Raw genomic sequence first — 64,060 nt, 5'->3', positions numbered from 1 at the left:
TTTATATTATAGTGTAAGTGTAGAAAATAAAAATAAATAAACGGAGATATTCTTTTATTGGTATTCTTAAATTAGTCTTGGTATTTATTTTTAGACTTGTAATGTCAGTTATAGCAATTTGTAAATACTTACAGTAAAATAACATCCTTTGAAATTGTCAAAATATCCTTATTTATTTCCGAATTACAAATTCAGAGTTAAATATCTTAATATTTTGCCCTGTTCTTATTTTATGACAGTTTCATATTTTCTTCATCCTTCAACACATTATAAAAGGGGACAATTATACCCTAATGAAAATTTGTGTAAAATTTCTATGCACGCCAATAACACAGGGATCTATAAGGATAAGACAATGGCTGAAATCCCAAATGATGATACACAAAATTACCCCTTCAATACATTACAATAAGTTGTTCAAACGTTTGGACAATCAACTTAATGAACCAACCAAAAAATAGGTCTTTTAAGTTGCTGAGCCAACGAATAAGAAAACGTTATTATAAAACTTTGGGGACTATTGTATAAACAGCCCAATGCCCCCTCCCTCCCGACATGAACCTGATAGGGCCTCATTTCTTGGAGTCATTAATATTAATCAACTTTACCAATAATAATCTGTCATAATGTCAAATTTTGACATTTAGTTGGATAAGTTATTCATTCTGAATTATTGAAATAATATTATAATAAGATGTGTGTTTTCTGTGTTGCTTGAAACAAGAATCAAATAATTCATTTAAGCAACGTGCATCTATTTATAGAAAGCTGGGTGGATTAAGTAGCAAGTTTTGGAGACAATTAGTGTATATCCAAGGCAGTAAGATAGATCCATCACCTTGAGTCATTTGAATTACACTAGCCCCAAAAATAGCAAAGAAATTAAATATGTCTTGTCGTTATCGTAATCCTCCTTCCTCCTATGATAATAAAGGGATATATCCCTGTGATAATAATGAAATTATTTTTTTTCTTTGTGTGCTAAAATCTTGCTAAACATTAGGTTCTCACCTTCAGGAAAACTCCATATAGTCTAGGATGGTTTTAGGCTATTTTCTGACACTTTTCTCCGCCTTCAAATTCAGAGCCCTTATATGTCCTCATAGCTATAAAGAAATATGATTTATCTACAATTAGGGAAGCTTTATTTTCGTAATTAGTAAATTATATTTTATGACATGTCAAGATTTTTAAAAACTTTTTCATAATGTTGAAACTTTTTTTCTATACATATGTAAATTGATGTGTTTTATTAATGTAACTATTCTTGTGGAACCTTAAACTCGATTGGATTCGGAAGCATTCTTGTAAATGATTTAATATTCAAAAAAGAGAATAAATATTTTTTTCTGTTGTTAAATATATTTTTTTGTATTTTGTACTTTTCAAGATAAATATGACTTTTTCTTTTTTTTCAGATTAAAATGTTTGATAAGTCAAATTTTTCAATTGTTAATTAAACTACCAGAGTAATGCGTTATGAACGAACGGACCGACCCGAATGTAGAACATCTTTGATTTTAAAGATGAACCTATATAATTAGCATGATCTCTGCCATCTAAAATAAGTTTTTAGGAGAAACATATATTTTAAACATTAATAAATAAATACATTATACTATTAAAATACTAACGGGTATATAATAATATTAATAGTAGGTAACCTCATGATCAGTTAAAATTCTTGTACTTGTAATTATAGTAAATGTTGATTTTTCAGAATAAATATTATAAATAAATTGGGCAAAAGCCCTAAAATTGTTCAGTGAACCATAATCTAGAGGTTAGGTAAGATAGGTATTTGTATTGTAGTGGCCCGTGGGGTTAGAGCTTCCCGTTGGCAAAAGAAATGAAATATATCAAAGGGAAGGGGTGGTCTACTGGTAAAATTAGTGATCCTTACATTAATTTTAAAAACATGAAAATGTTTTCTGCAAAAGGCAATGAAAGAGGTGATTTTTAAATTATTTGAAATTAAGATATTTGCCCTTTTAAAGTCTTTTCTTCAGAAATCTTACACACTTTTTACTTGTTATCTAAATATAAATTATAAATACGATTTAATTTGTGCAATTTTTATGTACAAAATTGTTCTTACAACTTGCATAAAAACTAAAATTTGTATAACAACAAAGTAATTATTACAATATTTGACAATTAATTTTAAATAAATAAAAAATAAGTGAACAATTGACAACAATGGTTTTAAATGAAATTATGGAAAACTTCTTTCCATTTGTTTCAATCTTGTTTTACAAATCTTTGCTTTCCTCACTCTGTATAAATGCAAATTTCAGGTTGTATGTATTTGTCCTTGGTTATTTTGACAAATGTTTTAGTTTTTAATTTAATAGTGCATTGATTTTATGTTCACCTATTTATATCATTTTGTGTGTTAGGATTGTATTGATAGATTTTCGGATAAATGCATGTTTTTGTACAATAAACTACAATATTTCTATCTACAGTATATGTTTATATATAACTAATTATGTATTAATTCAATAATTTAATATAAACTTGAAGAAATTCATAGAAAGGTTATCAATCAAAATACCAGGTTCTGTTTAATGGTAGATAAATTAATCATCCAATCAAAAACTGTTTTCTCAGCTGAATATCTTGCGAAAGTGAAAGATCAAATGTCTTCCATTTACCTTGAACCTTGGGATAGGACATGGTAACATTAATTAAATTAATTTTGCACCCAATTATGAAAAACAAAATTACCCCTTTTCACTTTTGTACATTTGAATTATTATTGGACAAGTTTGGGCTCTGATACTTTGTTTAACCAAATCCTTACATTTAAACTAAAACTATTTTTTTTATCTAACCAAGAATAAATTAAACTTTGGGAGGCAATATTATTCAATATTATTTACAGTCCCGTGTACCTTCTCTTTATCTTCAAGAAACTATAACAAATTTGATTTAACAAGAATGTTAATAGTCCATTAATGGTCATCAAACACTGTCACTAATAAGTTTTTATAAATGCTTTGCCCCTAAAACGTTTGGTTTTCTTTGTTTTCTTGCAATCATTAAACGAATTATATGGGTTAAATAGAGTAGAAAATTAACTAAGATTAAAGAATATTTCTTTGTATAATTTTGAATAATAAGTCCTTGAATTTGAAATTTTTGAATTATTTGTTTTGAATGTATTCTAAATTATGCGCAGTTAATTTGTTAAAAATGATTATATGGCAAACATAATACAGGGTGTTTTTTTTTAATAGAACAAAAGTATTGCTTAATATAACCCACTTGCCATTGACAGAAATTAATAATCTATATCTTAATTTCTTTATTGAGTTGGGGCAATTTGTATAAAAAAAATATTTAGCGATTTTCAACAAATTATGCCTTAAAAACCGGTTTTTTCAAAGTACCTACTTTTGGAAGATTTTTGGATTATGACCAATTTAAAGAGTGTGTAAAAATGCGTGCATTTTAAAAAATCAAATTGCGCGTCTTGTGTTAATAGTAGAAAATGTTATGCATAGGTACTTTGGAAAAACCGGTTTTTAAGGCATAATTTGTTGAAAATCGCAAAATATTTTTTTCTTATACAAATTGCCCAACCCAATAAAGAAATTAAGATATAGATTATTAATTTCTGTCAATGGGAAGTGGGTTATATTAAGCAATACTTCTGTTCTATTTAAAAAAACACCCTGTAAAAGAGTTAGTAACCCTTTACTAGAATTCTTAAATCACATTATTTTTAATAATTTGAATGCAGAAATGTAAGGAATGTGCTGATAATTTATTTTTGAGAGGTATCTTTTTTAAAAATGCAATTTTAGCAATAACTTTTAATGAATGTAGATTGGAATTTTAAGAATGAAATTCCATCGATTTTTAGTTGATTTGTATTTATTAGTGAAAATACAATTTTAGATGTCCGTCTATTTGAAACAATTTTACTTTCCCTCCTAAAATATCCAGTCAAAATTTTAACCATATTATTCCAATTTTTGTTCTCGAACATTACCAAATCCCCATGTCTTCAGTTTTGTGAAAAATTATCTGAAATACGATGCTAAACATGATATTTCAGTATGGCTGAGAATTGGTACCAACCCTGTGGATATTAATAGGTTTCGAAACCATACTGGAAAATATAACATCAGTTTTCTATCTTGTATATTTGATGGACTTTTGATCTGTCTTGTACTCTGATTCTTCTCAATAAATTGATTTTGAACGAGTAGTTTTCTTCTTCCTAAACAAAGGATCTATTGCAGTTGCCTGTAAAATAATGTTTGAAGAAATTAAACCTTTTTATAGAACTATGACCATTATGTTCTGCTCGGACTTTATAAATGCCACAAAAAGTATTAGCCTATTTGTTTAAAAATAATTTGGGAATAGTCCCTTAAGGGGCGATTTGTCGTATTTTTAAAATGGCTTTTATTTAGGGTATGTTGTGTTAGGTGATTGCCCCACAGGGTTAGGCAATTGGCCCCGCGGGGCTAGAAATAGGAGAAAAGCTACTGTGAAAAATACGAAGAATCGCCCCTTAAGGTGCGTTGCCACGAAAGGGACTATACACAATAATTTAAATAGTTGTGTTTCAAATAGTTAGTAGACTTAACAACCATCTTGTAATCAATGTATAAATAGCACTTAGAATTCGAATTTCGATCAGAAATTTTGCATGAGTAATCCTTGGTAGGTCTATTTTTCATAAATCGAATAAAAAGTTGGAAAAAATAACTGCTGGCGGCTCAGCCGTTAAGCCGGTTTTTGGCTATTTTCAGGGCAAATCCATCATTAATTACGGAGGAATCAACTATTTGAATGATAGTTTTACATTATTCGGTCTAAAATTGATATTCTTGGCATTGTATATCTTCTACCAGCCTTTTTTAATCGATTCTAGCTGTTAAACAGCTTGTACTAGAATTTTTAATCCACCGGATTCGAATGAATACGAGAAATAAAGTTATTTAACAATTTCTCCCTCTGGTGTTTTACTCTAATAACTGGTATAATGTTATTCAAACTAGATTTTTTTTGTCTGCTTTGGGAATAATTGTTTTAGCGGCATTATTCGCGCTGATCTACAAAATCTTCAATATTAGGCAAATTAAGAAAAGTTGCGTAGGTTTTAGTATTCAATCAGCCAGAAAAAAAAATTTGAGATCCATTGTCTCATCTCTATATTCCTGATAGAATTCCTTTTTCATGTCTAAATATTTTTTCCCACTGCTATCAGATTTACAACTAAGACTTCTTTAGCCTCTCTGTAAATAGTAATTTAATTATGAAATGTCATCACCATATCTTTCTTGTATTTTTACCTGAATGCTGTTTTAAGCTTTGCTTTCTTCATATGATGACTGATGATCTTGTCCATTGGGCTCTCATTGTTATTCTTAACATGAAAGATTTTGTCAATAATTAGTGCAGTATTTATTTTTTCTAAAGACTTCTTATCAATAAAAACTTACATTGTTAATATAAAAAAAGAACAATCAGTACATATGAAGAACAGACATGACGATTTGTGATTTTACACAAGGGTGTCTTGTTACTCTATATAATGAAAAATATAAAATTGGATCAGAAACAAGATATTCCTTTATTAAGTTTAGATTTATTACTGTTTTATAACTATTTGTTCCTAGTTTAATGAACCCTAACATTAGGCCCCTTTTCTCAAATATACGATTGTACTTTATGATTTTTGAAAATCATTGAATTAAATTATTATTATCAAATGTAAATTTCTCATAGGTATCCTTTGATTCTTATATTAAAACATAGAAAAGTTTAAGAGAACAGTCACTTATTATCCTTGCATTACAAGCAGAGAGGGAACTTTAGAATGTTTTACTGGCTTTCAAAATTAAAAATTTCTATCTTTCATTGGCCTAAAATGTTGAGTACCTAAATCTTAATTGGTTGGTACAAATTATGAATGACCAAACATTTTCACCAATAATTGAATCAAAAAGGGGAATTTATGTTTTTATATCTTATTATCCATTGTTTAACCCCTAAATACCTAAAAAAAAAATTAAAATTATTTTCAGTCATTGATGTTATCCTTTGCTGGGCTCTATTACACAAAAACTTGATAATATTGGCGACCAAATAGGCTTTTTTTATCTCATATTTCTTCCTATTCCTTCATATTACTCTTTGCAAGTTGTTTTTAAAAATAAAAACAAAAAGACCACAAAAAATATTATTCAACCTACAAGTTTCTGACTGTATTTTATACTAGTCATGCACATTTAAACAGCTAAGGCATTCCCAAAGTCATACTACTGATAACAAGCATAATTTTCCATAGAAGAAGCAATGCCTAAGTTGCAAGTCTATATTTAGGCAAAAACCTTTCCATTACTCTTTAAATTAGTGTCAAGCTTTTGATAAAGCACCAACATTTTACCTCTTTAGTATGACATGATGAAAATGACCAAACCCATCAACTGGCTACCATTTTACTGGACCAAGTTCAGAATTAACTACCTGGCCTTAAATCTTTGATAATCCAAACAATTTCGAGACAAAATTATTAAAGTGCACAGAATATAAATTAGAATATTTGGAATGTATTTTATATCACACAAAGATCATTGAGATATGTGATTATTATAAGATCTTCATATTTTTGTAAAGTACAACATGTTTAGTTTAATTTAAAATTGAAGAAGGTTATTGAATGATGGACAAAAGGGTAATGGATTGCTTGTTTTTAAGAAATGTGTAAGTTTTTGGTCTAACTCTTGTTTTGTTTGATTAACCATAGTTTCTTAGATTTTGGACCTAAGATTCCTGGCGTATGTTGAGACACTTTTGTATAGCCGTAAGGGCCAGCTTAAGTTCCATTTTCAAGTATGAATTAACACGCTGTCTCAAGAAAGCTCCTTGTTTTTACCTCACCATCGCCGATTTTGAGTATGGCAGGTGTCCCAGATTAAGTCACTGTAATGAGTGACATTCTCCTCTGAGGAGCCTGGGATTAAGGGATGTGTTGGTATTATACACTTGATTATTAGACATAGCTCTAACTCTAAATCACATTGCATCAAACTACAGTTATAAAATTTATAATTGGTCCATCAAGTACTTGGCTTCAATAGTACTTTACCAATAAGGGGGGGGGGGGGGGGGTGCATATTGACATCTGAACTTGAACAGTAAGTAAAATGGTCTAAATATTGATCTAGATTCTTGAAACTTGGTACATAAGCCTAGTCCTATAGGTACTACATCTAAATAAAAAAAATCAAAATTTGTAGGTTAGGTAAGAAAACCCTGTGGAAATGGGATTTTTGGGCCTTTTTTGGTCTATTATGGTCTATTTTGATGTAGAAACTTGCTTTTATTGTTTTTTCTCAAGTTTTTTCCTTGAATACACTTATATCTATTCATAAGGACACTATTTAAGATGATTTAGCAAGTTAGGGACCGAATCTTAAAAAAACCTATAATTTGATATATGACAACACAAAATATGAAAAAATGCACTTAACCCCTGCAAGCAACCCACCTAACCCGCTGGGGTCGGTTCCCGACTTGCCAAATCATCTTAAATAATGTCCTAGAGAATAGACACAGCGTATTAAAGGGAAAAAACATAAGAAAAAACAATTAAAGGGAAGTTTTACATCAAAATAGACCAAAAAAGGCCTTAAAACTCCATTTCCACAGAGTTTTTCGTACCTAACCTAACCTAAAATATTTTTTTTGTTTAGATGTAGTACCTATATGACTATGCTTATGTACCAAGTAAGTTCAGATGTCATTACGCACCCCCCCCCCTTCCCTCCCCTTATGCCTAACTCATTATTTTGCACAGTTCATGACTTAAAAACAAAAGATTTTGGCAATAAAACAGTTGGTCGGCTCACCTAAATTTCAAGAAATACCTAAGCATTTACAAGAATACAGAATTTTTGTCAGAACTTTGGCCAAAAATTTAAATCCTTGCTTTACCAGGATAATGCAAAGTAAAACAGACAAAGTTCACAAGAGAAACTTTATAATAAAATACTTACTGATCTATCAGATCTGGACCAACCAACCAGAAGTTTGATCGTATATCTAAGCAGGAGCCAGTGACGCCTAAATTATAAGAATTATCATAACTTCTTTTGTATGCAGTTTTGGGATAGTTTGGCTAAAGAAAAACTTTTCCTACAAGGGTAGACCATCTGGTTGCACTTGTAGGGTTGGTTTTAGTCTATTTTTTCCCCCAAAAGACAACCATTTAATGAAAAGTAGCATGGGTGCCCATTTATAAGATAATAAAGTAAATGCATGAATTTTAATTTTCCAGAAAAAAATGGTTTTAGAATTATTGGACAGGAAAAGATAACTAACGTTGTGTTCATTGATTTTTTTTCTTTGAACAAATTCCTTATTAATAACTAGATTTAAGTCAAAGAAATTATTATCACTTCTTAAACTGAAGAAAACGGCTATCATTGAATAAATACCAGTCGCTTTCTGTATTTAAAAAAAGCTTATTTTGGACAAACTGCAGCAAATGCCATACAGATACTAAGACAGTAATTTGAAGCTAAGACATTATTTAGTCAACATATGGCAGCCAGAAATATACATACACAACTCTGAACTCTTATAAATACAATTGTGCTCAGACCTACAGTTCATTAATTCAAGTCTCATTTCAATTCATGTTATTAAGTTTTATACTCTTGTTTTATCCAATACTAAGTTATGTCTACCAAAAGCATTTCCGTCTGTCTCTGCTTTTTGTCAGTTAATTTTCTCAGAAATTTGTTGGAAAATTTACTTTTTTCTAAAAAGTTTATTTTTAAATAAATCTAATTTTAGGATAGAAATATTGATACTTAATTATTTGAAAAACAAAGTGTGTCTAGCTGTTTTATAAGAAAAATAGTTGTAACGCCCCTGGAGGCCTCTGGGGAGGTGAGTATGTCCCTCAAAATAGTTCTAAAACTTTCCAGGACCTATGAGAAGCTACATTGTAAGGGAGAACTATATCGGTTTAGATGTTAGAAAATTACTTCATTACACACAGACTAATAGACATCTGGTTACTTTTTTTTATATAAGGATACTTCATTAAAGGATCTGTAAACGATAAAAACAGAGATAATCTTGTAGTATAATGTTTTAATGGTAGTCACTCACAAAGAAAAAATGTTACAATAATGTTATTGTTACCTTGGGTGTGTTTGTTTGAGTAGTGAGTCAGATTATAATCAGCTTATACCAATAACAAAATTAATTCGGGAAAAAATCGCGAAACCTTTACGTGTTTTTCAGCTGTCGTTGGGGGCAACACATCGTAAAATTGACGACTTCTCCATTTGCCCCCCAAATATTATTTTAGATTTATTTTGCTTGTTGGTTATACCTTATTCCTGGATTATAATAGAGAGCAGGACCATCAAATATGACTTGAACAAAGTCTTATTTTTATGATGTAGTGTCATGATACATTAAGTACATGTATATCATCCTTATTCACTTTGACAAAGGATGTGACAGACATACAGAAATACCCTAAATTAGAACAGCTCTGATATCTAAAACTTCAAAACGAATATCATGAATTTCTGAATATTCATTAAAAATATCAGACTTTTTCTTATATTACAATATTCGGCCAATAATATAAAATGTTCAGGATATTGTAGTTTTTTGTTATAATTACTTCTATAGACTATTATTCAAGGATTAAGGCATAAGTAATAATGCTATAGAACCAAAGTCAGAATTTTTGTACCTTAATTTTTATGTGTATTTTTTTGGCTTTTGCTATACAAATTCTAAATTACAGGTAACTTTATCGTTGACTTTGGAGTGGTTGTATCTTAACTTCATAGGATAAGGGTTAAAATAAAAATTAAAATAAACTTTCCACTCGAAAATAGCTGAAAACCTGCCCTGAACCAAATAGAACCAAAATAGACAGATAACTTTCTCATATAGAATTGCTTATGATAAACTACATTGTACAAATACATTAAAATTTAGTTATTTGCTTATTACTATACCAATGGTTTTACTATAAGCTTGTTTATCACATGAAATGTACAAGAATTCTGAATATTAAGAATTTTACATTACAGAAAATGTTTTATTAAAAAAATGCTATAAAATTTCCTTTTTCCCCTTACATACATAAAGATTTACTTTAATCACTGCAGATATTATTATAGTTGTGTGTGGTTATCTTGTTTTTTTTCTCAATATTTTTACTGTTTTTCCGATTATGTGTTCCCTACCCGTGTTTGTCTAGACTGAAGTCTAGTTTTAGAATATGACTGATATACTGATCGAAAAGGTATTCCATCTTTTGTGCAAAAAGTAAAATAAAACCCACACCCCTAAAAATATTAGTTTAATACAAGCTTATTTTTACTGTATATGAAAAGTTTTGTGATTTAAAAATGGGTATGGTGCAGTTCATAGTAAAATATCCTGGTAATAAATATCTCCAAAAAATCTACAAAACTTTAAAGGCCTTCAGTCTCCGCTGTTATAAGCTGCATATTACATAAGAAGGCTCATGCCTAATCTGGGAAAGACAAGATCTAATAAAGCATAGAGAAAGCTAGACTGGAAAAATTCGTAAAAGTCTTTTTTTGCGCATTTATGTGTGCTGTGCATTATTGAGTAATGGCTAATAGATTTTTTAAGATAAAAGATTAAAGGAAAATTTATCCTAAACTGCACTTGATCATAAAGTTAATAAAGATAAAATTAATAAAGCTGGCATAACTGTGGGGACACCTTATTGATAGCATGAGAAATATATTGATGAATCACAACAATAATATTTGTTCTCCGGTTATTCCAAACATTCAATAGCAGCGCAGCTTCTTTCCAGAACTGTAAATCTGTTTGTCATTTACAGATTTATAAGAATGACTGCTTGTTGGTTATTTAATCAAAACAATTAAAATATGCCAGTCACAAAAAAGAGTGAAGACTACAGTAACTATGCAGTCTGTTAAATTCATAGGAGCAATTTTTATTTGTAATAAGAACGTCTATAATGTATAAAACATAACAAACAATAGATTTAAAGGTGTTTAAATAGCAGAAGTTTCTTTTCATTACTTGTCTATAATTTGCTTAGTGCAGGAGGTACTTCTTGAAGTACTGGGGGATATTGACGTCTCTCTCCTTACCAGTCACCCTTCCTTCCAGGGATATGGAAGGTTTGCGTAGGACTAACTATCCTACCTGTAAAAATCCCCACAGTTAACGAAAACACCCACAGAACCTCAAACACTTATGGCTTTCACACAGCCAGAGGTGTACATGAAACAAGAACTGTTGGAACTGATGCTCAGTTTACTGAGAATATGAAAGATGATGGTCAAATCCGAAAGGAAGCTATCAACTTGATGACAGGACCAATAAGTTCTAAGCAAAGCTGTAAGATAGGAACCTGGAATGTTAGAATAATGTATGAGTCAAATAAAACAGCCCAAGTAGTTAAAGAAATGACAAGTTACAATATTGGAATACTTGGAATTGCGGAATGTAGATGGACAGGACAAGGACAAACTAAAACCAAAGATGGCCACCTAATACTTTATTCTGGTCATGAAAGTCAACATATGTATGGTGTTGCTATAATTATTCAAAAACGACATGTCAATTCACTAATAGACTGGAAACCTATATCAGACAGAATAATTAAGGCTAGATTCCAATCAAGGCATTGCAAGTTGACTATTATCCAATGCTATGCCCCAACAAATGACAAAGATGGAGAAGTAAAACAAGAGTTTTATGATCAACTGCAATCAATCAGAAACTCAGTACCCAAACATGACATGTGCCTAGTTCTTGGAGATATGAATGCTAAAGTAGGAACTTACAGGACTGGAGTGGAGAACGCAATGGGACACTTTGGTATAGGTACAAGAAATGAAAATGGAGAACTTTTACTTGAATTCTGTTTAAATAATGATATGGTTGTAGGAGGTACACTATTCCAACACAAAAACATTCACAAATATACCTGGACAACGCCTGATGGACAAACAAGAAACATGATTGACCACATTATGATCAATAGAAAATGGGTCAAGTCAATGCAAGACTGTAGGAGTTACAGAGGAGCCGACATATTTAGTGACCATGAACTAGTTGTCAGTAAGATTAAATTAAAGCTGAAGCGTACTGGCCATGATAAAAAGAGTGAGATTGGTAGACAATATGATTCTTCAAGATTAAAGGACCCTGTGATAAAGAATGAATTTGTCTTAAAACTCAGAAATAGATTTCAGGTCTTAGAGGACCTAAATGACGAGACTGAGATCACATGGACTTCAATTAAAGAAAACTTTCAATCTACTGCTAAGGAAATCCTAGGACACAAGAAACCAGAGAAAAAGGACTGGATCTCTGATGAAACATGGAACAAAATAGAAGAGAGAAAGAAGCTTAAAAATAAAATTCATAGTGCTCAACATTTGGCTGACATGAGCAATTTAAGAGCTGAATATACTGCTAAAGATAAAGAGGTCAAAAAGTGCACAAGGAAAGACAAGAGAGATTACATTGACAATCTGGCTGAAAAGGCCCAAAGAGCAGCTGACTTCGGTAACATGAAAACAGTATACAACATAACCAGGCAACTAAGTGGAAAATGTAACAAAAAGATTGGTGAGACTATCAAGGCTAAAGATGGTAAATTACTCACTACAGAAAAAGAAGTTGCTGAAAGGTGGAAATCGCATTTTGAAGAAGTGTTGAACAGACCTGAACCAGAAATTACTGCTAAACCAGAACCAGGACATGAAATAGACATAGACACACGACCACCAACTATTCAAGAAGTTAAAGCTGCTATACATAGTCTAAAGAATGACAAAGCACCTGGACCTGACTTAATAACTGCCGAAATGCTTAAGGCAGACATAGATCTTTCTGCTAGGACTCTAACTGATCTCTTTGATAAAATTTGGAGGCAAGAAAAGATACCAACGGACTGGTCTAAAGGTATAATCATAAAACTTCCTAAGAAGGGAGATTTGAACAATTGTGATAATTGGAGAGGAATTATGCTGCTTTCTATCCCAAGCAAGGTCCTATGTAAAATTATTTTAAACAGAATTGATGAGAAAATCGACAATAAACTAAGAGAAGAACAAGCTGGATTCCGTGCTGGAAGGGGCTGTGTTGACCAAATTTTCACCCTTAGGACGGTTATTGAACAATGTGTTGAATTTAACAAGCCACTCCATGTAAATTTTGTTGATTTCTCTAAGGCCTTTGACTCCATACACAGACAAACACTCTGGAAAATACTAAGAAGTTATGGTATACCTGAAAAGATGATAATTATGATAACTAAATTCTATGACAACTTCCAAGCCTGTGTTTCAGTTGGAAACAATAAGACATCTGATTTCTTTAGAATAAGCACTGGAGTTAGACAGGGATGCATTTTATCACCTATTCTATTTATATTGGTCATTGACTGGGTGATGAAGAAAACCACAGAGGACAAAAAACGTGGTCTCCAGCTGGGCATACTAGGACACCTAGAGGATCCGGACTTTGCTGATGACCTGGCACTGATTTCAGAAACAATCAAACATCTACAAGCTAAAACAGATAGACTAGTCAAATATGCAGGACAAGTCGGGCTCTTTGTTAATGTCAAGAAGACCGAAATTATGAATATACCTACAAACCCTGATCAAAATATAACAATAAATGGTGAACAATTGAAACAAAGCAACAAATTCACCTATCTGGGGAGTGTTATCAGCAGCGAAAATGGCTCAAAAGCTGATATTAAGACCAGGATTGATAAGGCTAGGGTTGCTTTCAACAGTCTACACAACGTTTGGAATTCAAAGAAACTTGCTCTGAAAACAAAAATCAGACTTTACAACAGTAATGTGAAATCAGTTCTTCTTTATGGAGCTGAATGCTGGAGAACTGTGAAAACTGAAACAAATCAACTTAATGCATTTCACAATAGCTGCCTAAGAAGAATTTGCAAAATATTCTGGCCAAACAAAATATCAAACATTGAGCTGCATGCTAAGACCAAGTGCAATAGTATTGAAGCAGAAGTGAAATATAAAAGACTAAGGTGGCTAGGACATGTGCTCAGAATGGAACAAAATAGGTTTCCAAAAAAGTGCTTAAAATGGAACCCCACCACTGGTAAACGTAAACGAGGACAACCAAAAATGACCTGGAGGCGGAGCACTGAAAAGGACCTCTTTAATTTGGAATTAACATGGGGAGAAGCTGAAGCACTTGCCAAAAAAAAGGAATTCATGGAGGAACAAGGTGTCCGTATTCTCTGGACTTAACAGTCAAAAAGAGAGATGCGCCTGATGATGATGAAATAGCAGAAAATACAAAGGTCTAATTTTCTGTTCATTACTTTTTAATAAGAAAGAATAATGTGACAAAAATGCAATAATAAAATTTTCCTTGTTTAAGAGAAGGAAATTCTTTAACACGTTTTATGAAGTTTTACTACGTCTAAATTTAACCAAAACTTGGTGAGATGTAAAAGGATTTAACCTACATTATAATTCTTTTTAAGTTTTCTGTTTTCTTCAAAATATTACATTTTTCAGTAATACAGCTGCAATGACATGTAATAAGGGTGAAAAATAAAATAAAAAGATTGTCTTGTATTTATAATAATGTATAGAACCACATATACCAACCCTGCGGGTATTTACCCTGTGATCAACTTAACCTAACCCAAGGCTTATATAATAATCCCCCTTCATTACTACTGAATGTTTTAAGGGAAATTGATAGATTAAAGTCACAGGCTATATCTTACCTTGCTGTGTATCTTTTCATCATTTCTGTGTTTACTTTAGCTTCCTTCAACTCAGCAGCCAGACCATTGTCTAACCTCAACCAGGGGTGTTTAAGAGCCTGAAATTAATGAACTAAGACAAGTGATAGCAAGGTCAAATTTTAACTCCAACTGCATGAAGTTTTATAACCCAAAAGTGTTTTTCCTAAACAATAGTTTTAATAAAATGCTTAGCACGTTTTGTTATGCTTCAGTATTTAACATCTGTTATAATTGTTAATATGTTTTTTTATATGTAATTATCTGAAATCTTCAATTAAGTATGAGATTTTCATACATCAGTAAACTATTTTTCTTGGTGTTAAAGGTTTTAAATTTGCATTATATGATGCATTGTTTAGAGCATTACAGATATTTTTTAATAGCATTTGATTTAAATTAAAAGATTTTTAAACAGGTCTGTTTAATAATTGTAACGCAATATACCCTCTTTTAAGTTTAACTAAAATTGTCTACTAACTTACTAAGAAACAAAGTGATTGAGAAATCTAAAAAAATATATTTTCCAGTATGGCTTTCATACCAAATTATATTAATTGGATTAGAACCAGTTCTAAGCAACATTGAAAATCATGTATAGACCATGTAACAGACAATTTTCCACAAAAACTTAAAATTAATACCAGTTTTGTTAGCCCTGGCCTACAGCCGTAGGGAATAACAAAACGTTTTGGCCAATTAACCTTAGAAGCTGATAATCTTTTCTCTGATGGTACTCGAAGTAGAGAGGTCAGCAAATTCTTTGCATCCTGAAAATAAATACATTAGATGTACATTAAAAGAAGTTTATATCTGCACTGCATGGCTTTATCTAAACCAATAAATTTCCACTGCATTATAACTATTTCTCCGTTATTCCAAAAAATCATGTATAGCATCGTATTACTGACAATTGTCCAATGTTTATTAAAATAAAAATCATAAAATAATACCAATTTTTTATTTATTATCTGCAGAAAGTAGAAAGAAGTATTTACCTTATAGATGTGATAAATAACTATTATAAAACCTTGCAATATCACACATCAGATGAGAAAGTGTTAATTGGTCTTGAAATTGAAATATCATTTTTATATTTATAATAGAATACAGGTAAATTGCATTTTTCTTGAGATTTCACATGGCTTATCTTAGAACTAAGTTAGTTATTTACTTTATTTACTGGATGCTTATTGGTATGCTAGACACATTTGTAAAGTAGATTATCCATTGAAAACTTTCAAATAGTTTTTATAATACTTTCCTATAGCAACATATTTATAACTTGTTTTATTTTTAAATGTTTTTTAAACCACTTATGGTTGTAGAGGAAATTTCATTATTTAACTTTAGTTCAGTTAATACGTTAGGAGATGTGGTATTACAAATACAAATTATGTTATGTTTTTTATAAACACATACATAGATGAACAGTCATTATGATACTACAAATATTAGATTTATAATTAGGACTAGAAGGTAGAGAATCCACCTACTTACATTCTTATTCCCTCTGGAATACAAAAGCATTTATACATCTACAGTAAAGGGACACTGCACACTTGTAATCTGTATTACCATGTAAAATAAGGAATTTTATGATTAAGAAAAATTTTTTGACAATGGCTGTTTTTGTGAGTAGTGTTGTTCAGAAAATATGCCTAATTGAATTGGGAGGGTTCAAAACTATTTATTGAATCGTTGTGTCGTGTAGATGCTCATAGCTGGAGAAGGAAATCTACCATATAAAATATATTGATAATGTGTATATGGTTAAAGTATAAAACCTGGACTGATTGAAATCTGCCTATTTAAGTTATGGTTTTAAGCTATTTTCCTAGGGGGTAAAAAGGTCATCTGTCACTGCTAAGAAGTTCTATAAAGTACATAAACCCTTGTACATATTATAGAAGCCATTTTCTATCAGACTCCTCAAAGGATAGTGGTAAAGCCACAAAACATATAATACGGATTGTCTTAACTTGGGTATTGGGTACCTTTTATGGTTATTTTGCTACTTAAAAACATAAAAAATTGACTCTCCTCTTAATAAAACATTAATTTCTTTATAGTACACACATTTACCTACAGTTCATCAAAGTTTAGTGGATAGTAACCTGGTTAAAAAATACAAATTGCTTTTATTTTTATTTTATGGTTTGATGTTTGCTTTGACCCTTGGTGAAACTGAACACAAAACAACCAAGCTTCAATATCTTTTTTTAAGAGGGGGGGGGGGGGGGTGAGTAGAGTTTCTCTTTTTGCTTCATTTTCCTGTAACTGCCAACCCAATAAAATAGACCAAGACCTGACCAAGAGCATAACAAAGATTCCTTTATAATAGTAGTTCCACAAGTTCAGTTTTTAAATATATTGTAACAGAGCTATTTGAACATCCTGCTACTGCCAATACCTATTATTTTTTCTTTTCCATGAATCTATGAGGGGAGTTGACCTAATTAATATTGACATGTTAATGTAGTTCATGTTTGTGTCACATGTTTTATCTTTATATAATATGCTACTAATTGATGGAAAAGAAGAACATTAATTTTCAATATAAATAGAATGATGATTTGATATGATAATGTTTTTGTTAGACTAAACTTTGGATTGTATTTCCTTGATTTTTCAATTAGATCTTGATGAAAAGACTGAAAAAATTATACACTGTTTTCATAACTTAACCTTTTCTATAATCTAACTCTTTTCGATTCTAACCCTATTCTTTTGGGAATGTCCAAACTGTACTGGACGTTCTCTAATTTACTACATAGCCCTCAATTTTTTTTTTTTTACAAAACAAACTTGTTATTGATTTGCCAATTGAAGGTTTTAGTAAAAAGAAGGATAAGAAAATTGGCTACAAACATTTTTTCTATTTTGTTAATTCTAAAAAGTTTCTAAATCCCTAACTTTTTATCTTCTAAAAAGTTTCTAAATCCCTAACTTTTTATCTTCTAAAAATCTAAATGAAACCTGAACTTGCATTTACAGATTTTTTCTGTTTGTTAAATGAAATGGATGAACAGGGATGAGACAATGGCCAGATAAATCAGTATACATTGCCACTTCTGTAGATTACTATTAGTAGATGAAATGCTTAGACACTCAAAGTAATGAATAAACTTATCAAAATTCAATAGAAGTCTCCAAAGTTGTTTAGCTCACAACTAAAACGTCATTATAAACTTTGAAGACTGGTTTAATAACAGTGTCAATGTCCCTTCCTTCCCTGGATTATCTATAAGTTGAATGAAACTGTTTGGAGAAAAATTGTTACCTCTGAAATGTCTTGAAATTGCTGGATATCCAATGAATACAGTCCCTTCATTACTTTTCTCTAAAAAGAAGAAAACTTTTAGGTGCAGTTCTTACACAATTGATTTATTTCTACTTCATTCCATTTTATATTCATTTTTTTGTATCCTTTTTTTACCATTTCATTGGTTAATACCTTTATCTTTGTTTTATCATGTAGAATTTTTGATAGTTTCCTTAAGAATTCCAAGTCGGGCACAGAACAGCCCCCTCTCTTAAATGAACTGTATAATAGGGAAGGGGGGGGGAAGGGGTATTTTGTCTTGTATTGATATTTTACTTTTGGTTAGGTTATATAATTTACTGTAGACCTTCGTGGTTACTGTTCTTAGTTATAGGCCCCTGAGGGTTAGGATTTTTAAGCTTACAAAAAACAACAAACCCATATTATCAATATATTTCAAAAATGACGGGGGGGGGGGGGTTCCGTGATTGCAAGGTAATTGAAGGGAAAGCCTCAAATTTTGAATAAATTTAGTCCTTGACTTTTCTTCTCTTTTGTATAAAGCAATTTCATTCCTCTATTTTCTTACTTAAAAAGACTTAACACCTTCTATTTCCTTTTAAACTTTGCTAATATTAGACATAATCACTTTTGTTTGCATTTTCCTCATATTCCTTCATATTCGCTTCTAGACCCATTTTAACTCCCCCTTGTTTTATTATATTTTTATCTCTGATTTTGTGGGTTTTTTTGCTTTGCTCTTTTGCGCATTTTTGTTTATAATTATTTTTTTTGCTTGCATGATAAAAGTTAATAGCTCTCATTGATCTGACCTTATTATATTTGTTCAATTCAGCACTTTACATTCTGTAATGTAGATAAGGAAATGATATTTTATCTTCATTATCCATTCTATAATGTATTAAGCTTTTTTAAAGGCCAGCTTTCCATAGTTACAGTGATTGTTTTAGGCTTATTCATTCTGAGATTTAAATCTTTAAATTGTTTTAATATATTTTTTTTTGATCACTGTCTAGCGCTTTGAGTACATTCTCCTAGATTTTAGGGGCATATCTGCTAGTTAAACCTATAATATAGAAATTTCACCCCTATGTTATAGCTATCAACATACCTGTGTACTGTAATCATTGCCAGCCCAGAAAGGTGAAACTCCTCCACTGAAAATTTGAAAAGATCAGTTTTGCACTTTGTAAAAAAATTGCCTGTAAGAACAACTTTGGTTTTCTTGGTTAAATTTATAAAGAAGGTGTATTAACTTTTTTGCTTTTTATTTAAGATAGCTAGCCGGTGCTTTTAGTAAGTAGTAGATGTAAAATTTTTCATAGAGTTCAGATATGCAATCGTTTTTTTTGTAGACCTCTTATTTTTTAAGTAATTTAAGTTTTTAAAAAAAATAATTAAGTCGGTTTTAAGGTACTAAAACGCAACAAAATAAAAGAAGAAAATGGCCAGTATGAACAAAAATAGTAAGATCTTTAATTTGACACCTTACTTTTAAAATTCTGTTGAGTAATTATTGAAAAAATATATTTTTTAACCTCGGTTTAATAAAAACTTTAAACCTTAATATTTTCTCAAACAGACATAAAAACAAGGGTTCATATATACCTGTAGAATCAGAAAAATATTATGAATCCATTCTAAGCAAAATTGAAAAAAAGCAAAAACTTAAAAAAATAAAAATGGCCAAAAATATTATATTTTTACAGGCAACACTTAATTGTAACTATTAAACTAGCCAATCAAAAATCTCTAAAATTGACGAATCAAGAAGCTTCACCTCAAAACTTAAAGGACTGTGAACGTAAATTTTTCTCATCTTAATATCAAATATTAACATTATCTCATTCATAATATCTCACAGATAGAGCAAAACGCGCTTTTGTTTGCTTAAAAAACGGCTTTTTCCGACGATTTTTATAAGGTACGGGGAAAGGAAGAAATTTTCCGTATTATATAAAATGTGCATTAAATTGCTTTTTTCTCCCATTATAGCTAAAATTAAACTTTTTCACATAGTTCTAGATTTTTCCTAACAGTTAAGCTGACTTTTAACATAATCCTTGCTTTAATCCAATGTATAGTTACTTAGAAATTGATAAAATAAGCAATATTTTTTTATTGAAAACCAAATACAATAACAAAGCCAGAAACAGGTTTTTTATTAGCATCCAATTAACTTTAAATGGCCCATCTCTCGCCCACCTTTAATTACAAATTTGTAAATAATAAATATGCAATATTTCTATATAAACAGTCTGATAAAAGTGTAAACTAATTCTCCAAAGTGGGTTATTTATTGTTCAACACAATAAAAAAGGATATTATTATTTTATATAACCTATGAGATTCAACCCTTTGTAGACAGTAAGGTATTTTTTTGTCAATAATACGAATTTAAAATATGTCTTTATTACCTAATTACTACGTTATAAAAAAACGAATTGGCAATTTTATAGCATAAAATAAATCCTTAACAGTAAGTAAATTGTTTCAACTATATATGACAAGTTAAATATCCCTACAAACATTATAAGAAACAAAAACGTTCAGATTTTCCCTGTTTTTTCCTTTTTCCCTCTCAAAATACCATAAAATCAAGGCATTATTTCTGGATATTTTTGTGAATAGGACATTTTTGGTTGATCAGTGTAGTGAAATGTGCTTAGTAAATGTTAAGATTTGATAATCAGATGAGAAATTTTTACGTTCACACTCCCTTTAACCAATAAAATTGACAAAAAAAAAGGATAATGTTCAAACAATATATACAATAGATACTACAATAAAAATAGTGATACTTACATAACGTGTAAAGAATGAAAAATTATGAACAAATATGCTTCAGTCTGTTTATAAACTTCAAAACAATGCAGTTAAAAATGCATTATTGTTTCTTGTGTTTAAAAAAATATCTGTTACAGTGTATGTACATTTGTTTAGGTTTTGTTCAGGTTTTGTTCAAGTCAACCCTTTAAAGCTGAAAATTATGATTCTTAAAATAAACTTATTATTTTTATTATAGTTTTATAAAACTTTTTCAATTTTGCTTAGAATAGATTCGTAATATTTTTCTGATTCTAAAGGTATATATGAACCCATATTTTTTATGTCTGTTTGAGAAAATATTTAGGTTTAAAGTTTTTATTAAACCGAGGTTAAAAAAATAGATTTTTTCAATAATTACTCAACAGAATTTTAAAAGTAAGGTGTCAAATTAAAGATCTTACTATTTTTGTTCATACTGGCCATTTTCTTTTTTTTATTTTGTTGCGTTTTAGTACCTTAAAACCGACTTAATCATTTTTTTAAAAAACTTAAATTACTTAAAAAATAAGAGGTCTACAAAAAAACCGATTACATATCTGAATTCTATGAAAAAATTTTCATCTACTACTTACTAAAAGCACCGGCTAGCTATCTTAAATAAAAAGCAAAAAAGTTAATACACCTTCTTTTCTAAAATTCTTTTATTTGCTAATTTCTAGTTATCACACTTTTTCTTTCCTCTGATTTAAAAAAATAGTTTTACTTGACTTTTTAAAATGCACTATTTGTTCCTAAGGTTGTTAAAGTAGCCACTCTACAATTTAAGATGACAAGCTTAAAATATCAGTATCAATATCTTGTTTAGCAAATAAGGTGAAGCAATAAATGTTTTCTTGCCAGCTAAATAACCAAGAAGCTTATTTGCTTTAAATGTCACTTGCCTTCATACACAATGTGAATAGCCACTAATTTTCCATTAAATCATTTATTTTTTATATTTCTACCTGAGAAGCATATAAAGAAGGACACCAAAGCTCCAAATATCACTGGCTGGACTTGCAAAGGTACACTTCATAACCTAAGTCAAGATCAATGTAAACACTGTACCTATCCTAAGATGAACTGAAATAAGCTTCAAAAATAAATTTTTTTTTTTATAGGTTAGTTAATGGTCTCTTATGTCATGATTGAAATGTAATTGTCAGATAATTAAAAATATATTTTCTGAAGTGGGTTGAGGATGACGGGATATGTTTTTCCCTTACCAGGGAAAATAGCTTAAAACCATAATATTGAAGTTGCCTAATATAAAAATGAGGTAAGTAACCAAATTATTACCATCTATTCCATGGAATTATCCTTTTCACAGAATCTTGTACAAAGGACATTGTCCCTATTCCAACTAGTTTATTCAAGATTATAAACCAAACTATTCTTCAGGGAAAGGAAAATTATTCTTTACAATGACAATAAGGTCCATAAGTAGCACAGTATTGAAAGTTCACAAGATTGTAGATGGAAATTATATAATGAACTGTTATGTTGTAATGCTATTTTCAAAAATATCAGAGCTGAATCTTTTGATTTAAAGATTGAAATCTAATAATATCTAGGTGCGCCAAACTGGATCGCCCCAATTCAGCGCACCACTAAACGATTTAAAGATCCAGCTCAGGATTTTTTTCTCTACAGGCACACAAGATTGTCATAGTGAGAGAGAGCAACAAAAGTGCCCATGTGTATTTCCTTGATAATTTATCTAATTCCAATCATCTCTCTTCTACCATTTCTTTCTTCATAAAACATGTCTTTGTTTTATTGATGAAATTGTCTAGGGAGTAACATCATGAAACATTGGTAATCTTTCTCCTATTTTAAGACTTTTATTAGACCATTTATTTATTGTTGTAAATGGGGTAAGTACAATCATTCTAAAGCAGGACAATTAGTTCCAAAAAATATCTACAAAAAAGATTTTAAAAACCAGTACTTTGTATTACAAAATTGATCATAGAGTTTAATATTCACAAAAAGACACAATAGCAAATAGCTTTATAACAGGTAGTCTTTAATAATGTAAGAAAAGCAGAGTATCGGGGGACAGTTTGTGCTGTTGTAATATTATTGTTTAAGATTCTTTGATAATGTAAGGAAGTTAATGCACACTGTTATGGAAAATGAATGAATGATTACTATTATGGTGCTAGAAATTTAGGATCTACTGCAGTTCACGGTAAAATATTGCTGGTAACGAATATTGCCAAAAATCTATGAATTTTAAAGGCTGCTAGCTGCCAAACGGCTGAACGTTCAGATCATGCCCGCACACTGTTTTAAGCAGCATAAGAAGTCCTACAAATAATCTGGAATAGCCATAAATCAATAATGTATAATTATCTCGCAGTGCAGAGAAATGTACAAAAAAGGCCTAATTTATGCGTTTTTTCTTCAGTGAAGCTTTCCCTGTGCATCATTGGATCTTGGCTATTCCAGATTATTTGTAGGCCTTCTTATATCGCTTAAAATGGTGTGCGGGTATGATCTGTACATTCATAGATTTTGGCCAATATTCGTTACCAGCAATATTTTACCGTGAACTGCAGTAGATCCGAAATTTATTGTTCATAGGTACTATATTACACTTTTATTTATAGAAAAGATAACTGTATTTATTTTTTTCATTAAGATCTAAGTTTTAATAATATTAGGGTCTAATATGCAACAGTCTACGGAGGAATGTAAATGAATCTTCTAAACTGGTTCTGTCATTGGTTAGCTCAAAATTAGTTCTTGGGCGGGGGTGAAGAATTATATCACAAAAATAGAGATCATAGTAACAATCTGCAAATAATTCTTATCTAAGTGTTTTTATTCTTTTTTCATTGTCCTATCTTAGTATTCCTGAGCTGGAAGCTAATAGACTGAAATGAAAAATGTTTACCTCTGGTGCCATGAATTCTAATGTCCCAACCATATTACATTTCACTTTTCCTGCATGTTTTATATAGATTCTTTTTTTTCTGTTTAACTTTCTTGGGTATTTTCACTAGTAAATTTAAAGATTAGATATTTGACATAATAAGATATGATTTATACTTCAGAGCTGGATCTTTAAATCATTTTAGTGATGAGCCAAATTTTAGCCAATCACAGCGCGGCATTTCATAAAATGCTGTGCTCTCATTGGTGGAAAGTTGGCTCACCCCGATCTGGCTCACCACTAAAATGGTTTAAAGATCCAGCTCAGATGAATAATCAGACAAAATAATGTTCAAACTAAAACAGGAATAGAAAGAAAAAAAATTCCAAAAACAAATCTTTATCCAGGCCTAAGAAACCGAATACTTGAATTAAATAAATGTAATAAAAAAATTAAACGTTTATATTAAAATGTGTACACTTTCTAACCAACAATATTGTCAAATTGTTCTTGACCTCTGTTCCTTTTGGTTTAATTAAAAGATTGTACATCTAGAATTTCTATATATATTGATAAGAATGAATCTATAATTTCCTGTTCCGCCAAGTTCTCTGGCCAAACCAAAGTCTATCAGTTTTATCTGAGAAAATTATTTATTATCACAATTTATCTAGAGAGTTATAAGGGACAAGGTAATGGACAATAAATTTATGTACATCCCAAGTGATGATAATCAAAATTACCACTTCTTTATTCTAAATTGTTTGTTTTTTGGTTAAAAACTTTGTATACTGCTAGTATGAAACAACCAATCAAGATTTATGAAAAGTATTCAAAGATTTTCAGCCAACAATTGTAATTCTTTATGATTTACAATACTTTTTTCCTTCCATTTTATTTATCACTTATTAAGATCATACTCTTGCAATAGATGCAACTTTAAAATGTGTTTTCTCCTTCAAATCAGTAAAACAAATGTTGTTTAAGGTTTGTATCAAGGAGAGAAATAACAATATCAACATAAGAGGAAATATTATCTCAACAACAACAAAAACAAACATAGTATAGACATTATTTAAAACACTTGACTCCCAAATAATAAAAAAAATCTTTTTATTTTGCTTGTGTTGGTTATACCTTATTCCTAGGTTAGGGGAATCTATCTTAATTGTAATAATAATTTTCCTGTAGGTTTTCTTCGTCCTGACTTGTAAACATGACATTGTTGGGCTTCACATCCAGGTGGACCATACGAGCATTGTGCATGTAATCTAAACATCAATTAATGGGTTAAGGTGCACTTTCTTTCCATCTGAATTATGATTGTAAAGTACCACTGTTTAGTAGAAAATCATTATAGGACCTATGAGAAGATTCCCTAGAAAGGAGTTATCGATCTCAATAATTTGCATTGGAATAGTTCTTTATTGGCATTTATTATAGAAAGCTTTTCTCGGATAAAAAATGTACAAATGTAAGAATAAAACCAGTTTTGTTAGCCTATATTGATTGTATCTGAAGTAAATCTTACCTAAAGCTTGTAAAATCTGTGAGGCGAAAATTTTGCACTTGTTTTCAGTTAGATGAAAGGTACTCTGAAATAAAAAATCCTTTTATGAAAGTAGCAGTCTGTCTGTGTGTCTGTAGCAAAACATTTAATTAACCTCAGGACCAATATGGCCCTTCTTATAAGGCTTGAGAAGATTTGGACATATTTTGTGGGAAGATACTTTTCTACATTTCTTAAATAAAATTTAAGGTAGGTCGTCTGCTCTCAACCTCTTTTCTTTGAAATATCTCAATAGGCTAATTACAGGATCCCATATTTTTTTTGCTGCTGTGCCTTATTTATGATGATCATAATTCTAAACCCACAGACAACCAACTATTTGATAGCACACTATTGTTAGAAGTCTTAACTATGCATGTTTATTTTAGGGTTGGCAATCCGAATCCGGTATCCGCCCAATTTTTAGCTAATTTTGGAATCCGAATCTGGAATCCGTTTTTTAATAGCGGATTCTTAATTGGTAGGCTAAAATCAGCGTCTTGAGTTTTTTCTTTTAACTCAGGCAAAGATTATCATCATTATATATAATATCTTTTAAATCTGGTTCGATTCTTGGAAGTGAATTACAGAGAACACCAAGAACATTAATTTTTAGGACATATGTAGCACTTAAATTTTTTAATTTAAAAAAAGGCCTTTTAAAATATTGCTAGAATCTGGAATCCGCCAAAAATAAGAATCCAGAATCCGCGGGAATCCACCTTTTTTTGGACGGATTCTTGAAAGAATCCGAATCCGGTCAAAAAATTTGACGGATTGCCATCCCTAGTTTATTTATATATGTAACCAAGCTCTGTTGCATGTATGTTGACTAAATTTGGCCAGGCACCCTTTTATTAAAAGACAAAATTTATTGTAGTATAAGTATACAATTGTTATAGAATGTTGATAATTTATAAGGAAATCTATAATAGTTTTAAATATTAATCAAATTTATTTGTTTCCTGCTAATATTCATTTATTTATTTCATTAAAAACTTTTCTAATTAAATATTATTGACTTTAAAAGTGGGTGTGTAAAGAAAACAATATTATACATTCATTTGGAACTCAAAAATAAGATGCGTAGATTTCTCAAATAACCAATAGTTAGAAATAATATTTTATACATTTAAAGTCAGACAAACTGGCATAGCCCGTCCTAGAGTTATTTTGCATGGAAACTCGTTTTTTTCTACATTAACTTTAATTTACCATACAGGTAAAATAAATTCACCAATCAGAAATGAGAATTTCGATTTTTTCTAAATGTTGGTTTTCCAGTGCAGTAGTATGATTTTGTCAAATAAGACTTTGAAGTAATAATCATAACATGTATCATTATAATGATAATTCTGACTGGCAGAAAACTTTGACACAACTTTAAAAATTATCTACACCTATTATTTATTAAAGGTTTTTAAAAATCCACAAATTTTTGTGAGCAAACAAATAAGAATATTATAATTCACAGTTAATAAAATATACTTAAAACAAAACATATAAAAACACCAGAGCTTACTGTAGGTCATTATGTTAGTTACATATGGTTATGATAAAGATGAATAGCCGTCTAGACTAAATTTAATAATAAAATAATGAGTATCCTTCAATTATTCTTTACTTATGTATTGAAACATAGGCGTGGTCTCGGAGGGATTCGAAGGGGGTGGGGGGGGGGGGGTGAGGTTGTCTGCCCTCCATCGACATTTTCTTTATGTGGGGGGTTGGAAGATGTAGTGTGAAGAACAAATAATTCTCTTCCCCCTTATCATTACCGTCCCCATGCCAAAACCAAGTGCACGCCCTTATCTTATAACAACAATATGAATAAAGAATTATTATTATAACAAATACTTTTTAAAAAAAAATATAATTTAGTAAATGCAAAGTTATAATAAATCATGCCTAATTGTTAAAGGAATCACAGCTGTAAATTTTATATGACTGCGCTTACTTTTTGAATTTCTAACCATTACTTTAAAGTTGTATTTAGTCAAATACGTTTTGTTTAAGTCTAGAAGAATATAATAACAAATTACACTATAAACCAAAAATTTTAATGAATCGTTTTTTTAAACTATTGCTGTTCAGTCAAGGATAATTCCCATGGAAATAATATATTTTTTTTTATGTAAATACATATATACTTTTTGTCGGGGGGGGGGGGGGTAACCTGCTACTTTGAAATATTTACCTGTGACAATGCTCTGAAAAGATCACAGCCAGCCAAATACTCAGTTACTAAAATATTTATATTCTTAGTTGACCAATCAGACACTAAAATGCGTCTAGCTTTAAAAACAATTATTGGCAGATGAACAATTTTGTTACAATTGATTAATGCAAGTGACAAAATATTTAAACAATACAATTTTATCTTCCAAAACCTTATTTCCAGAAATTTAACTTTTTAATTTTTTGGATGAACAGAAAAAGAGAGAGAGAGAGTTGTAGTACTAAATAAGATTAAATAATGAAGTTAGAGAAGTAGATTGTTTTATATACAGTAGAGAGAACCGGATTACAGTATTACAGACAAAAAAGAGACAGACAGACACAATCATTAATAAAGTTGCGCCTCCCTCATAACCATTACCTATAATACATTCATTCAGTCCTTCGAAATAATCCTGAAAAACAAAGATATTAATAGTTCTCAATTATAATTGGTAGTAAGTAACTTATCTTAACCTAAAATCCATCTTCCTAGCTTTGTATTCCTTACTTTTCCATAAATCCATTGTCCTATCCCTCTATCCCTGACTTACCCAAAAATCCTATTGTATAATCCTTATATTTCTGACTTTGGCTTATCCATATATCCCAGACTTACCCATAAATCTATTGTCTTATCCCTATTTATCCTATCTTCCATTCTTCTATCCTTATATTCCTGACTTACCCTGAAAGCTACGGTAGCATTACACTCAGATAGTCTTTTCAGCAATGCAACTTCAGTCTAAACATGAGAATATACATTATTCGTCAGTAAGTTTATTTTATTAATATGTTATGTTATGTTAAATATAAATCACATAAGTGGCATGCACAGGAATATGACTCTGGGCACCCATAAAATTTTCATACCCTCTGTACGATTTTTGAAAGCCACCTTAAACCAAAATCGATGGGGTGTGAGCTTTGGTGGTGTTTATTATAATAAACAACAAGAGGCGTATTATTTTAAAGTTAGGGGGATGTATACACCACTCTAGGTGTCCCAACATCTTCATAATCAACATTCTTAAAAGTAAAACAAGAGTCTTTTAAATGGTAAATTAACGCGCACTTATTTCACACATTCCTAAAAATTACGGAGGGAGACTTTTTTCCTGTGCTATTTTGGGAGGGTGTATCATGGGGTGTAGACCCTTAACTTGACATGTTGGTGGATACACCCCATTTTGTACGCTGCGGTTACTAGGTTTTCTTACCTTTGCGTTTTGTTTTAGAATGCGTAGAGCTTCTTCACTCTCCTCCACGTTTTCCTCGTTTTCTTTAGTTGATCTCAAATATTTGGCTGCATAGAATTTTCCTGTCTAAAATAAATTTTTTATTCCAATTTTTTTAAATAGCATGAAACCTACCCTGAAACTTGTTGAAATATAGGATAATTATCAGTCCTGCAGCTTAGTTTAGTTATTAACAGTTAATTTACGCATCCTATTATGGACAGCTTTCCGCGGATATTTAAATTAAAAATTAAAAACAAACAGGGCTAACAAAACTGTTTTCCATCTTATTATTTTTATTTTCGTTTTTGTGTTAAACTGTCTATAACACAATGTATACAATAGTATGGCTGAGAACTAATTCTAATCCTGCGGATAATTAATGATCTCGGAGCTATGCTGAAATAGTTATTTCTTGCATCGTATTATAAACAGCTTTCCGCGTATATAGAATTTAGATATATTCGTAGAAAACTGGATATAATACAATGCTAGACATAATTTTTTTGTATGGATAAGAACCGGTTCTAATCCATCAATAATTAATCAGTTTTGAATGAATACGAGAAATAATATTATAAAATTGAAGCTAAGATACTAAGCTTACTACTATTGGCTATTGTCTTATCTTTTGAGATCCATGTCGAAATCAACTCCTAAACTTTGAATAAACTAAAAGATGTAAAAGAAAATTATTTTCTCTTCAGCCAACAAAATCCAATTTATTTTGGAATTCAATTGTTAATTTAGGTTGAATCCAAATTGATTGATACTTATAGAATTTACTAACCCCCCAAAGCATCTAGGGGCTCTGCAATCTTAGGGTAAGAAAATAGTAGAAAAAAAGCCTTAAACCAAACCTAAGATTTAAATCTAAAAACAAAATAGCCTAAAACCATCTTAGATCCTATATAAAGCTTGAAAGAAAAACTCAATCAGTTCATTTCTTATTGGAATCTTAGGCTTCAGACATAAATTCTTAATTTATAATACAAAGTAGAATGATCTCTGTACATCTAAAGCTTAAAATTTTGGTTACCGCTAAATTACATCTTATCAATTACCAATATTCATATACTCATTTTTATGTATGGTTTTAGAAATAACATATTTGTAAATAAGTAGAAACATTTCCTGAAAAGTAGGCCTAGTCAGTGGTTAGGCTGATCTTTTGCCAGGATGGAAAGACAAACATTATTCTACTTTGTATTATACTAGCGGTTTCGCCCCTAGCCTCTAGGGGCTTCGCCCTATGAGGTAAGGGGATGTCAACCCTCCTATATAGAATTTGTTTAAAAAATAGGCTCTGCTACAGGCTGATGCCTAGTGCAGATTTGTTTTTTAAAAAATGGGCACTGCTGCAGGCTGATGCCCAGCCCTACAGGCTACCTAAAAAAAAGGATTGGAGGATTTTTTTGTTTTTTGGGGGTTGGGGGTGTCCCACCCTCCAAGAAAATAGCATAAAACCACCACAGGACCAATAGGTATATTCCCTGAAGAGTAGAATCCAATCAGTTCAGTGGTTACCGAAATCTTAAGCTTCAGACGGAGGGACAGACGGATGGATGGACAGACATCAAGCTACTTTGTATTATAGATATACTTATGCAGTAATTCTGCAAAATTGATCATCCTTATACTAAAGTAACAGGATGTCTGTGTGTTTGTGTGTTTGTCTGTGTGTTTGTACCAAAGGATCTCGCTAACCGCTGAACCGATCGGGTTCTCCTTAACAGGGTAGCTTCTCATAAGTCCCGGGAAGGTTTATAACTATTTTGGGGGAGGGTACCACCACCCTCCCAAGAGAAATGACAAAAAATCGAAATTTTTAAAAACTTATGGGAGACTTCAACGTCAAATAAAGAGGTATCGTACATAAAAAATTAACTTTAACAAACAAAAACATTTAAAGTGCCACTAGAGGCCTCTAGGGGCGTAGCCACTAGTGATCATATATAGCAATTTCTAGTAAATATTGTTGTCAAAGCTTCTCTATAACTGAAACCAAATAATGCTTATGATTGTTGGACATACAAACATTATATCAAAAGCCCACAAAATTACCCCTTCTATAAAATACAATTAGTATTTGAAACGTTTGGACACTCAACTTGATAATCAACCAATTAAAATTCAATAAAAGTTCCCAAAGTTGTTAAGCCCACGGATAAGAAAACGTTAATATAAGATTTTGGGGACTAGTGTAATAAACAGTCCATTGGCCACTTTCTCCCTGTAAAAACCCATTTTATTGAACAAATTATTCAATGTTCTGTACTGACCTAACCAAACATGCAGAGCAGCAAAGCTTCTGTAAAATTACCTCAATGTGTTCAACAAGATAAACCATTGCAAATCCACCGGTCCCCAACTTTCTAAAAATATTAAATGTATTGCATCAGAACTGTGGCTTCATGGTGCTCCCACGAAAGGCCTTGAGGAGTAGAATCAGGAACTTTTGTCCGTTTCAAAAAATCTCATTCCTAGCCTGAGAAAATCTCAAACTTGGACAATTCTCAATAAACTCTAAAAAATGATGGTCTTTTAGTCATTTCTAAGGCTAGGAAGTAGATATTTTGAAATGGACAAATTTTTTTGATTTTACTCCTCAAGGCCTTTCCTGGGAGCACCATGAAGCCATATTTCTGATGCAATGAATGTTTGACCTCCATAAAGTGGGCCTAAAAATTTCAAAGTGCTTGTCCCGTCGCAATTTTCGCATTACATAAAAAATATTTTGCATGGGTAATTTTTTTGCATAAATTAACCATATTTTGGCTTGGGGCCAATTTTTCTAATCCGGAACACTATAATATATATACATTAATGTTTTTTTTTATTACCTACGCAGTATTATATCATCGATTATTTTGTTTAATAATTTACATGTTTCAGCAGAAAATTACCATAAAGAGATTGAATTAACCATAAAAAAAATCAAATTATTGGTTGACATTTTCGTTCTACTAGATTGGTATGACATTTTGGCGTTATCCTCTTAGAAATTTTTTTTTTCAATTTTTTTCAATTTTGTACTCCCCTCCTCCCCCCCCCCCCCCCCCCCCGACTACCGACGAACAACTATTTTAGGTTAGGTTAGGTTTTAGGCTAGGGAGCCGAGCGCTGCGGCTAGGCAGGCAAGGGGGCCGAGCGCTGCGGCTAGGCAGGCAAGGGGGCCGAGCGCTGCGGCTAGGCAGGCTAGGGAGCCGAGCGCTGCGGCCAGAGTTCATAGTTCGCTGTCGGGGGGGGGGGGGGGGGGGAGTACTCAAATTTTCAATATTGAAAAAAAAATTTCTAAGAGGATAATACCGACATTTTAAGGTACAATAACATGTCAATTAAAATTTGTACTATCTCTGTTGCCTAGATGTAATAAAATTCCATCCGTCTTTTAATTGTGATGAAAAGTATTTTTTATGGAATTTGAAATTAATTTTTTCAAACAGATTATTAAAGAGTTTTCAATTATATTGATATACAATGAAATTTCAGGTGTGTTGTCAAGCATACCAGCCCCCCCCCCCCACCTTCCACCTTTTTTTTGAAATAAATAGAAAATAGGTTGGGGGTGCTTTTTTATTCTAAAAATCTTTTCTCAAAACAGGAAAAAGTTAATATAAAAGGTCTTTTTTTAAAATTGAGTTTAAATTTAGCCATTAGGAACAAAAGTCTACTAGAATGTAGAATCATAGACATGTTTTGAATTCTTTAAGCTCTAAAATGCGCTGTTGTTTTAAGAGATATAAGAAAACACGTGTTATAAATTTGATGCATATTTTACAGAGTATATGGACCTTTATAAGAACTTCTTTTCTATGATTTGTTAAAAAATAAGAAAAAGAACATTTTCGCCTAATCTAAATAAGAAAATTTCTGTTATAATAAAAAGCACAACAAAAATATATATTTATGGTAAGATTTTCATTATAATAGATTTATTACACTAGATAGTTAATCAGACACAATAATCAAATCCAAAATTTTAAAAAATCTAGCACACAAAGTTTTCTTTATAGCTACATATTTAGCTACATATGATTTAATCACATAATATAAATGCCGAAATTTTGGATAATTTGAAAAATTGTAAAAAATATCCCAACAATTTTTTTGTTTGTAAAATCTATCAAATTAGAAATTATTTAGGATTAGAATTACGTGGATTTTACAAGAAGTGGTTGGAACATTTTTTACAATTTTTTATTTAAAAAAATTTTTTTTTAGGTAAGGATATATGGTTATGGGGGCCAAGCGCTTTGGCCATAATCACTATTGACAGTTGAGGCTATTTTCCATAGGTAAATATCCTGAGGCTATTTTGTCTAAGTTCCGTTTAATTAAGAGTATTAATCATCTAGCCTACCAGTACCTATATTTATTGTATACATTATCACAAAAAATAATTTCCATTTTGTACTAAAATGTGTACAGTGTCTAACCATTAATGTGGTCATACTGTTTTGCTATTGTTCCAATTAAGAGATTCATCACACATACTTTTTACTGTCTATATTTTATTGTCTAATCTATCCTGCACAAAAATAAATACTGTTCTGTTCTAAAGTGTGTACTTATCTAACCAATAATATGGTCGTACTGTTTCTTCACGATGATGCTATTGGTCCAATTTAGGCCAAGGGATAGATCATCTAGGTTCTCTTTTTGTTCTCAATATTAACTATTGTGTAATAACCTAGTGCAAGTGGCATGGGAATAAAGAAATATAATTGGAAAATGAAGTTTCCTAGTCCAGTAATGACTAGGACAAACTTAACAAGAATGAAAATAACCACCATAGATACATAGTATGGAAAATATGTACAAAAGTAGTTTTTGATTATGTTAGACTAGATAAGGGCTAAATGAGATAGAAAGGTTTTAACTCCCTCCGGGGGCAAAAAATGTAATGTAAGGTGGAGGTTTTTAAATTGAAAGGAATGATTTGAGAATAAAGAAAATCAGCTAGAATGCAGTAAAAATATTTGGTAATCATGAATTTAACAAAAACATTAAATTGAGTTAGAAATCAATTTAGATATTATAGAGAAGCTACGGTCATAAAAAGAGAAAATAATAATCTATGAAAACAATCAAAAAGTTTTTAGTTTCATGAACTCGATATTATTGAGTAGGTGGATCCAAGAAATTAATAAACAAGGATGACACTCACAAGTAGCGGGGAAACAAAAAACTAAAATTTGAAAGCTAATTTGACTAAATCCATGACACCTTTCTAAAATAGAGAACTCTATCGGTTCAGTTGTTAGCGAAATCTTTAACAGTTGTTGCTTGTTTTTTTTTATGGTATGGCTCAGAACCTGTATTAATCTAAAGGAAATGAATCAAATTAGAAGCCATACTATAAATTAAATTGTGTATTTAAAGAAGCTATTCTATAGTTTACTTTGTCTGTATGTCAATCTGCCCGTCCGCAACGATATTTTCAAAATATATTTTTTTAGTTATTCAAGATGGACAGCTGATTATGTTGTGATGATTCCCAATACCCATGAGCATCTAGTATGTAATTTACTTTGTCTGTCGGTCTGTCAGTCATGCTACGAAATATAAATATCAAAGATCTAAAAGATTTTAGAAAATGTTTCTTAAATCTCCTTGTCCGTATTCCCATCAATGATATGTGTGCTTCGCTAATTATGTATGTTGTTATCCGTGTAATCATAATTCCCAAATTTCTAATGAATCATAGATACTTGTAAACTGAAAAAGGTCATAAAAATCAGGACTTTCCACTTATTAACTTACAAAAAAAGTTAATAGTTTTATTGGTATTATCCCATTAAATAGCATAACCCATTTCTCTCCCCCACACTCATCTGCTTCATTTGAAATTTAAATTAAGCTGTATTAATATCACATTTTGGAGAACTATCCTAATTTATATTGGTCATTGACTGGGTGATGAAGAAAACCACAGAGGACAAAAAACGTGGTCTCCAGCTGGGCATACTAGGACACCTAGAGGATCTGGACTTTGCTGATGACCTGGCACTGATTTCAGAAACAATCAAACATCTACAAGCTAAAACAGATAGACTAGTCAAATATGCAGGACAAGTCGGGCTCTTTGTTAATGTCAAGAAGACCGAAATTATGAATATACCTACAAACCCTGATCAAAATGTAACAATAAATGGTGAACAATTGAAACAAAGCAACAAATTCACCTATCTGGGGAGTGTTATCAGCAGCGAAAATGGCTCAAAAGCTGATATTAAGACCAGGATTGATAAGGCTAGGGTTGCTTTCAACAGTCTACACAACGTTTGGAATTCAAAGAAACTTGCTCTGAAAACAAAAATCAGACTTTACAACAGTAATGTGAAATCAGTTCTTCTTTATGGAGCTGAATGCTGGAGAACTGTGAAAACTGAAACAAATCAACTTAATGCATTTCACAATAGCTGCCTAAGAAGAATTTGCAAAATATTTTGGCCAAACAAAATATCAAACATTGAGCTGTATGCTAAGACCAAGTGCAATAGTATTGAAGCAGAAGTGAAATATAAAAGACTAAGGTGGCTAGGACATGTGCTCAGAATGGAACAAAATAGGATTCCAAAAAAGTGCTTAAATTGGAACCCCACCACTGGTAAACGTAAACGGGGACAACCAAAAATGACCTGGAGGCGGAGCACTGAAAAGGACCTCTTTAATTTGGAATTAACATGGGGAGAAGCTGAAGCACTTGCCAAAAAAAGGAATTCATGGAGGAACAAGGTGTCCGTATTCTCTGGACTTAACAGTCAAAAAGAGAGATGCGCCTGATGATGATGATGATCCTAATTGGGTACTAGCAAAAAGTTCATTAATCTGAAGAAAATTAAAAAAAATATTATAAATAGTAAAGGGGTATAATCCATGGATTTAAAGGGATAAGACAATGCTCGATAAATTATGTGCACCCCTCAATTTTGATAAAACAAGAACCTTTGGATACCAGTAAAATTTACAGCAATAAATCCACTATCCCCTCCCGTCTAAATATGGTTACATAGCTGAACTAATATCTTTAAAAGTTTTATTCTTGTTTGTTTGACATTAACAAAACGTTCGAAAAAGTAACTGGTAGTAATTTTAGTCAAGTACTTTTAAATAAACTAGCGGCTTCGCCCCTAGCCTCTAGGGGCTTTGCCCCAAGAGGTTTTATCAAACTAATTTTCGTGTTTTAGATTTAAAAAAAAAGTTTTTTTTTTTTTTGGGGGGGGGATTTTTCATTTTTTGGGGGGTTAGGGGTGCCCCCCCCCCCCCCCCCCAAGAAAATAGTTATAAACCTTTCCAGGACCTTTGAGAAGCTAACCTGTAAAGGAGAACCCGATCGGTTCAGCGGTTAGCGAGATCCTTCGCTACAAACAGACAGACAGACAAACAAACAAATAGACAGATAAACATCGTTCTACTTTGTATTATAGATATCCTTTTTATGGTTAGGGAAACTTTGCATATTGTTTATAAATAACAAATTTAAAACGTTTTTAATATTTTTTATTGCATAATACATTATTGAGCTTACTTGATTTGAAAGTCAAAAATAGCTATAGATGATATGCCATGTAGCTTATCTTTAAAAGGCAATCTAAGTTAATAAATTGAAAGTATAAAATCCGTAAGTTCAAGGGGCAATGCCTTGCTCGAACACTGTAAGGGCTCTCATACACAAGTTTGGCATTTAAACGGTTGGCTGTTTTTAGGCAGTAAATGGTCATTATACAAAAGAGGCGACAACTTTTATTAAACTATGAGCCCCACTCTAATTAGAAAGGTAGTAATTTAATATCTTTAGCTTTACGCGACCTTTCACATTCAAGGACATACTCGAACATGCATTTTACCAAAAAAAGGTTGGTTATCAATCAAAATGCAGTCTCCAGCAACAGTTATTTTTCTGTGGAATTAAAATGCAGTACAATATGCGAATACAGTTTTATAATAGAAAAAGACCAATTTCCAATATTTTTAGACAGTTGAGGGAATTGGAATAATATTCAGCAATTTCATTTATCCATAAACCCCCATATTCAGGGAGCTTAAGGACTAAGACAATGGTCAATTATTTGTTAAACACCCCCAGTTATGTGAAACATAATAAACCCTTTGGTAGTTTTAAAGTATTGATGTAAATGTTTAAATATTGAAAGTTTGTACAACCCAATCAAGATATAATAAAAGTCCCTTTGTTATAAAGCCGACGAATGAGCTATCATAAAACTTTGGGAACTAGAATAATTTTCCTTGTCATCTAAGGGTTTGGACGGACACCTATCAAGTTGTCTGCAATACATTCCTCTAAAGCTCACACAAGTCTAAGCCCTTTAACTTTAGTATATGAGGGGTATCAAAACCTTGCGCAAACCACTTGTTTAATCTATGAAAAATTAGTTTCTCGTATTCATTCGAATCCGGTGGATAGGAACCGGTTCTCATCCATACGAAAAAACTATGTCTAGCATCGTATTATAAACGGCCTTCTACGAATATAAAAATGTACAATCATTCTATATCCGCGGAAAGCCGTTTATAATACGATGAAAGAAATAACTATTACGAGATGTATGCAATAACTTTTTGTTCTTCAGAATAACTGTCCCAGGGACCTTTGGTTGCATTTATGTGTCAGGGTAGTTTGCAATTCAATAGTGGCGTTCTCTGGATTCTTAAAGTATAATCACTCTATACAAATTGAAAGGAAATATAAATGTTTATATTGTTCACAAGACGTTGTACTCAGGGCGAGGGAACATTGTGCTGTTTATTGCACTAGTCCCCAACGTTTTCTTTTTCGTTGGCTCATTACTATGGGGACTTTGATTTGTTGGTTTAACATAAACAAAACTTTTAAAAAACTTAGAACATTAGGTTATTGTACTATTTATTAATCTGATTTTTTAAATACTGATTCATAGGACAACAAAGTACAATATTAAAAGCGAAGTATCTCTATAATCAAGTCATAAAAATGTAAGTATGTCCATAAACATTATCCTGTATCCAGCAGTTTTTACTTATAATTTTGCTTCGACTCTTATATATTTATATTCTGATTATTCAGTTCTGACACTATACAAGTGTTAATGTCCGTTGTAGGGTTAGGCCGGATATCCGGTGTGGCCGGATATCCGGTGTGGCCGGATAGTTTCAATATCCGGTATCCGAATATCCGGTGTGGCCGGATATCCGGCCGGATAGTTTCAATATCCGGTATCCGGATATCCGGTGTTGCCGGTGTTGCCGGATATCCGGCCGGATATCCGGCCCAACCCTAGTCCGTTGTCCTACCGTTTCAGTGCTTCGCTTTTATGGAGTTTGTCATCCTTGTTTTTCTTTTACTTAATGTATATATATCTTTTCATAGTATTTTATTTTTCAATTTTAATGGTTAAGAAAGTATTAATATCAGACTACAAAAACCTTTAAATTAAATTTAAATTTTGTGTTATGTTTTCGTTTGTAAATGCATTTTTATTTATAGACTTGTGGTAAAGCAAAATTAGACATGTATTCTTTTAAAGAGAAACTTGAAAATTATTTTAAGAGCTGAATCGATGTGGTTCTCCTTTATAGTGAAACTTCTTAAAGGTCCTGGGAAGGTTTATAAGCATTTTGGGGGAGTTTATCTTAACCTTCCTAAGAGAAATTGCCCTTAGAAAAAATGCTTCCCCCACACTCTAAAAAACAACACTCATTTCCAGTTCCGTTTAAAATTGTGAGGTCAAGGGGCGACTCCACCCCCCCTCCCCCATTTCCTCAATTGTCCTTAAAGGCCTCTAGGGGCGTAACAGCTAGTCAATATTCAACCAGGGATACGACATTAGAAAATAAATATACCCAATGACAATTACCCCTTTTTAAGGTAAAATAAATGATTGAAAAGTTTAATCACAACAATAAAGAATTAATACTAGCACCTAACATGTTTATAAGACTCTGGGTACCTGTATGATTTAAATTATAATATTTTTATTACAAGTCCTGATATTAAAGTGCAACCTAAATGTTTCCCAGAAATTTCTTGGAGTGCAATATTGCACTATTTGAGAACAAGGATAATTTTGTTCAACAAAGTATAAGATTTAAATAATTACAGAATCATTTTATGCTATTATTATATTATTTCTGTTGTATATGAAAAAAATGCCTACTTGCGGCAAAATAGTTTTTATATTGGCATTTTTGCAATTCCAATGACTTTTATTGACTTTATAGTTTCATAAGTTGGTAATAGCTGACATAAAACCGACATAGTCGATAGTCTAATGACATAACAATATCGCTTATATAGAGTAGGGCAATTAAGGGCAGGAAAATAGCCTAAAACCACCCCAAGGCATTAATAAGGCTTTTCTGCAATGTGCAACTAATTAAACTACATGATCTTTAGCGTCAGACAAAAAACCTTACTATTTTTATCATATATATGCGGAATTGAAAGATCACTGCTATTAATATTATTTTTGATTTAATGAAAAATTGCAAAAATCATTGTTTTTTTTATTAAATAGTAAAAGTAATCATTTTGTTCAATCATAAATTTCTTGCCTCTATTAATCTAGAACTTTCCACTAAGTTAATGGAAATAAAAACTTAGATGTGCTCTTTGGGTTATTTTGAAAGCCAATAAACTTAAAAAGATTAAGAAATAGAAAAAGTTTAAAAATTAGATGAGAAAAAAACATTACACAAAGTCTCATTTTGATGTTCCCATGTTTAATAAAAACTGAACATTTGATTAATTATATATGTATGTTTGTCAATACAGTATTTTTATGCTTTGTTACTTGACATTGGATGTTGTCATTCTTGTTTTTCGTATTTTTTAAAGACCACTGAATATTTGCACTCATTCATGTCTGTCAATCTATGATTTTTTGTTCCTCGCAACTCATGGATGTAGTCATCCTTGTTTTATATTTTTACACAATTTTACAACGACCCCAAACATAGCAGCTTCATAAAAAAAGTGAATCAAAGTTGTCTGATTAAAGTTTGGCTAGTCAATAAAACTTTAACTTTTCTTTCCGCCGGGTTGGGAAAGAGAAATCAATCTGTTAAAATATTGACATTACAGAGCAGCAAAGATTTATTTATAAGTTTTTTTTAAACCTGTGCAAAAAATAGCCAAACCCTACCAGGACTAAAACAATTTAATCTAAAAATTTCATCAAATGTTTCAGCTGTTCACATGATTTTACTGGACATTTTTTTCTTCTACTTTAATACATAAAATCGCTTATAAGAATATATTTCTGTGCTAATAAAGCACGTGGCAAAATAAAGGAACCTATTCCAATGTTTTATAGTAATTGACCCTTAACTTTAATGTTAGTTTTGTTATTTGTGTCATCGCCCCCAGCCATCAGTCGGGATTACCTCATATTTATTATTTTTTGTTTGAAACAAGAATAAAACTATAATTTTTTTTATATAAGACTGCAGAGATAGGGGATAACATATGCTTTGCTTAAACCTGCCAAGAAATGATTTTAATCTTCAGAAAGAAATTCTGCTAATTCATATTATAGAATATCGAAGCATTAAATTATAATTAGCGGCTGCGCCCCAACCATTTTTTTCCTGAAGGGGGAACGATGGACTGTAAATAATTCTTCCAAACTTTATAAACTGGTTTCTGAATTGGAAGGATTAGTTCACGTTCATGGAAAATAAAGAGCAGAATCCCCCCAAAATTTTTTTTAAATGGATATAATAATCTATACACAAAAATGTTCTAACTGTTCATTTATCTACAGCAATCTATCTTAAGCTAAGTTTATTTTTACCTTTTTTCAATTAATATTTATTGCAGAGTAGCTGAGTAGCCCCGAGGGAGTAATCATGCAGTAGTTGGACATAACAAGGATGATAACATCCAGTCCATGAAATCCCAGCAAAAAGGAAAAACAAACATTAACAAATATAGAGTGAATGACCCCTGATGGTAAAAATAGAAGAAGAAATATGATATATTCCTGATAATTGTTTAATATACTAAATGCCTAAAATAGCCGTGCGTACTTTTACAGATGTTAATAAAGAGATACTAATTAAGTGTTGTCTTTGGCTATTTGTAAGGGATGGACTATCTATAAGTAAATAAAAGCTTCACTATCAAAGATACTCATTTTTACAGAAATAAGAAATTACATTCATCAATTTGAGATGAAGATAATTTTATTTAGTTCTTTATATTCATGACGTCAAATGATAATCGCACACACCCACACACAAACATAACATACACCCACAAACACACACACACTGAAAAGTGGTGTAAAGTTTCATTCCATGTCCATAACAAATATCTAAAAAAATATCTAGACACTGTCAAAAAATATTCATTTGACCTAAAAAATCTGTATGTTTCATCTACTTCCAAACAAGACCGACTGTGGTCATAACAGTTTTTGAACAACAAAATACCAGTTTCCTTGCTTTTTTAGTGGCTTTTGGACGAAGACCAAACTGCACAACTTTTGCACCACTTTTGACGTCATATTCTCCATCTCTTTTTTAGGGGTTTTCTTTCCCACTTCTTCTCTCATCTTCCTCATTATATGACATCACAGGAATCAAAAGTGACACAAAAGTTATGCAGTTTGGTCTTCGCCTGACTTTTGTATTCCTATTTTGACCTTTAACATCGCTACCTACTCCTAGCACTACACATTGCTTCAAATGTCTTGCTTGCTTCACCCTTGTGCAGGATAAATGCGCGAGAAACAATTGAGATGGCGCTTTGACTATAATGAGAGTTAAAATTCAAATTAAATAGGAACCATGGGTCAGAGCAAAAATTAAAAGAATTCAGTAAGATTAGATTTATAGAGATAACTGAATAGAAAGCAGCACTTAGTACTAAAACTTATAGAGTAGCTTCTCTTTAAAGATATCTTTCAACAATGTAGACTAAAACTTATAGAGTAGCTACACTTTTAAAGATATCTTTTAACAATGTAGACTGTAGGTAATTGGAAAATTTTGTATGAGTTATGAGTCCTTTATTGCATGTTAAATTATCCAATATTACTGAGGAAACAGCACTTTTATTATACTTTATGTGTATTTAGCTAAATTGTTAAGAACCATTCTTTTTAATGAAATAAAGCATATTTTAAATATTATTAAGAGAATACTTTTAGATAATAAATCATATAGTTTTCATTTCTTCAATTTTGTAAATTATTTTTTAACTTTTACCATTCAAATGAAATTATTAAATTTTTGTAAACGATAACTATACATGAAGAATACAAAGATCTATAATACCAATTTGATATAATCACTTTGAAATGACAGCCAAATTTTGAAGAAAAAAAATATGAAAGAATCTCATTCAAAACTCATAATTTTATATTCCTTTATGAAATTTGTGATACCTACCTACCTACATCAAGATGTGTTCTAGTCACCACAAAAAATCAGAAGATAAATGTATATGCAGAAAAAATAGGAAAATCCTATCTATAAATAATTATTACCTAGAAAATATTCAATTTATCTAATGTATAATACCTAGCTTTATAGCATTTTACATCAAGGTATTCTAATTTGCTAAAAAATAGGAAAATCATTTCGACAAGGTGATTTTACCTTGAAAATTTATAATCCTTTCTGAGTTATGTGATACTTACCTAGCTTGAGAACCTTTTAACAACAAGAAACTTTTTACCTTTAAAAGGGGGAGGTCATTTTCTAGTAAATTCCGTAAAGGTGTGTGTGTTATAAGGCCTAAAAATAGTAGTAGAACGATAAGGTGCTCTATATATTTGTATTCCCTATTGAATAGAACAATAGGGAGCACCTTATCGTTCTACTACTATTTTTAGGCCTTATAACACACACACCTTTACACACTTTTACGGAATTTACTAGAAAATGACCTCCCCCTTTATAATGTTTCTTAGATGTGTAATACCTTCAAACCTTTAACAACAAACTATTCTTTTCGCAAGAGAAAAGTCGATTTGCAAATCCTATCTATAAGTAAACTTTACCTGGAAAATTTATAATCTTTCCTGAGTTGTGTGATAGGCTTCACCTCCTCATCCTCAGTTGTCATTTTTTATTAATTTTTTTTCCTGAAAGTTTTAAGTTTTTGAAAATTGACAAAAGTCTAAAGAGGGCTATTTTTAGACTTCATCCATGTTAAAACTTTGTCAACATGCAATAGACAATATATTTCAAAAGAAGGGATTCTGGGGGATCTTGGACAAAATAGCTTTGGACAAAGTAGCTTTGGACAAAGTAGCTTCAGGACAAAGTAGCTTCAGGACAAAGTAGCTTCAGGACAAAGTAGCTTCAGGACATTTACTTAAGAAAAGTAGCTTCCTGAAGCTACTTTGTCCGAAGCTACTTTGTTTGAAGCTACTTTGTCCGAAGCTACTTTGTCCAAGATCCATTCTGGGGGGTTAGTTTTTTCCTTTGATTATTTAACCCTTCTACCCTTCCCTTTTTGTTTTTAATTTGTTTAAAAAACAATGAGAAGGGGGTTTCAGTTATCAATAGGTTCGTATATAGAATTACAAGATGTTACAACACCTGGCACCAATCCTTATTTTATAAAGAAACTAATCAAAAAGTTTTATAGTTTTAAAGACTCATATAAGCATATTCATAAACTAAAAGAAATAAGTTTCACAAATTAATCAATTTCTTTTTAAATGAATAACAAAAGCAATTATGTCCATAATTAGAAGAGCCTCAATAATCTAATAATGATTTTTAAAAAAAAATTACAAAGCTTTGATAAAGTTATTATTTATATTAAAATGTAGGAGAAATTGTAATGCTCCAAATTAAATGTGTGGTCTTGATTTCAATAGAATATCATCAAATATTATTCATTTTCTGTTAGCAATCTAGCCTTTGAGTTTCCTTAGCCTCACATATGCCTAAAAGATTCCTAACACCTAGGCTTAGGCTAGGAGCGATTCTAGGAAGTAGCCTCATTCAGCCACAACCATCTTACTAAATAGTCAACAAAAACATTAAAATCTCCTGTCTATATAACGCTGACAAGGCAGCTTATATTGCCTTATAAAAAATGACGTCATACAATACAAATGACCAATGATAGGCCAGCATACATTTGGTGGATTGAAATGTATTCTGGCCTTTCATTGTTCATTTGTATTGTATGGTGCAATTTTTATAAGGCAATATTAGCTGCTTCAAGACAGCTTCAAGTTTGACATTGATAAAAGAGTATCTCTATCACAAGCACGATTTCGTCTTTTTAACAGTTTACTGTAATTTAGACGGACAAACCCCCTTGTTATAGATTAGCTTCACTGCAAAAAAATGAAACGAAATTAAGAGTATACAGTTTATTAACTAAATTGCATAAGTTGTATAAATTGCATTTAAAATTGGTTTAATTGCTAAGCTTGCTATTTATAAACCACTTATTATGAAATCAGGGAGCAGGAAACAATTAATAATAATTAAAATCTTACCAAAATATGTGTTTGTTAGCTTAAAAATTTTGATAGGGAAAGGGTACTTTAATATTTATTAATCATCAATTCTTTTTACCCTATGTATAGTTTTAATCACTTTTGTTTCTTTTATCTTGAAAAATATAATATTGTCGTCCATTGTCTTATCACCATATCCTTAGAAAATGCTTATTGAATGAAAAACTTTTTGTACAGATAAACTTAATTTATTTAAACGTAACATTTATGAAAGAGAATTAAAAAATATATATAATCTTTTTATATAAAGTAGTAAGCTTTTTTTTGTTAGCTGCGAAGGATCTCACTAACCCCTGAACCGATATGATCCTTTTTGATAGTGAAGCTTATAATAGGTTCTTATGTTTTAGGGCTACTTTTAATTTTATATAAAGTAGTAAGCTTTTTTTGTTAGCCGCGAAGGATCTCACTAACCCCTGAACCGATATGATCCTTTTTGATAGTGAAGCTTCTTAAGGTTCTAGGTCCTAGAAAATAAAAGGTCCGGGTATGGTTTTAGTCTATTTTTCTGCCCTTCCATATCCCCTCCAATATAGAGCACCTAGATGCTAGGGGCACAGCGCTAGTAATATATAAGGAGTCAGGTTTTTGTATGTTGTTGTTATAGTAGCCCTGATTCTCTGAAGTTAGGATTCATATGCACACGGAGATTAGTTGTGAACTTCCTTTGGCCAATCTTTAGATTGGTTTGCTTCGCCCATAGCTGAATGTTAATTTTCAAGCTGACCCGCAATTCTCGTGGAAGCTACTCAATTATTACATCTCTTTTTGTATGTCCGTTAAGTAATAACTGATGATTTCTCTAAACAGAATTGAGTTCTCGGAAAGCTTTACATAAGTAACAGATTCACTTTAGACAATTGATTTCAAAATTGCAAAAGTCTCGAGACGATTTAAGGCCATTTTTCCTGAGTGGATTTTGTGTGAGATTCTCGCTTATCCTGATCGAATGTTTCTCCCAGCTGGGTGATGTAACGATACGTTTCATCCCCACTAATTACTTCAATCCATCCCCTCTCCTGCCCAATACAAAGGAGGAACGTATTAACCAACTTCTGAGGACTATATTAGCAACTAAATTATCGATTAAAATTCTCCTATCACAATATTCACACATTCTATATCCATAGGAGAAGCAATTTGGAAATTAATAATGAAAATATGAATGATTTCATACTAAAGAATAGTTGTTTCTCGCATCGTATTATAAACAGCTTTCCGCGGATATGAAATGTACAATTATAAGATTAAAACCATTTTTTTTTGCCCCGAGATGCCGAAGGCAATAGCTAAAAACTATTGTACATTTTTATATTTGTAGAAAACTGTACATATATAATACGATGCTAGACATAATTTTTTCGTATGGATGAGAACCGGTTCTAATCCATCGGATATAAAGTATGAACATTACATAAATTAATTGGGTCAAAAAAATATTGTTTATACTATGTTCTTATCTAAACAAAAAGGATGTCGACATCCATAAAAGCGAAGCTAGATTTACTTCATTGGAAGATGGGATTAATAAGGAGTATTTTTTACTGGTAATAATTTTTGGAATTTGAAAGCAAATTTTTTTTATTTTAATTTTTATTTATCGCATCGTATCATAGAAAGACAGCTTTCCGAGAATAGTAAAATGAATGTTAGAAGATTAATTCCAGCTTAATCTTATTTGTGGAAAATTATCTACAGTACGATATGGCTCAGAACCGGTTCTAATCCAGCTGATATTGACCGGTTTCGAAGCCATACTGAAGATTTGTAACTGATTATTTTTTTGTTTGAAATTAGTTTTTTAAATTGCTTTGCTACTTTTTACTTATTATATTTATCAATATATTGCAATGATAGTGCATGCAACGATATTATAGTACGTCCTGATTTAAAGTGGAAAAACCTATAACATCTATAAGCGCAGCATTTCTATAATATTTGTATGTTCGTACGTTCGTTTTAACCTATGATTTATGGACGTAAATATTCTTTTTGTGAAGCAGCCACCTACAATTAAGGTATTTAAGTTTTTTTTCTAATGACAAGTATCTTTTATTATATTAGTGTCTGTCTTTTACAAAGTTTTGCTTCGTTTCTTAAATTCTTATGGACTAATTTACAATATTGTCCTTGTTAATCTATTAAAGCAAGGTCAAACTTAATGACATAGGAAAATATGTTCATTTTTTATATTCTAATATGGTGCTCCTATAATAAAATAACATAAAACCAACATGCCCAAAATTATGATTAATATCCCTGAATATTGTTTGGTTTAGGCGTTTGTGAGATCTTTTTGGACAAACACACACAGACACAACTTAATAAAAAATTTGCCCTACTAATCGCTTAGTTGAGCTAAATTGTTTTTGTGAAAAATTCTCCAATATCACATAAAAAATCTACAAAAATTAAATAAAATCTTATGTTCATAACCCTTCTATGATTTTGTTTATTCTTGTATTATTATTATTGTAGATTTTTAATGTGATTTTGGTGGATTTATCACGAAAACAATTTTGCCCCACTAAGCGATTAGTGGGGCAAACATTTTTTTAAGAATCCACCTCAGTAGTTATTAAAATCTTAAGCTACAGAAAAAAATTACTACTTTATACATATACTAGAATTGGACAATAAGCTGTAACAAAATTTCCTCTTGTTTAAAATATTTTCTTTATATGTATCTTTCCAAATAGACGAAAACCATATTTTTAAAAGCGAAGCTTTTCTACAATTAGGGTCGGTCCGTACGCCCGTCCGTACGTCCGTCACAAACGGATAGTTTTTTAGTTAATTTAGGCATGTTAGAATTGTCCTATCGATTTCAAACTTTGCATGGGGATTCCTGTATTAATTAGGTACGATTTAGAAAGCGTAGCAACTCTAAAATCCATTTTAAACATGTTGATTTTTTTACTTTTTTAACAACAAATTTTTTTGTGATCTAATTATCCGATTGATCTGATTTTTGGTATGTTTATTCCTGGGACAACAAAGTATAATGTTTCAAGCGAAGCAACTCTATAATCAAGTCCTAAAAATGTAAGTATGTCCATAAACATTATCCTGTATCAAGCAGTTTTTCAACAAATTTACACTTACAATTTTGCTTTTATATTCTGATTATTCAGTTTTAACAATATAAGTGTTAATGTCCGTTTGTCCTACAGTTTCAGTGCTTCGCTTTTATGGATGTTGTCATCCTTGTTTAAGAATGATATTTAGTTAAATAACAAAATTTGTATTCTTTATCAAATCCTTGATGTCCCTACGTTTGATCGTGTTCTCATAGAATTAAAACAAGGACGATTTGGTACAAAAGTAATGTTTTTACAGAAATTAGTGAATAATTTGAAAAGTCAAGATCTTACGGGACATAGAACATTATAATATAAATTTATCTATACATCAAACTTTAAAAAAAACAAAAGTACCTCCAACTGCAGATCAAATTATTGGGAGAATATTTTGGGTAATGAAAGTTTGAACAACGAGGCCAATCAAGATTGAATTGAAGTTTTTAAGCTAAACAATTGAAAATTCGAGTTTATAAAACTTTGAGGACCATAAGGGGGGGGGGGGGGGAAGTTTGTACACTTATAGGAAATGAAATTCAGTACCAAAGTTTGGGAGGGTCGTATGGGCTTGTTTTTAAAGTTATCAACCTAATTCTTTTTGTAGGCTCTCTTATATGACTTGATATACACGGAAAACTTTGAAAATTGAATTTCGGTACTTTCCTTCTAGGGGCTTGTGGAGCAAAAGACCCCCCAAAACACTAAAAATATGAGTTCTGACCTTATTTTTAAAGATATCGACCTGATTTTTTCTTTATAATACTTTTTTAACATACCCGAATCAACAAACCATTACAGATTTCATTTTAGGACTTTCCTTCTAGGGGCTTGTGGAGCAAGAGACCCCCAAAACACAAAAATATGAGTACTGGGCTTATTTTTGAAGATATCGACCTGATTTTTTTTATAATACTTTTTTAACTTAACCGAAATAACGAACCATTACAGATTTTATTTTGGGACTTTCCTCTCAGGGGCTTATGGAGCAAGAGACCCCCAAAACACAAAAATATGAGTACTGGGCTTATTTTTGAAGATATCAACCTGCTTTTTTTTACATAAAAATAATATTTAAACATAACCGAATCTACGAACTATTACAGATTTCATTTTGGGACTTTCTTTCTACGGGCTTGTGGAGCAAAAGACCCCAAAAACACTAAAAATATGAGTTCTGAGCTTATTTTTAAAGATATCAACCTGATTTTTTATATAAAAATACTATTTTAACATAACCGAATCTACGAACCATTACAGATTTCATTTTGGGACTTTCCTTCTAGGGGCTTGTGGAGCAAAAGACCCCAAAAACACTAAAAATATGAGTTCTGACCTTATTTTTAAATATATCAACCTGATTTTTTTAGGAACACTTTTTTAAACATAACCGAACTAAGAAACCATTACAGATTTCATTTTGGGACTTTCCTTCTAGAAGCTAGTGGGGCAAAAGACCCCAAAAAAATATTTTTAGAGATATTGAGCTGATTTTTTTCATGAAAACTTTTTTCACATGTTTGAACTAGGTAGCCACTAATAATTTCATTTTGGCACTTTCCTTTTAGGGGAAAGTAGGGTAAAACACCTCCAAAACAAAATAAATTGAGTTCTCAGGTTATCTTTTAAATATGCTCAGAACTCATATTTTTAGTGTTTTAGGGGTCTTTTGCTCCACAAGCCCCTAGAAGGTAAGTCCCAAAATGAAATCCTTAATGGTTTCTTAGTTCGGTTATGTTAAAAAAGTATTATTTTAAAAAGATCAGGTTGATATCTTTAAAAATAATCTCAGAACTCATATTTTAGTGGTTTTGGAATCTTTGCTCCACTAGCCCCTAGAAGGAAAGTCCCAAAATAAAATCTGTAATGTTTTCTCAATTTGGTTATGTTAAAACAGTATTATTTTTTAAAAATCAGGTTGATATCTTAAAAAATAAGCTCAGAACTCATATTTTTAGTGTTTTTGGGGTCTTTTGCTCCACAAGCCCGTAGAAGGAAAGTCCTAAAATGAAATCTGTAATGGTTCGTAGATTCGGTTATGTTAAAATAGTATTTTTATATAAAAAATCAGGTTGATATCTTAAAAAAGAAGCCCACAACTTTTTACATTTTTACGTACTTAATTAACTAAGATATTTTATCAACAAGGTATATTTCACTAATTTGACATTTCAAATAGAGTATATATATGGTTAAACTTTGAGTGTGTTAAAAAGACTGGCTTCTTCTACAGGTAGTTTGTGCTTCCTTCTTGTCTGGTTGTCCGCACGCGCAGTATGCATGGTTGTGGTTTATATTTTTCGGAGGTGTTACAAAAGTTGTAACATGCTCCCCCCTCTTTATGAGGCCAACGAGGCAGGAACTTACAATCATTCAGTAACCTGGATTATCTTTTGTAGATTTAGAAGTTATTTTCAAAAGTCGTCTTCAACATAGTAAATGTTTTTGTTTTCAGGTTTCGATGACAATATGATGATTCAACCAAAATTGCAAGGTAGAAGCTCGCGGAAAATATGAATAATTTGAAGGAGAACTACAACGAACAATTGTGAAGAAGTGGCGCTGCTTCGTATCATTATGATTAGTTTATTACATAGTAAGCAATTACATATTACATATTACAAAATATTAAAAAATGTTAATCAATATCATTTTCTTAATCAAAGGGAAATATTTACTATTTGTATTTAATTGGTAATTGTCACTAAGCATAAAAAATATCAAAAGTAAATGATTTTGTAACTTTAATTTAATTGCAAAAAGTTGATTCAATTTTTCATTTTGAGTTTTCATTTATATTTAACATATTAAAATACATAGATCACATATTAACAAATGTTTTAAATTACATAAATTTTGTATTACAATTATCAGTGAATTATATTAATTTTGTATCATAATTACTGGCGAAAATGTTTGAATTGTTAAAGAAAATTTATTATTTTTGCAGTACTATGTAACACAATAAAAAATTAAGAACAAAGATAAATGAATGTCGCCAAAATTATAGTATATACGAATTGTTGATTATAATTATAATAAGAATTGAATATCATAATTATTGTTTTTTTTGTTTTGTTGATTTTCTTTATATTATAACCAAATAAAGTATGACAACTTGGTTATTATATTGATTTTTTCGTTTTGTTGATTTTCTTTTTATTAAACCAAATAAAGTATGACAACTTGGTTATTATATTGATTTTTTCGTTTTGTTGATTTTCTTTTTATTAAACCAAATAAAGTATGACAACTTGGTTATTATATTGATTCGAACAAGTATTTAATTATAAAGAATGGTTTATAATAATTTCTTCAATCGAATAAAGAAGGGATTATTGATTGATTTATTTTTCGATTCTATTAGCCAATTAAAGAATGAATTAACGGCTGACATGTTTTACAACAACTAGATAAAGTTTGAATTATCTTTTTATAATAATTATTCAATCGAATAAAGAAGGGATTATTGATTGATTTATAACTGATTATTAGCCAATTAAAGACTGAATTAACGGCTGATATATTTTACGCGATTTTATAAAGAGTGAATTATAAAATGTTGACGCAATTTTATAAAGAGTGAATTATAAAATGCCTAATTTAGGGACAGGTAAATAATATACCAGCTTTAATCATTTTATAAAGAGTGAATTATAAAATGTTGACGCAATTTTATAAAGAGTGAATTATAAAATGCCTAATTTAGGGACATGTCAATAAATACCAGCTTTAATATTTTATTCCTGATTAGGATTGACTTAAGGAGATATAAACACTGGTTCTTGTGTATTAGCTGGTGTATACATCGCACTCCTTCTTGTATATCTTAGGGACATTAACCCTATAACTTTATAATTTGAGCAAACACATTTGTAAAAAATGTAATAATATGGCGCTGATAAATGTTTGAGTAGAATCACCCCCCAGAGTGAGATGGTTTAACAGAAACCAGGTAATGTCTAGGTAAAAACCTCGAGAAAGGGCAAGGTTTGTAGATATTAATCATGCAGGCTTTGTCTAAAATTTTCGTCGTCAAAGGTTGTCTTGGATACCTTAATAGGAAACAAAAATAATTTAAAACTAGAAACTTGAAAAGCAAGATCTTATTATAAAATCTTATCTGGTATCTTTAAGCCATTTTTTTAAAAAAGAAAATCAAGACCATTAAAGAAGATAGGAACAGGGAAACTTAACTCCACTACTCATTTGATCTTTGAAATGAATTCAAAAATCACGTTTAATTTTATGTAATTGAAATGAAATATGTCTAATATTTATATACATGTGTATATTATGTGTATATACATGTATATATAATAAAAAAATGTAAAATGTTAGTGGTTTTGGAATCTTTGCTCCACTAGCCCCTAGAAGGAAAGTCCCAAAATAAAATCTGTAATGTTTTCTCAATTTGGTTATGTTAAAACAGTATTATTTTTTAAAAATCAGGTTGATATCTTAAAAAATAAGCTCAGAACTCATATTTTTATGATTTTTGGGGGTCTCTTGCTCCACAAGCCCATAGAAGGAAAGTCCCAAAATGAAATCTGTAATGAGTCGTAGATTCGGTTATGTTTAAATATTATTTTTATGTAAAAAAAGCAGGTTGATATCTTCAAAAATAAGCTCAGTACTCATATTTTTGTGTTTTGGGGTCTCTTGCTCCACAAGCCCCTAGAAGGAAAGTCCCAAAATGAAATCTGTAATGGTTCGTAGATTCGGTTATGTTAAAATAGTATTTTCATATAAAAAATCAGGTTGATATCTTTAAAAATAAGCTCAGAACTCATATTTTTAGTGTTTTTGGGGTCTTTTGCTCCACAAGCCCGTAGAAGGAAAGTCCCAAAATGAAATCTGTAATGGTTCGTAGATTCGGTTATGTTAAAATAGTATTTTTTATTATATAAAAAATTAAGGTTGATATCTTAAAAGAGAAGCCCACAACTCATATTTTTATGATTTTTGGGGGTCTCTTGCTCCACAAGCCCCTAGAAGGAAAGTCCCAAAATGAAATCTGTAATGGTTCGTAGATTCGGTTATGTTTAAATATTATTTTTATGTAAAAAAGCAGGTTGATATCTTCAAAAATAAGCCCAGTACTCATATTTTTGTGTTTTGGGGTCTCTTGCTCCACAAGCCCCTAGAAGGAAAGTCCCAAAATGAAATCTGTAATGGTTCGTTAATTCGGTTATGTTAAAAAAGTATTATAAAAAAATCAGGTCGATATCTTCAAAAATAAGCCCAGTACTCATATTTTTGTGTTTTGGGGGTCTCTTGCTCCACAAGCCCCTAGAAGGAAAGTCCCAAAATGAAATCTGCAATGGTTCGTTGATTCGGGTATGTTAAAAAAGTATTATAAAGAAAAAATCAGGTCGATATCTTTAAAAATAAGGTCAGAACTCATATTTATAGTGTTTTGGGGGTCTTTTGCTCCACAAGCCCCTAGAAGTAAAGTACCGAAATTCAATTTTCAAAGTTTTCCGTGTATATCAAGTCATATAAGAGAGCCTACAAAAAGAATTAGGTGGATAACTTTAAAAACAAGCCCATACGACCCTCCCAAACTTTGGTACTGAATTTCATTTCCTATAAGTGTACAAACTCCCCCCCCCCCCTTATTTACACTCAATTAATCTCCCTCCATGGGAAAAGTAAAGAATAGTTAATTTATTATACATAAATTTTTAGTATTTCTGAGAACTTAAAATTTACGTCGACATCAAGACAAACATTATACTGTAATAAACCTATATCTACCATGTGATGATGTTGTAACGCAAATCTAATAATGGAATTTGACAACATTGCAAGGTTGATTCAATAGCAGCATGGCACTTTGACGCAAAAGGTTAAAAGTTAAAGAATAGTTATTCATCGCATCGTATTTCAAACAGCTTTCCGCAGATAATAAAACAAAAAATTATGAGATCAAAACCAGTTTTGTTAGCCCCGAGGTGCTGAAGGCCCGTCCAAACAATTCTGAAATTAATCTTATGATTTTTGTCTTAATATTCATAGAAAACTGTCTATAATACGATTCGATACATAATTTTAGTATGGCTAAGAACCGGTTCTAATCCAGGGGATAATAATCGGTTTGGAAGTCATACTGGAAAGTAACTTCATAAAAGGGAATTTGTAAGTTCTGCACAAAAAAGTTGTAAACTATAGGTCTGATATAGTTGTAAACTATAGGCCTGATATCCTATTACTAACTCGAATAGTTTTAACACAAAAACACAAACCATTGTGAGATTCTAACAACAGACAATTTACTTTTTTGAACTCCAATTGTATTTTGATACATGCACTAAATATTGTACTTTTTATATTTTGTAAACTATTGCCTGTATGCATAATCATATTTCATAAACTATTGGAATTATTTAATTTAAATTAATTAATAAAATAGTAAATTATATCTGTATGAATATTCCATGAACTATTGGAATTATTTAATAAAATAGTGAAGTATACCTGTATGAATGATCCATAAAATATTGGAATTATTTAATAAAATAGTAAAGTATACCTGTATGAATGTTCCAAAAACTGTTGGAATTATTTAATTAAATAGTAAAGTATATCTGTATGAATATTCCATAAACTATTGGAATTATTAATAAAATAGTGAAGTACATCAGTATGAATATTCCATATTCTATTGGAATTATTTAACAAAATAGTAAATTAAATCTGTATGAATATTTCATAAACTATTGGAATTGTTTCCTAAACTCTTGGTTAACACAAAGCTATGGTGTGGGCTGCATACTGCTAAAAAAAATGTTGTAAGGCACAGTACAATGAAGAAATTTATTTGCTATACTAATAACAGGTATTATAAGAGAAGAATTGTTGTAATCAAGGTATTGAGAATTTTTTTTATTGTATGCTTGAAATATAAATTTTAATTAAGATTCCTATTAACTGTTCCTAAAAAAATCCATAATGATTTTTACCTTTTCTAAAAGTGTACTAGATACGTAGTTATGAAATATTTCTAATTATAACATTTTAAACTTTGTGTTAGTTTGACTTTTAAAAGGCGTTTAACAACTATGCTATTATTTAAGTAGTTTCTATTGTAGTTTTCCGTCAAAATCTTGTAAATCAGTGAACTTATTGAGTCCTTTAATTTAGAGAAGCTACATATGGCCCTAGTACGGTTTTAGGAATATTAACTTTTAGATTCAGCTTTGGAATACTTTAAGTCTAATTATTAAAAATATTTCTTCCTAAAAATAGATTAAAATAAGCTTTTAGGCTACTATCCGCTAGTAAAAAATATTTAGCTAGAAAAATGGAACATGAAAAGCAATTTAGAAGAGGGAATTTTCTGATTTACTATTATACAGTGACAAAGGAATAGGTAGTTTAAAGACAAAATCTATCCTCACATTAAAATGTACAAAATGTGTGGTATGAAAGTGAAAGAGAAAGATTGATTAATCTTTATTAAAGTATCCCTTTATCCATAACGTAAGGGAAATGGAGGAAAGGGAATGGGGGCGTCATAAAATATATTTCTATAGTTATTAAGCTTTGTTCTGTTATGTCATATTGTTTTGGCTGGCCTAATATTGTATTGTTATGATACTGTCTAATCATGACTTTAGTAATTACAAAAAAGTAGGCCTTTATACACAACTAGCGGCTTCGCCCCCTAGATAGGTTCACATAAGGAGGGGGAGTTTAAATAGATAACCCAATTTTTATTTTACATTCAAAAAGAAAAAGTAAAAAAATAGTTATAAACCTTCCCGCAACTTATGAGAAGCTACCATGCAAAAAGAGAACCATAATGGTTCAGTGGTTAGCGAGATCATTCGATACAGAGAAACAGACGTGCAAATAGACATCCTGTTACTTTAAAATATAAAGATATACCAAGGAAGTATCGTTACTTCTTTGCGTGATCAGGGATAACTCGATATGGTAACGGTTAGATTCAAATTATGAGATTATTAGTCAAATTGGCATAACACATTATGACTATTACTTCTTTCTAACTTATTGTACTTCGCCCCTAGCATCCCTACTAAAAGTGGAAAATAACCATTAAAATAACCTAAAACTATTCTAGGACTTGAATTTAGAGTCAAAATAGTCCAAAATCATCCTAAGACCTATGTAAGGTTTCCCTAAAAAAGAGAGCTCATTTAATTCATTAGTTATTGAAATCTTAAGCTTCAGACAGAAAAAACCTTACTTCTTTATATAATAGGATAAAAAGACTATTATTTTCACAAATAAGAACAGTAAAGGATTTGGCTTCTAAACAAAGAATATTTCTGTTGTTGACTTACGAACGTCGAATATACAGACAAAGCCTATTTGTAAAGTTTTTGCGCTATTAAAAAAAGTTTTGTTATTCAAAATGAATTTTCCGCTATTTTGTAAAAGCTAGTAATTAGACAAATTTTTAAGTGCTTTTAAAATTAAATTTTTTATGTAAATATTTTGGTTTTAAAAGTTGGTAACGGAGAAAATGAAGCATTATTCATGAAATTAATTAGTACAAGTGATAAATACACAAATATACCAAAATTTTATCTCCATATTTTTAATACATAATCCTCTATTATAGAAAATTTAAAAGGAATCTTTAGAGCTACTATAGGACAAAATACAACTAAAACCAAGCATTTTACATTGAATAAAATGGATGTCGTGGCAAGGGGTTACACTATGTTATTCAGATGAGAGTTCCAGTCACCATGTTGTAACTTGAATTTCTCAGTCACAATATAAGACTGCAACTTCCCTATGTTAGTAACTTTTTAATAGTTTGGATTCACCAAGGACATCCAAGCCTTTTTCGAGGGTGGGAGGGTATCCAATTTTCCACTTAATTGGCAATGATTGATCGATTAGCTTTAGTTTCTGAGTGTTTTACAATCCACGGAAAGCAGATACTAAACGGTTCCAAAACCATACTGGAAATACTTTTATAATGCTAAGAATTGTATCAGAAACAAGGTATAGCAATTATTTAAGAGGATGTTAACCTTGTTTTATGGTTTTAATACTTGTCTCTCTTACTAGGTTAAAATGTTTATATTATTATAGACTAATGAATAGAGTCAAAATAAATTAATGAATATAATATCACAGTACCTTTGTTGTCTTAATCCAGAACAAGTTTAGACATTCAGCTTATTATTAAAGTTATAATATGTCGAAATGGATGTATATAATTACTTAGATCTTACACTAGATTTTTATGTTCTATAATAAAGTGAACTCTGTAGTGCGCTAAAATAACAAAAGCCCCCATCCTCCTCCTTTACCCCATCCTCTTTCCTCCTACTGGATAAATGGCTCGACCAATAAATGCGGGGGGAAATTGCAATCTAAATTGACGACAATTTTTCTCCTGTTATATCATCCATGTATATTCTACATCCATTTATGCCGATTACACGAAGGCTTACAAAATCTTATGAAAAAAAACTATTACTGTACATAGCGCTTTAATTTTGCTAGCGCAAATTTTGTTTTGAGGGGGTGGGAAGTGGTTCTATAACCTCTCGCCATAAGATTATTTTGGCATTATATCATTTGCATGAAAGTTATAAAACTAGAGACCTTAGCTTTAATTAAAGATTTGCACATTTGAATAATTTAATTTCTTAAGGTTTACTTTGTAATGTCATTTTGAATTAACGTGCATTACATCTTACAACATGCATAAGAGTACATTTGAGTTTGATTAAACTTAAAATCTTAACATATCCATTAGCAATTTAATATTGCATTTTTAAATTAAAAAAAGGCGTCATACTGGCCTACCATTGGTCAATCGAAATTTATACTGGGCTACCATTTGTAATTTAGTCAGTGTATTGGTCTATCATTGGTCTTTTGTATTGTATGACGTCATTTTTTTTACATTTTTTCTCTGTTTCATATCTCCGCCAACTGTAGTGTTTACCTATGCTCCTGTTGTAGTGGTTTGCGGATTTTTATACTTTTTTTATCGCTCCATTTTTCGTTAGTTACTTCATCGCATTGCGTCACTATGTAATCAAAATAAACGCATTCTAACCCATCTTTGTTCAGAATAAATAAACAGTAAGAAAATTATTGAAGATATAGTTTTATTAATGACCACACAAACACTATTAAAGACTACACAAGGCATTAAAATGGCATAAATAATTAGCTAGAATAACAGGAATTTTTATCAATCAAAGGTATTTGATTGCAATGCTATTGTACGTAATATAGTAGGGATTCTTCTTTGTCTACTAAGTTCTCAATAACCACACATTTAAACCAAAAAATTATTTTACCTAGAGATTTTAAAATTTGCAATTGTATTTAGCAAACTTAATATATATAATAATTAATAGAGAGAGAGAGAGATCATACCATTCCCGGCTTAATTTTATAAAGAGTAAGATATGTTTCTCTCTCTCTCTCTCTCTCTCTCTCTCTTTTAATTTATGCTACTCTGCTACGATATCGATGGCGAACTCGCATGCTATCTTTTGCTTGAAAGGCCGATTTTCCAACGTTTATCGCCCAAAAAATTAGGTGGTAATTTATAAGCTACAATTTGAGATATCGAACAACGTACCATGCTACCTTTTTTAACAAAAAAGTTTCGCTGGAAATGTTGTGTGTTAGCATCCATGAACTCGCTAACAGCTTGGCCGATTTGGTTCTCCTTAACATTGAAGCTTCTTATAGGCCCGGAAAGATTCAATTTACCGTCTATTGTATTATCCCTTAATATTTCTGGCAGATTTGATACAATGTTGCAGTGATAGCACACTGAAAGATGCACACTTGTTCCTGCTAGCTTCATGAGATATACATGTGCACACTTGTTCCTGCTAGCTTCATAAGATATACATGTGCACACATGTTCCTGCTAGCTTCATAAGATATACATGTGCACACATGTTCCTGCTAGCTTCATAAGATATACATGTGCACACTTGTTCCTGCTAGCTTCATAAGATATACATGTGCACACTTGTTCCTGCTAGCTTCATAAGATATACATGTGCACACTTGTTCCTGCTAGCTTCATAAGATATACATGTGCACACTTGTTCCTGCTAGCTTCATAAGATATACATGTGCACACTTGTTCCTGCTAGCTTCATAAGATATACATGTGCACACTTGTTCCTGCTAGCTTCATAAGATATTCATGTGCACGTCATATAATTCACCTCCGGCTGTCAATCAATTACGTTTATTATGTATCAATACACCTACATAGTATAGTTGAATGTATTATTTATTCATATCTTTATATTGAGTAACACGGCGTTGCACATAAAATGCTAGGAAAGAAATATTATTTCTTTTATTGAATAATTATAAAACAGCTTTAAACCTTCCTTTGACCAATAAGATGCATAAATGTAAAGAAGAAGCATATTGGTCCTGGAATTATAGAGATCTTATGCTACAGACCAAAAAACTTCCTTTAGAGAATAGTTTATGTAAGTGACCAAAGGGGACAATAGACTGTTAGTTATATTGGTACCCAAGGTTTTAAAAAACACGTTCACTCGTTTGTTGTCCAAACTTTTCCACCATTAGTTTAATAGACAAAATATCTTAATACAATGTATAACTATAGCATTTTACCAATTTTGGATTAAATATGAGCTATAGGAAAGTAAAAAAATGAATAAACACACAAAACCTCTTTTAAAAGTTTTAGCGACGCGAAATTTCTAAAATGATGAATATTCTAAAACTGAATTAATAGTTGTACTTCACCTTTTATTTTCATATATTGATTATAATATCAAATGCTTTGATAATGTTAAACTGACGTTAAATATTTCTTTCCCTTTTGAAATTTTCTGTTTTCTATTTCTTCTTACTTTATATTTCTCTCTCTCGATATTTTCCTGATTGTTTTCCATATAAATTATTAGAACAGCTTCGCTAATATCATCAAAAATCTTCCTTGTTATTAGAAAAAATATTCAGATTCTCGCAGCCTAACACAGCTCAGTATTAACATACTAGTTGCTGCTTTCTTAGTATTTATGGGCTCTGTATTTGAATATTGAAAAAATAACCTAAAACCAGTCCAAGACTTTAATCAGCAAAAAAAAAGCTTAAACCCCCTCTCGAACCTATTTAAATCTTCCCTAAATTAGAGAACTCAATGAAACGTTTTCAATGAAGTACGCATTTTAACCTTTAAAGATGGAAATTACCATTATACATAAATTCTAAAAATAGCACAATATATAATTTAATTACTTCTATACTTTGACGCAATTTTATCATGTTTCCAAAGAACTTAAAAATGTCATGCATTTATGTTCACATGATGTAGCAAATTTTTAGTAGTGAAACTACGATGAAAATGTGCGCGACTGTATTCTGTCCTTGATGGTAATTTCTATTGGAATCTAACTCCTATTAGTTTCGAAATGCTAACCTAAGGACATACATTAAGAGAGTGAAAGGGTGAGAAAAAAAATATTTACAGACGAATATACAGATACCTACAGAGTAGTCTCACTACTATTATTTAATTATATAATTTTTTTTGTTGGTTTGTAAATACACCGAGTGATGTTATTTAATGTTTTTCCAATATATTTAAAACATGTAATCTGGATAACATCTAACAGGATATTATAATTATCCAATGACAGCACACAAAAACACACTAAAGGCTGAAAAAGTTTAGCGCATAGTGCGCAATTCTCAGACACTTTACCTACCCTTCTAGTAGCTTCACAACCTATCTTATAAGTAGCTTAAAACCACCAAAGGACCAGTAGGTATATTCCCTGAAGAGCTGGCCCCAATCGGTTCAGCGGATACCGAGATCTTCAGATTCAGATGAACAGACTTTGTATTATAGATTATATTACTGCACAATTTTTTTTATACAGGTATATTCAACATAATACATGATTAAAATGCAAATTGCTGGTTTTTTGAACAACAGCAAAAAATCATATTGGGCTTTTATATACACTTCAGGTTCAGAGCTATATCTCAATTTAATAAAAGTAAAAATATAATCTCTTAAATTAAAAAAAAATTAAACAAATGTTTTTTAGGGGGTGGGTTAATTTATAATTAAGTTCTTCCTTTTAAATAAAAAAGTTAAAAGTTTAAAATTTTAGGATTGACACAACTTCAACCTGAAGGCAATTTTAGTTCATGGTGTTTTTTTCCTTTGATTATGTAGGTAACTTTTAGAGAATGTTTTTTTTACAATAAAAAGTAGTTTTATGAATTTTTACATTTTTACAGTTTAACAGTATAATTTTCAAAAAATATCCTAATGACTAGTTTAAATAATAATTATACAATAAATAGAAAATAGACTCATTTGTACATAATGATTTACAATCAAAAATTTTTTGTTATTTTTTCTCGTCTTCGTTGGTTAGTGAGATGTACAGTCTTTGCTTCTCCTGAACAAAATAGCTATGTTAATATACATATATTTACTAGCGGTTAGGCCCCTAGAGTCATCTAGGGGCATTTGAGGTTGGAGGAGAAAGGGGGGGGGGGAGAGTTTTGTAGTCGACAGTATCCCTCCAGTTTCAATTCTTTTTTTCAAAGGAAATTTTTATCTTGGAGAATTCGTATTTTTAGGGAGGATTTCTCTTGACAAAAATCATGTCTCATACATCAAAATATTATCGGTTACAGAATAGCAGCACAGGGATAAAAGGGATAAGACAATGGCATATTAATTGATGTACATCACCAATGATAATAAACAAAATTCCCCCTTATGTAGATTACAATTAATGGTTGAAACGTTTGTACACTCAACTATATGAACCAACCAATTAAAATTCAATAAAAGTTCCCAAGGTTGTTAAGCCGATGAATGAGAACATTATTATAATACTTTGGAGATATCATAAGACTTTGGAGACTAGTGTAATAAACAGTCCAATGTACCCTCCCTCCCTCAAAAATCTATTCATTACAATAATTTTAAGATGTTTAAACTGTTTTTAACCTATTTTTGAATGGGGGGTCAAAAATATACAAGGACACCTATAGAATCAGACTGCAGAGCCCAAATTTGAACTAAGTCCCAAATAAACTTTTTTTTGGGGATTTAAAAATTAATTTTTAGTGTTGCTGTAGTCATTTTGACTGGAGCAAAAGCTCTTTTTTTTACTTCGGGTAATATTGTGGCTTAAAGAACATTTTTATATAATTCACTTTATATTGATACAATAAAAAAACATTACTCTGTTCATTGGAAATAATTTCTTTTCCAAAACAATTAATTTCATTGAAAAATCTAACATTTACAATAAAACAAATAATTCTGAAGTCTAACCAATAAGAAGTCTTGTTTAATTTCAATTCTTTACAATTCAAAAAAAGAGTGTTTTCACAAAGTGACTTATTTCCAATGTAGTTAAATAATTTTTATTTAATTAAAATGAAAAGAATGAAAACCATACACATAAAAGTTACATACTTTTTAAAATTATTTTAAAAAATAAGTTTGAATAATCTTATTTCATATCACATTTGTATATGTGACAAAAATAAATTTGTTGTATTGCATAAACATTTGTTGTCATTTAACCCTTTACAGCCATTTTTTATGTTTTTAAAATAAGTGATAAAAACACTTAATGTTAATTCATTGATATATTATAAAGAATTAATTTTTTAATGAATTAATTTAGATGAAATCAAAAGGCCTAATTTTACTCTATACCAGAATACAAGATTATGAAGCAAAACACTCTAAAAGCTACGAATTTTACCCCAATAAAAAAAAACCTTTTGCTCTGGTCAAAAATGACCAGAGCATCAGTAAAAATTAATTTTTAAATCCCCCCAAAAAAGTTTATTGGGGACTTAATTCAAATTTAGGCTCTGCAGTCCGATTCTACTGTTGTCATAGTATATTTTTTATATATGTTTTAAAAATAGGTTAAAAATAAATCTGTTGACTTGGTTAGTGTTACCCTATATAGTACAGTGTCCCGGATTTGAAAAATTTGGTTATAATTTTGGCCCCCAGGCAAAATATGGTTGATTTATGCAAAAAAAATGACCCATGCAAAATATTTTTTTCTGTAATGCAAAAATTGCAACGGTACAAGCTCTTTAAAAATTTTTAGGCCCCCCTTATGGAGGTCAAAAATTCATTGCATCAGATCTATGGCTTTATGGTGCTCAGGAAAGGCCTTGAGGAGTAAAATCAGGAAAATTTGTCCGTTTCAAAATATCTCGTTCCTAGCCTAAGAAATGACTGAAAAACAACAATTTTATTTATTGAGAATTGTCCAATTTGTAGAGGTTTCTTGAGATTTTCTCAGGCTAGGAATGAGATATTTTGAAATGGACATTTGTTCCTGATTCTACTCGTCAAGGCCTTTCCTTGGAGCACCATGAAGCCATAGTTTTGAAGCAATCAATTTTTTACATCCATAAGGGGGGCCTCAAAATTTGTGCTTGTACCGTCTCAATTCTTGCATTACAGAAAAAATATTTTGCATGGTTCATTTTTTTTGCATAAATCAACCATATTTTGCCTGGGGGCCAAAATTTTAACATAATTTTTCAAATCCGGGACACTGTACTATATATATAGCTCTTGTTTTCTATTTCGCCTATACTTTTCAATGAACCTTTTAAATAATTATAATGACAAATAAGAAACTCAATGGCTTTTCATATTTTTGAAGTGGAATTGATAAAAATAATAAAATAACATAACTAATTAATATATTATATCATTTCTAATGAAATTGTTGGTAAAGTCCTTATTAAACGATAGATGAGTGGTTTCCCCCCCCCCCCTCCCCCTTCCAAACACCATTAGTAAATATGTTAAAAATGGTTCCTACGGATGCTATGTCAGAAGGGGGAATGCATTGGTCCAAATCAGACGTGACTCCTTACCATGCACAGTTAGGACTTCCAGACAAAATTTGTGCAATCAAAGGGTTGGTTGTCTGTTGGTCGTTTTGCCGCGCAATCATAGTGTTTATTGAGGGGGGGGGGGGGGGGCGGGGCAATGGAATGCAAATTCAACTGGTACCCAAAGTTAATTAAGTTTCATAGGACATATTTTAGGAACTTTTATCAAATCATATTTTTCTCTAATCAGTAGTGTCCAAATATTTCGACCATTAATTTTAACTGTCTTATTCATTAAGATTTCTAAGTTTATAGGTGGTTCAATAGAAAAAAAACCAGAAATTTAGAAATATATTTCATAACATTTTATGGAAAGAATACACTTCTATATTTTTTAGAGAACCACTTCAAAAATTAGTTCAACTAATTAAAACATAAACTGTGTCCTAAAAAGCTTGTAATCCCTAACTCTCCCTATTAAAACTATATGCAATTTTAAGTATGGATCTAAATGGATGAGACAATGGTTGATAAATTGATGTACATTAAGGTGGGTAGATTTTGAACATTATTATCTGAGAACAAAGCGGGAATCTGCACATGATATTTATAAGTGTATAATACACCTTTGGATGGTTTATAATTTTATTAAGTCTGAAAACCGTAGGCTACCAGACATACAATTAAATAGGAGTCAAAGATTTATTCAATCATAACTGCAGCTTCATGGTGCCCTCTGAAAAGGCCTTGAGGAGTAGAATCAGGAACAGCCAACTTTTAGAGGTTTTTAAGTCATTTTTACGGCTAGGCGATATTTTGAAACGGACTAAAGTTCCTGATTCC

General features: G+C 30.9%; 2 protein-coding genes across 2 annotated transcripts; both read right to left on the bottom strand.

Moving 5' to 3' along the window:
- Positions 1 to 3,673: 3,673 nt before the first annotated feature.
- Positions 3,674 to 23,858, bottom strand: LOC145306008 (myosin light chain kinase family member 4-like). Its single transcript, XM_080147941.1, has 9 exons — positions 23,812 to 23,858; positions 21,875 to 21,948; positions 19,213 to 19,258; positions 18,099 to 18,158; positions 15,520 to 15,585; positions 14,798 to 14,895; positions 8,022 to 8,088; positions 5,313 to 5,386; positions 3,674 to 4,231 (listed from the first exon to the last, which is right to left on the bottom strand). Exons 1-9 carry the CDS (start codon positions 23,842 to 23,844, stop codon positions 4,195 to 4,197), a joined length of 555 nt encoding a protein of 184 aa, XP_080004067.1. The 5' UTR covers positions 23,845 to 23,858; the 3' UTR covers positions 3,674 to 4,194.
- A 1,096-nt stretch (positions 23,859 to 24,954) lies between these two features.
- Positions 24,955 to 42,892, bottom strand: LOC145305376 (calcium/calmodulin-dependent protein kinase type 1D-like). Its single transcript, XM_080146993.1, has 8 exons — positions 42,807 to 42,892; positions 31,118 to 31,169; positions 28,777 to 28,881; positions 28,245 to 28,301; positions 27,939 to 27,972; positions 27,537 to 27,583; positions 25,322 to 25,385; positions 24,955 to 25,061 (listed from the first exon to the last, which is right to left on the bottom strand). Exons 1-8 carry the CDS (start codon positions 42,869 to 42,871, stop codon positions 24,955 to 24,957), a joined length of 531 nt encoding a protein of 176 aa, XP_080003119.1. The 5' UTR covers positions 42,872 to 42,892.
- Between the last annotated feature and the right edge of the window lie 21,168 nt (positions 42,893 to 64,060).

The sequence above is a fragment of the Acartia tonsa genome, chromosome 14 (genome assembly GCF_053477335.1).
Source record: "Acartia tonsa isolate MP-2025a chromosome 14, ASM5347733v1, whole genome shotgun sequence".
Taxonomy (NCBI): domain Eukaryota; kingdom Metazoa; phylum Arthropoda; class Copepoda; order Calanoida; family Acartiidae; genus Acartia; species Acartia tonsa.
Note: the sequence above shows the minus strand (reverse complement) of the source record. Positions and strands in the feature narration are given on the sequence as shown.

What these genes read in the sequence shown, in the direction of transcription:
- LOC145306008 (XM_080147941.1), bottom strand. Translation starts at nt 23,844, where the DNA reads ATGGTTGGGACATTAGAATTCATGGCACCAGAG. An exon ending in CTTCTTTATATGCTTCTCAG is followed by an intron (nt 19,259 to 21,874) that starts GTAGAAATATAA and finishes TCAAATTTTCAG; the next exon opens with TGGAGGAGTTTCACCTTTCT. An exon ending in AAGCTTAAAACAGCATTCAG is followed by an intron (nt 4,232 to 5,312) that starts GTAAAAATACAA and finishes TCCTTTGTTTAG; the next exon opens with GAAGAAGAAAACTACTCGTT.
- LOC145305376 (XM_080146993.1), bottom strand. Translation starts at nt 42,871, where the DNA reads ATGACAACTGAGGATGAGGAGGTGAAGCCTATCACACAACTCAGGAAA. An exon ending in TTTTCAGAGCATTGTCACAG is followed by an intron (nt 25,386 to 27,536) that starts GTAAATATTTCA and finishes TTTTTATTTCAG; the next exon opens with AGTACCTTTCATCTAACTGA. An exon ending in ACAGATTTTACAAGCTTTAG is followed by an intron (nt 25,062 to 25,321) that starts GTAAGATTTACT and finishes ATTGATGTTTAG; the next exon opens with ATTACATGCACAATGCTCGT.